The following is a 72,089-nucleotide window of genomic DNA, read 5'->3' on the forward strand; positions in this document are numbered from 1 at the left end:
GACATTGGAGATTATTTTCATGCATGTGGAAAGCCAGCCTGTGGTCCCATAAGCTGCTACTCAAAAGTTTCGCGCTGGCTCCTCCCTGGTCTGAAACACTTTTCCTCCAGATCTGAGCCTCAGGTTCCTTCACGTCTTCATTCAGATGTCACCTTCTCAAACAGGCTTCCCCAATGTGCAGCGCTTTCCAAGGGCTCCCATCCATGTACGCCTGCTCTATTGTTTGCCTCAGCACTTAGCAAATAATGTCACTTTTATTTTGTTTGTTATTTATGGTCTGTCTCCCCATGAGAAAGTAAGCACCATGAAGAAAGGAGTTTTTGTCTTTTTCAGTCATTTAAGCATCCCAGAAGAGTGGGACACATAGTAGGTGCCCAGTGAATGTTTGCAGACGAACAGAAAACAATGAACAGACAGATGTCTATGGTTCTAATTGTAGACGCTTGTGACAAGCAATGTTTTGTGTGAGTCAATCACAAGGGGTTGCAGACTTTATCTAGAAAGGGTCAGATGGAAATATTTTCAGCTTTGTGGGTCATATGATTTTTGCCATACCTATACAACTTGGCTATGGTAGCACAAAGGCAGCAATAGACAATACACAAATAAATGAGGATGGGTGTGTTCTGATTAAACTTTGTTTAAGATAGATTTGGCCCCCAGGCCATAGCTTGCTGACCCCTGTTCTACCCACATTTTTGGAAACTTCATTAGGTCAGAATTCTCTAATGTAATGGTTCCCAACTTTTTTGGCATCAAGGACCAGTTTCGTGAAGACAATTTTTTCCACGAACCCAGGTAGAGGGATGGTTTGAGGATGATTCAAGAGTATTACATTTATTGTGCACTTTATTTCTATTATTATTATTATTACATCAGTTCCACCTCTGATCATCAAACATTAGATCCTAGAGTTTGGGGACCCCTGCTCTAAGGGAGCTGCTTAGCTGGCTTTGCCAACTATAAGCATCATGTCTTGTCTCTTAATGGACAGAGATCTTGGGGAAAGTGTCCCCTTTCACCAACCCTGGAAGAGTTTTTTAACTTGGTCTTTTAAAGATATCAAAAGTTTTTGTTGACAATGACAAAATCTACGCTCAATGAGAAATAGACAAATTTGACATAATTAAAGATTTTAACAAGAACCTCTGGTTCTTCCTCACTCATTTTAGTGGTGATCCTCCCTAGGTAATTTTTCATTGTTCTGTCTGCTCTCCAGAGTCCCTGTTTTCCCTCTTGTCCTGGGTTGCTTCTTCCATCGGGAAGTCCATTACTCTGAGGTCACAGTGTCTCCAACCAATCTTTGAAAAATGATTTTGCCTCAGTGAGTTTCTGCAGAGATGCTTAATTTCTTTCAGGGTGCCCTGCTTGTTACAGGTGTGTGAGGCAGCAGCATGAATCATCTCAGGGATTTTTATCATTCATTGTGGAGGTCTGGGGTGAGGATGGGGGCTTCTGCATTCCCTGCACAGAGTGGAAAGCTGAGGGGACAGGGCACTTGGCAGGGGACAATCTTTAAACTCCAATAGGATGAAGAGCCTCTGTCTGCTTTGTCTGATCTAAAAACACTTCCACATTTGGCAGAAACATCATGCTGCCTCATAATTCCTATATATTCTAGGCAACAGACTTCTTGTGGAAAGCAGCACAGAACACTTCCATTTAATTACATTGCACCCAGTATCAATATGACAACCAGATAGTTGTATGAAAATGAAAGGATTCAGAAAATCTTGCAGATACTTGACTTTCAGAACCACAGTAATCACTTAGAGGATCACAACATTTCATATTATGGTATCTGAACTTGGGTGTCAGTGAAGACTTCTATTAAAATCACCATTCCATTTCTAATAACAGGGCAACTGTTCTCTGCATTAATCTGCTGGAATGAATAACTGGAGATAACAGGTGGGCAAGGGCAGGGTCCTGGTTTAGCTGCTGCAGGTCATGGTCTATGGGAAAAAAAAAAAGAGGTTAACCAGATTGTAATATTTAGGTCTCTCCTTATTTCAAATATTATATCTCATTATCAGAATCAATCCATCGATTTTGTTGCAGAAATGCTGTCCTTATCCTGAAACCAAAATAGAGATGACGGCAGAAGCACATATTCATTTATCTCCCCAAATGCCAACCTGTCCACTAAGAATTTCCTCCAATCCCTCTTAAAGACTTTGATCTAAAGCATGTAAATATAAACAGACATTTTTAGAATGTATAGGAATTTTTTTTGTCTTCATTCTGTGCAAAAAGAAATGTGGTGTTTGCTTTCACAGGTTGATTAGCTTCTTTAAGGCAGAGACCTTTTCTTGAGTATTTCTGTCTCTTCCAGAGTGCTCAGGGGGGTCTCTGCCATCCCTCCTATCCCCGACAGCTGGCGCTGGCCTGAGCCTAGGCCCTGTTTCTGGCTTTCCACTCTTCTCTTTCCTCCCCCAGGGAAAAGTAGCCAATCTTACTGGTGTCATCCCGACCACAGCTGGGCCACTTTACTGGGGTTAAAGGTTATTGCCCCACGGGGCCCATCTCCTCTCCTTTTTGTTCCCCTATGATATACCCAAGACCCCAGGCCCAGTGTGATGGTATGAAATAAATATTGTATCATTGTCTTCTTTTCAGACACAGAGCTCCTAAAAGTTTTCAGGTTCCCTAAGTGATAAAAATCATGAAGGTGTCTTTTATTAGGTGAATGAGATGACTTTTAGATGCCCGCCTAAAACGGGGCTGGTCTCCAAAGGAACCAACATGTAATTTGAGAATTGGAACTTTCAGTCTCACCCCCTGAGGTCTGGGGAAGGGGGCAGGGATTGAAATTGAATTGTCACCAACAGTCAATGATGTAATTAATCAGGCCTGTGTAATGAGACCTTCATTAAAACCAAAAAATCTGGGTTCTGAGAGTTTCCAGATTGGGGAACCAGAATGCTTCCACGTACCATTGTGTTAGGCCCCAAACTCCATAGGAACAGAAGTTCCTTTGTTCAGGACCTCACCCTAAGTATCTCTTTATCTGAGGGTTGATTAATATTCTTTGTAGTAAATGGGTGATCTAGTGAGCAAACTGGTTTCCTGAGTCTGTGAGCTGTTCTAGCAAATTAATCAACCCAAGAAGGGGTTGTGGGAACTTCAGATTTATAACCAGTCAGTCAGAAGTACAGATAACAACCTGGATTTGTGATTGGCATCTGCTTGGTGGCTCATAAGGCTCCCCTGGTCTCAGATGGTAAAGAATTCACCTGCAATGCAGGAGAGCCTGGTTTGATCCCTGGGTCAGGAAGCTCCCCTGGAAAAGGGAATGGCAACCCACTCCAGTGTTCTTCCTGGTGAATTCCAAGGACAGAGGAGCCTGGCGGGCTATAGTCCATGGGGTCATAAAGAATCAGACATGACTGACAGACTAACACTTTCACTCTTTCTGAAGTGGAGGGCAGTCTTGTGAGACAGAGCCCTTAACCTGTGGCAGCTGATCGTAGATAGTGTCAGAATTGAGTTGAATTGTAGGATGTTCAGCTGGTATGTGAGAATTCTTCGGTGATACAAGGGAAAACGTCACAAGTCAGAATCCTTGGGCTTCCCTGATGGCTCAGTGGCAAAAATCTGCCTGCAAAGCAGGAGACACAAGAGACACAGGTTCAGCCCCTGGTAGGGAAGATTTCCTGGAGGGGGACATGGCAACCCATGGATAGAGGAGCCTGGTGGGCTACAGTCCATAGGGTCACAGTCAGACACCACTGAAGTGACAGAGCACTCACAGAATCCTTAGCCATCCTCCCAACTTCTCTGCTGTTCCATCATCTCTGCTGGTGACTAGGTGAATGAGTGAGGAGAAACCACCAGTACAGAACCAGTTCCCAAAGTACAGGGCAGAAATGAATGATCCCCTGCCTGTCATTCTCTTTGTAGAATTCCCTCTGTTCAGAGCAATAAATAAGAAGCAGTCTCCCTAACCTCCAATACCTAAACAATTTTTACTGAGTAAGTGAGAATTTTACTTGCCTAAATCCTCACCTCTTATTTATTTCCTGACAGTTATTCATAACAAAATACTACACAGATTTCAAGCAGTCAGGGTACCATTGATGACTATCAAGTCAACACAATGAAATCTGTCTCCTGTCATGTTTGTTCCTTTGTGATGTGCTCTGCTCTGCCTAGTCATGTCCAGCTCTTTGTAACCCGACGGACTGTCGCCCTCCAGGCTCCTCTGTCCATGGGGATTCTCCAGGCAAGAATACTGGAGTGAGTTGCCATGCCCTCTTCTAGGGGACCTTCCCAACACAGGGATCAAACCCACGTCTCCCACATTGTGGGCAGATTATTCACTGTCTGAGCCACAGGGGAAGCCTGTTTGTTCCTTTACTTGCTCTTATAAAGAATCATGAGGTAACTAATGTCAGAATACATGTTATTCCATCTTATTCTAATAGCTGTATTCATACGCTTACTTGTCCCCTAAGGTTGTTGCATCAGAAGCATACATTAATTTTAAAAGATACTACCCTTATTTCTATGACAATAAGTTAGGATATATTCCTCCAGTCCATTTCTTCAGGTAAGATTGATATTTGAAAACATCCTATTTTCTTCTGGTAAGACTGGTATTTGAAAACAAACAGCCTTTTATTTCTATTAGATTGTAGCATTTTAAATCCATTTCCAGATGAGCTGGAAATACTCCCAAATACTACTTGCAATTGCAGGCAAAAGGAACCCTCTTGGTTCATATTTCCAACATACACACACTACACACTTGCAGAACTAGCAGGCATTACTGCTGACACTGAAAACTCCAATTACCCCAGGATTTGAGTGTTGACTGGCTCCTGATTTATTTTTGGCAAATTAGGTAGCATAATGAGTAAAACAAATACTTTGAGGATCAGACTTAAATGAACAAATCTAAGGGAATTCAGGTGTGAGTTTAATTTCCACGGTTATTTCTCCAATTGTGGTAAGGTCTTGGCAGCTGCAAGCATCAATTAATAATCTGGGCTTCCAACAATAACAGGGTCCTGCTCAGAATGGATTTACAGAAAATTTGTCCAATCTGATCCAAAGCTACCAAATTGGCAAATTTACTAAAAGTAGATGGAGTAGATTACACTTTGCAAAACAATGATGAGAAAAAAATCTGGTGTAGAGAAAATTATTGTCTTTGAGGGCTTACAAAAGCAAAATAAATTTGTTTTGGTCATTACTTGTCCAATTGGATACAATAATCCACGTGTCAATGGTGTTTAACAGTTTAAAGTATGTTTTCACAAACATCATCCATAAAACTCTCACAACAGCTCCATAAGCTGATGTGCTTACTTGAACAAATGAAGGAAAGATAGTTCTAAACAATTAAATAACTTCTTAAAGTTACACAGCAATGGTCCAAACAACTGTACATATAGCTATAACTGTAAAGTAAATAAATTAAAACAATGATTTATTAGAATGGCCAGATTGGGACACAGCCTCTTTCTTTGTAACCCAAATAGACAACCTCATTCACTAGCAGTATTTTCCTAACCAGAGATAACCAGTTGGTGGCCTGTGGGATATGGCAAACCATGAGGTGTTGAATATAGCACAGTCCTGGGAAATGTACTCAGTACTCTGTAATGACCTATATGGGAAAAGAATCTAAAAAAGAGTGAATATATGTAAACATATAACTGATTCACTTCGCTGTGCAGCAGAAACTATCACAACATTGTAAATCAACTATATTCCAAGAAAAATTGGTTTAAAATACTAACACATATTTCCTTATAGTTGGATGGTCTTGAACTCATCTGTAGTCTGTTCTGAGACATATTACATTTTCTTCCGCAGGTTTCCAGGGATTCAAGGATGTGTTTTCAAACAAAACAAAACTACCTTATGCATAAATTATTGGTATTGTTAAATTATCACCTCTATCCCTCTCCAGAGACATTTGTCTAGGCAGAGGAACAAAAATCATTCCAAAATATATCTGAACAAAATTTCACAATTAAAAAATGAATCTTGAATTTGAGTAAAATAATCCAGTATATCAGCTGTTCTCAGAATGCCAAGGCATTCAAACACCTAAAAGCCAGTTGCCTACTGATCCCAGCACTTCAAAGGTGGACTTTTGGAACAACAGGCATTTAAGCTGGAAAGGGTTATAAACTCTCTATCCCAAATCTCTCACTTTCCCAAGGGGGAAGAACCAGTTCCAAGAAGTGACTTTTCATAGATCACTCAATGAATTACTGTCTGAGCAAAAATTTAAAACAGAAGTCTCATGACCCCTGTCTGGGGCTTCTCTGCTATGCTTTGATAGTAGCAAGGTGCCTGGTCACCTTAGCAGCAGTTCTTCGGATCAGTCAGCTGCAAGCTACCTGAATGTTTTCCTCCACCTGTGAACAGGAACCAAGAAATATCTTCTCATTTCCTACTTCCGGATTTTCTCAGAGGAAAATAAACTGTTAAAGGAAAGGAGAGGAGGAAGCTACACGTGCATTTCACCAGCTCTGCCTCTGGTATTAAACTTGCATTATCTTGAGGCCGAGACACTTTAAATCCAGCCTTATCACTAGAATCTTCAAGAACTTTAGACATAAAGTCATGAACTTCCCAATTAACCCTACAAAATATTGAGGGACAAATAAAAATGGTGAATGTTAAGCGATTGGTCTAAGCAAGAAGTGGACCAGGGTGAGGGGAGTCTCATTTTAAAAGTTTGCATGAAGGCATATGTCTTCAGCATTCACCATTTATTTCTGGGCATATGTCATGCTTCCCAGTAGTTTGAAAGATCTTCCAGAGCACAGAATATATACATTTCTTCATAACACATCAAGTGAGACCCAAAATCAGTACTTAATAAATTCTTCCTGCATGAAAGTGAAGAAAATAATATATTCTTCTTTTAGTATTTAGGAAGTAGCCCCCTTTCAATTGTCAAATTAACTCAAGAAACATGGACTGCCTAAACTTAATGAAAAATAAACAAAACTTTTTGTAGACTAATTGCTAGAGTCAGGCTCCAGGATTATTAGATCTAATTTCCTTGTATTATATGCAAGGGGATAGAAGTCCAGTGAGGTGCACCACCGGCCTGCATTTGTACACACCCCGAGGCAAAGCCAGGATTAAGTTCTAGACCACATTTTATGTCCAAGAAGTCCACATTTAGGTCCAAGAAGTCACAGACAGCCGTGGATCTGTGAGCTATCATATCACAGAGGAAAGCTTTTTAAATCATGGTAATTGGTCCAGTTGTCCAGGTACATAGCAAGACCAACATGCTATGCTTCATACCACCATACTTTTCATTGCCATCTAAAGTCTACTCTGCCAACTCAGACACTGTCTTTATCCTGGTTGATGCATTTAATCTGATCCATCCCTCTCCTTTCCCCTCCCTCTCAAACCTTGGTCAGTTAAATATTCCTCCTTACCCATCATCCTTTCGCAGAACATTCTTCTCATTTCTTGTCTTAACTAAAACCCAATTGTCCTCAGCAGTGGCCGCAGGACTGGAAAAGTTCAGTTTTCATTCCAATCCCAAAGAAAGGTAATACCAAAGAATGCTCAAACTGCCGCACAATTGCATTAATCTCACACGCTAGTAAAGTAATGCTCAAAATTCTCCAAGCCAGGCTTCAGCAATACATGAACCATGAACTTCCAGATGTTCAAGCTGGTTTTAGAAAAGGTAGAGGAACAAGAGATCAAATTGCCAACATCCGCTGAATCATCGAAAAAGCAAGAGAGTTCCAGAAAAACATCTATTTCTGCTTTACTGACTATGCCAAAGCCTTTGACTGTGTGGATCACAATACACTGTGGAAAATTCAGAAAGAGATAAGAATACCAGACCACCTGACCTGCCTCTTGAGAAACCTGTATGCATGTCAGGAAGCAACAGTTAGAACTGGACATGGAACAAGAGACTGGTTCCAAATAGGAAAAGGAGTACATCAAGGCTGTATATTGTCACCCTGCTTATTTAACTTATATGCCAAGTACATCATGAGAAACGCTGGGCTAGAAGAAGCACAAGCTGGAATCAAGATTGCCAGGAGAAATATCAAAAACCTCAGATATGAGGATGACACTACCCTTATGGCAGAAAATGACAAAGAACTAAAGAGCTTCTTGATGAAAGCGAAAGAGGAGAATGAAAATGTTGGCTTAAAGCTCAACACTCAGAAAACTAAGATCATGGCATCCGGTCCCATTACTTCATGGCAAATAGATGGGGAAACAGTGGAAACAGTGGCTGACTTTATTTTTGGGGGCTCCAAAATCACTGCAGATAGTGATTGCAGCCATGAAATTAAAAGACACTTGCTCCTTGGAAGGAAAGTTATGACCAACCTAGATAGCATATTAAAAAGCAGAGACATTACTTTGTCAACAGAGGTCCGTCTAGTCAAGGCTATGATTTTTCCAGTGGTCATGTATGGAAGTGAGAGTTGGACTATAAAGAAAGCTGAGCATCAAAGAATTGATGCTTTTGAACTGTGGTGTTGGAGAAGACTCTTGTCTTGGACTGCAAGGAGATCCAACCAGTCCATCCTAAAGGAGATCAGTCCTGGGTGTTCATTGGCGGGACTGATGTTGAAGCTGAAACTCCAATACTTTGGCCACCTGATGCAGAGAGATGACTCATTGGAAAAGACCCTGATGCTGGAAAAGATTGAGGGTAGGAGGAAAAGGGGACGCTAGAGGATGAGATGGTTGGATGGCATTACTGACACAATGGACATGGGTTTGGGTGGACACCAGGAGTTGGTGATGGACAGGGAGGCCTGGTGTGCTGTGGTTCATGGGGTTGAAAACAGTCGGACACGACTGAGGGACTGAACTGAACTGTCCTCAAAGTACTGCTTTGCAGACTGCTCACGTGGAGGAGACTTTTATTGCCTCACTCATATGTTGGAATGTCTTTCCTCATTCTCATTGCCACTTCTAGTCCCATACTATCCCCTACTTCTTGCCAAAACCACTGCTTTCTTGAAACTCACATCATGCAAACATGTCACTCTTGCACTCAATTTCTGTGGTCATCTACAACCTCTTGATCATTCTCATTTGTAGGAAGTTTTAGCCTCTAGCTCTGCCTTCCTATGCATCTCACTTACAATTATTTGCATGACTCATCATGAACATGAAGGAACTTTCAGACCTCCCCACCTCTCAGGTTCATCTGGACCACTTCCTACCCAAGGATATGTTATCAGAACTCAAATAATACAATTTTCAGCACAGGAAATAATAAGCTCTCCTACCTCACTAGTTTTTAAATGTTAAGTACTACTATGACTGAGTGACCACAGAAGAAGTGTGAAGTATTAAAGTGACCATGCTGGGGTGTTCATTAATTTTGTCTCTGAGAGTTGAGAAAATGTGTATGGAGGTAAATAACATTTGTGATAGACTTTGAAAGATGAATATCAGTGATCAGATGGACAATGACAGAGAGAACAATGCAAGTAAAGGCATCAAAAGACGTCATTTGCAAACAACAAATGACCTGATACAGCTAAGAAATCAAGTTTGTGTTGAGAAAAGTGAAAAGAGATGGTAAAGGTATAAGCCTAGGCCAGATTAAGAGGTGTATTAAATACCAAGCCAAGAAATATTGAAGGAAGTATATTAAATATGAAGTCAAAAAATATTGAAGGAAGTATATTAACTATGAAGCCAAGAAATATTGAAGGTTTGAAGAACTATATAGGCAGATCTGTGTTTCTAAGCTAATGAGTGCAGACTGTAATGAGTAATTCATAAGTTGTAGAAACAAAGTACGCTTGGATTGTGGGCAAAGGAGAGGTTAATTTCAATTCAACATCTAGTTCTTGGCAGAAGCCGAAGTCCAAAATACAATAATAATAATTTTTAAAAAGCTGCTTTGATTGTTAGTAATAACATTCTAATTTGGTCAGCTTTCTGTGCTAAAAGTAGAAGCAGGTCACTGAGATTCCGATTGATGAAAACCAAATTCGGGTCTTTTCTAGGGTACTTCCTGGTAGCCTTTGGTTGTAAGTTCCCATGGCTCTCATCCAGTGAGCAGATGGACCCTTCAATATTTTGAAGGCTCAAATCTAGAATGGACTGGGAATTCCCTAAGTGCCACAGAAGACCTTTGAACTTTTTAAGACCTAAATCTAAACCAACTGACTTGGTTTATTTTTCTCCATAGTGGGAGGTCTGTCCCCTCTCTCAAGACCCAAGAAAACCCTCAGAGGCAAGGTCAAGGCTCCAGATAATCTGGGAACTCAGCAATTTGGGCAGAATGAGTATTGGCTGCTCTGAAATCATTTATCTGCAATGCACTTACTTATGATTCTCCATTTTGTGACAGAGATTTGCATGACTCACTGAAATCAAAGTCAAAAACTTGATGTATTTCTGTCCTTACCTTTTGTACCCAGACTCATACATATAAGACACAATTTGATATTTTTATTGTTTGTGTGTGAAACATAAGCCTAAAGATTGATCATTCTGACTGAATTGAAATTTAGTTCAAACATTTACACTGTTTTGATTTCACAGAAGTGTTCAGTTGGACTAATAAGCAGAATAAACATTTTGATTGAACAAGATCCACCTTTGTCTTTAACATTCTGAGTGGCTAATTCAGTTATCTCACAGAGATACTCTTCAGTGACTCTGGAGAGTAATTTTGTTGCAACTCATTTTTATGATAGGATTGAAATTTCCGGTGTCAGGTTTTCCTTGAAATATAGATGTCCCTGCTCTATGGCTTCAGATGTTAATACTTATTTCCCTGTTAGAGTATTACGATACCCCAAAGGGATCTCTCACATTTTCCTGTGATGACCTCATGAATCACTGGGAACTAATTTGTAACCAGACAATACAAATATATCTAGTTCAGACTTAAAAACACATTTTTGTCTTATAAATCCAAACATGAACTGGAATTTTATAGAGAAATTGCAAAATGGTGACTCAAATGATATTTCTACTTGTAGTTCATGACATCACTAATGAGATAATAGTAATCTGAGAAATAAATTACTATGCATATTTCTACAGATGTTAATAGTGCATTTTGTTTGGGGTACATCAATCACTACAGTATATGTGCCTGTGGATTTATTTAAATCAACTTTCTTTCAATGAAACCTGTAAAGGAATGTGCACATTTTCTCATTTTGAAGCTCTCAAAAAAATAATCTCTTCTGGATGAGTTGCAATTATGTACATCTTGAATTACAGTTAATTGAAACTTGGCATTAGATTATAGGGAGAGATACAGCAGGTGAATTGAAGTTTCCACAAGGCTTCCATGTTTGCTTCTAAACGTCAAGTCTGTCAGTTTGAAAATTCAGACAACTCTGATTCAAAGGCCTTTTGTACCCATACAGTATTTCTGTTAGGACAAAGTTTAGCATATTTCCACGCATGCTGATCTCCAGGAAACATGGAAGTGTGTTCTTCCATCAGGCCATGGGGCTGTTCTTCAGCTGGCACAATATGGCATGTCTCACAATCATTGTCTGCCTGAAGTGCCAGCTCATGTCTGCTTTATCTCCAACCCATCTCAGTATAAATGGATGTCTGCTAGGCCTTGAGATCATACAAGTCACCTCGGGTGGAATAATAATTGTTCTTGTAGCAGCAGCTAGGCTATTTCATGGACATTTTGGGTTGGCAGAAAAGTGAATCAATTTTAAAAAGAGTGTGTAGCATTAGATAAAGCCCAGGTCTCCATGGTCTTATCTGATGGCTTAGTTTGCTCTTCAAAAAGTGAGGTGCCCAGAGGTATTGGTGCTCTATTTTAAGCAGACTGAGAGTTTAATAGGAAGGTGCTGACAAGCAGCTGAAAGGTCATCAGTAGACACTCCTGTGCTTCTAGCTGGATTGAAAGTTTGCATTGGGCAACCGCATCTGGTGTAAATAGGTTTTTGTTTTCAGAGGACTTCAGAAAAAATGTCAGGTCTGCTTCCTGAGGTTAAGAATCTATTGTAACCAAGGGACTGATAGTTACTGAAATCTTTCTTATTGTCCATTTTCTAGTTCATGTATAAATAAAGCACTTACCCTTGGAATTCAGCACTCACCCTAGAACATATGGCGCAGACTGGGAGAAAGGAGTGGTGATTCTCTGAAGCAAAGTTACGGTAGTGGGCAGCAGCTTTGGGAATTGTTCTCATCCAGTCTTGTCTGACTCTGCGACACCATGGACTGCAGCACGCCAGGCTTTCCTGTCCTTCACCACCTCCCGGAACTTGCTCATACTCATGTCCATTGAGTCGGTGATGCCATCCAAACATCTTGTCCTCTGTCCCCCCCTTCTCCTCCTGTCTTCAATCTTTCCAACATCAGGGTCTTTTCCAATGAGTCGGCTCCTCATATCAGGTGGCCAGAGCATTGGAGCTTCAGCTTCAGCATCAGGCCTTCTAATGAATATTCAGGGTTGATTTCATTTAGGATTGACTGATTTGATCTCCTTGCAGACCAAGGGACTCTCAAGAGTCTTCTCCAGTGCTACAGCTCAAAAGCATCAAATCTTTGGCATCCGGCCTTCTTTATGGTCCAAATTCCACATCGATACATGACTACTTGGAAAACCATAGCTTTGACTAGATGGACATTTTTCAGCAAAGTAATGTCTGATTTTTAATACACTGTCTAGGTTTGCCATAGCTTTTCTTCCAAGGAGCAAGCATCTTTTAATTTCATGTCTGCAGTCACCAGCTTCAGTGCGTTTGGAGCCCAAGAAAATAAAGTCTGTCACTGTTTCCATTGTTTCCCATCTATTTGACATGAAGTGATAGTACCAGATGCCATGATCTTAGTTTTCTGAAAGTTGAGTTTTGAGCCAGCTTTTTCACTCTCATCTTTCACCTTCATTAAGAGGCTCTTTAGTTCCTCTTCACTTTCTGCCATAAGGGTGGTGTCATCTGCATATCTGAGGTTATTGGTATTTCTCCTGGCAATCTTGATTTCAGCTTGTGATTCATCCAGCCCACATTTCACATTAACTCTGCATGTAAGTTAAACAAGCAGGCTGACAATATACAGTCTTGACACACTCCTTTCCCAATTTGGAACCGGTCCTTTGTTCCATGTCCAGTTCAAACTGGTGTTTCTTGACCTGCATACAGATTTCTCAGGAGGCAGGCTGGTCTTTTATTCCTATCTCTTGAAGAATGGGAGTTGAGGCTTACATATAAAACAGAAAATGTATGATCTGTTTTGTTTCTGGATACATTCTTTGGGCCAGGTGAACTAAATAGGCCTAGTTAGATAAAGAAAGATTAAAAAGTTCAAGGAGAGTCTCATCAAGGATTATCAATGGAAATTGCATGAAAAATTATCTCCTATTATGTAAAAAGAAACTGAAGCAGGGGGATTGATACAGAAAAAAAAAGGGGGGGGGTAATGGTGGAGCTTAATCTCTTGATTGATCTCTCTGCTCCAATTCATCCTCCTTAATATTCCTATAGTTAGCTTCCTAACACACAGAGGAGATCGTATTACTATTTTGTTTAGAAATGTTTAGTGACTCTCCATTGTCTAAAATTCCATAATTTGGGATTCAAAACCCTCCACTGTTTGTCTCCAATCTATGATACCCATGTCATCTCTCACTCTGCCCCAGTAGAACCAGTCTTTACAACTCTCCTTGCTGCTGTTGCTGCTAAGTCGCTTCAGTCATGTCTGACTCTGTGCAACCCCATAGATGGCAGCCCACCAGGCTCCCCGGTCCCTGGGATTCTCCAAGCAAGAACACAGGAGAGGGTTGCCATTTCCTTCTCCAATGCATGAAAGTGAAAAGTGAAAGCGAAGTCACTCAGTCATGTTCGACTCTTCGCAACCCCATGGACTGCAGCCTAACAGGCTCCTCTGTCAGTGGAATTTTCCAGGCAAGAGTACTGGAGTGGGTTGCCATTGCCTTCTCCGGCAACCCTCCCTATTCATCTGCAATTCCTGCTCATATCCTTCTGCTTCTGCTCCAGATGACAGCAATGTGTCTTAAATCTGAACCATGACTATGAGCCTTCCAGAGTGCACTGTGCTGAAAGATAGTCTTCCATGGTCTTGTTTAATATTGAAAGCAACCCTACCAGGTGGCTCATTTCATAAGTAAGACTGCAGTAGAGCTTAATGAACTTATACAAGGCCACACAGCTAGTAAAGGATGGAGTTAATGCCAGATTATTTTAGTTCAAGTGCCTGGGTCCTTAATCTCTTTAATAAATTTGTATTACATCTATTGTTGTAATCAGCTCCCTACATCAGCATAGTTTTTAGGCACAGTAATTCAATAAGATGTGGATAAATCAAAGCCTCACTGGGAAATATAAAGAAAATAATAAAATTAAAGATAGAGAAAATATATATTACCAAGGAACAGAATGAAATATTGACTTCAGAAAAAAAGACCTGATAAAAAAGGAAATATAGTCTCTTCAACAAATCAGCTTTTTGCACAGTAGATATGTAAGCAGCTCTTTTGATGTTTTTCTGTTTGTCCATCCCTGTTTTTCTCAGACCTTAATCCTAAAGATAAGATCACTAGATAACACTTAACCTTTCCTCCTGATTTTTGCCTTACTGAATGTACACAGTGCCTTGTCTAACCTGTTGATTTCTTTCCTGGATTAGAATTGCTAATGAAGAATTAAGTAGTTAAAGAATGACTGACAGTCTTCCCCTTAGTGTTAGTTGTTCAGTTGTGTCTGACTCTTTGCAATCCACGGACTGTAGCCCACCAGGCTCCTCTGTCTGTGAAATTCTCCAGGCAAGAATACTGGAGTGGGTTGCCATTTCCTACTCCAGGGCTCTTTCTCCAAGGAGTGAATATGCATCTCCTGCATTGCAGGCAGATACTTTACCATCTGAGTCACCAGGGAAGCCCTTTTTCTCCTGGTAAATTTGCAGTCAGACCTTGTGGGCAACATAACATCCAAAGGACTATTTGGAGAAGTCAGAAGTCCTGCATTCAATGGAAAAATGATGAAGACTGTGACCTCCAATCTTAATAACTATCTGAGATTGTTTCCTCTTTCTCTCTTTAAGAATTGTCATAGCTGAGCAGAATCTTTGGAGTGAGTCTTGGGACATGAATCCACCTTCTCCCTAGATTGCTGACTTTTCTCATTAAAGCAACTTTCCTTTCTACCAACATTTGCTTCTCAATTATTGGCTCTGAGAGGTGAGCAGTCAAACTTGAGTTTGGTAACAGATACTGTCCTATGGGTTAGAAAAGACATCAGAAGGGGAGATAACACAGTTGGACTAAAGACTAAGAATCCTGGCCCTGGAAGAAGTTGAGGAGGGTGACAAGTGAGGCTTCAGACTTACCTGCAGAGGAAATCAACATACAGTGCAAGGCTCCAACTGCTTGCTGATGGCTCCTGCTCATGTGTGCTCAGTTATGTCTCACTCTTTGTGACCCCATGGACTGTAGTCAGCAGGATTCTCTGTCCTTGGAATTTTCCAGACAAGCATACTGGAATGGGTTGCCATTTCCACCTTCAGGGGATCTTCCTGACCCAGGGATGGAACCTGCATCTCCTGCATGTCCTACATTGCAGCCAGATTATTTACCTGGTGAGCCATCAGGAAACCTTTACTCAATTAGGTCTTGAGCAAGCACAGCAGATCTAAGACTAGCCAGCGAAGTGAAGGGTTGCTAAGCTGAAGACTTACTATGTAAAATAAAGTCAGAGAAAACAAATTGAGTGTGGTAAGAAATCTATCCAAAGAGTGCCAATATCAAGAAAAATTCCAAGTGACATACATTGCAAATGACGTGGACCAGCCGAATTCAGAGAAAGGAATTGAATGCTGACCAAGGAGGTGAGAGCTGGCTCTTGGAGGCAGGACAGGAGTCGAGCTGAACGGAATGCAGAGAATTTGAGTAGGGAGAGAGAAGTGAGAGGAATTTCTCCAGCAAATGTTAAAGACTATGAGTCAGGATCCCATGGGGATACGTCTGTCACAATATTTCCTAAACGGTAGGCCAGAAAACATGAATCCAGCCAGATGTTCTATGGAAAAATGGTTAGTGATTTAGCTGAGTCTTGGACAGGCTGAGCTCTGCTGGTTTCTTCTACAAACTCAGGTGCTCATTATCATTTTGGGAGTTCTGAGAAGCCCCACAGAAGCAGCAGTGCTAGTACTAATGGTACTGGTGGTAACAGCAGGAGAAGCTTGCATTTACTGAGTTCTCACTAAGTGCCAGCCACCGTGCTAAGATTTTACATGGGCTCCCTGCAGGCGTCATTCTTTATGTGATATGTGTATTACTACCCCTATTTGACAACTTAGGGAACTAAGGCTTGGATAGACTACTAGTCACCCAGTGTCATGCAGCTAGAAAAGTGGTAGGACTTAGATTCTAAATCAAGCACTCTGACCTCTGAATATAGGCCCTTAAAAGGCACATTATGGAACATATGTATGGTTACCAAAGGGGGAAAGAAGGGGTGGGAGGAATTGGAAGATTGGGATTGACATATATGTAATATTGACACTATAAAATAGATAACTAATGAGAACATACTCTATAGCACGGGGAGTACTTAGTGCTCTGTGGGGACCTGAATGGGAAGGAAATCCAAAAAGGAGGGGATATATGCGAATGTATGGCTGATTCACTTTACTGTACAGTAGAAATTAACACATTGTAAAGCAACTATACTCCAATGAAAATTAATTTTTTTAAAAAACCAAATTGTAACTGCATCCCTCCAAGCATTCCTATTTAACCCTTTTATACAAGCTGGTTAACCATAACATATCCACCTTGTTTCTCATCTCTTGTAACTTTTCTTATATCTAATAAACCTCCTATTCAAGTCAGCAAGTTGTATGAAAATTGTGCAGTGAGAGGTGTCCTGTCTAGGTGCTGTGTTTATTGATAACTTTGGTCTAGTTCTCTTATTAGATAAAAAACTTGCCATCCTGATTTACTTACTAAGCAACATCTTGCAAATTTGAGACATACCATGCTTGAGAAGAACCTGATTTCACTCATAGAGCAGATCAGCAGAGTCAAAATGAGATCGTCCCTTGGTCCCTTCCCACCAATTTCCTCCTTCACCGACTAAAAGTGAAAGTCGCTCCGTCGTGACCCCATGGACTATACAGTTCATGGAATTCTCCAGGCCAGAATACTGGGGTGGGTAGCCTTTCCCTTCTCCAGGGGATCTTCCCAACTCAGGGAAGAGTTGGGAACCCAGGTCTCCCGCATTGCAGGTGGATTCTTTACCAATCTGAGCTACCAGGGAACCACTGACTAAAACAAAATGCAAAATAGCCCTTGGTTGGTACAGTGATTATGACTTTATCTTATCTTGCTACCAGAAAGCTTCCTGCATTAACTAATACCTGTGGCATTGTCTTACTCATTTTTAGTGATATTTCACAATTAAACTGTTTAAAAGATACGTCAATAGAACAAAAATATCCCTTTGTGCTGAGTGGGTGGGGGAGGGTATGTCATTCAGAATTCCTTCCAGGAAAATGCTGACTCTTAGGCAATTGGACACCAAGCTGATAACATTGGGGGTTTACAGAACAAAGTCCTTGTGAATTCCCAGATGGGCAAACGATGTTTAGAAACAGTATCAGGACCATCTCACTGAGTTGGCATTTGAAATGTGTGTTGCACAGCTGAAATGAATAGAAATTCAGAAAAAGGTGTTTCCAGGAAAGGCTGGAAGTTCCAGGGGAGGGCAAAGGAAGGAAGTAGATTTCTGTAATTGCTTTGCCTGCGATACGGCCAGGTAACCTGCAGGAGAACACTCAGTGGCAGCCACCAGAAGAATAATGTTTCCAGGGAGACAGGTGCAGAGAAGACACTATTCTGTCTGCAGTCTTGGAGGAGAGAAGCAGGTTCCCCAATCCCCCTTGCTTTCTCTGAGCTCCTCTTCCCCTTATCCCTACCCTGTGCTCTTTTAGGTTAATTCCTTAAGGTATCTGCTCTTCCCTGAATCTCCATCTATTTGGGTAATTTAAAAAACCAACACTTCAATCAGCTTCGTAATTGATTCCCAATTGATGGAAGGTGCTGCCTTTCTACATTTGCCCAACACATCACTGAAAAATCAGGCAGCAAATCTCCCATGGTCTGCAAAGGGATGATTAACTTGGCGAACCCTCTGAGTTTCTCTTTCCTGTTGACAGCTGGTTTTCTTAAACAAGTTAGTACCTGCTGAGGTGGGTTGGATTTGATCTGATTCACCAGAGCTGATGTCTTTAAAAGCCCAGAAAACAGCCCCACACTCTGATTATTTGTAAACCACCACCATGTAGTTAAATAGGCACTCGATGAATAAACACAGGACGGAATTGCAGCTCCGTTCAGGGAGCATGAAATACAACTTGCTAAGTTGCAGTCTATTTTTCCCAGGCAAGACACACGGTGTAATTTTTTTTTTCCTTTTGATTACATGATGTCAGCACATACTCCATCGCCTCCTGTATAAACTGACATTTGACAGGCCTATTTCAATGTATTCCAAGTCTTCACCAGCACAGTTATTGTTTCCAAGCTCCTAGGAGGAGTCACCAGAATGAGAGTGAGCTCAGTTTGATTTCCAGACTGGAGAGCTTTGAGGGAGTCCAGAGCTGTTCCTTTTGCACAAGCCTTCAAATCAAAAGTCTCCATTTAATCGTCTCTAGAAATGCCCCACCTCTAGGGAAAATGGCCATGTGGTTCTTAACAGCTTGAAAAAGAAATATGTATTCAATCACTGTAAATCCAGCACATAACAGACAAACATGCTGGTCTCAGCAGGTCACACTTCTGAACATGAAGTTGGTTGAGATGAATCTGGGAGAAAGAGAACTCCCTCCTTGCATAAGGACTTGAGAAGGCTTTTGAGAAACTTAAGCAGTCAAATGCTACTGGATCCTAGTGGACATTTTTATTAGTGCCTATGAGGACTCTCTCTGCGTGTTTGACAGTAGGAAGAGTTGAAGGACACCAAAGAAGAGAAAGGAAGTGTCTGTAGAGGAGAATTTCTCTACAAAAGAGCCCTGCTCTGAGTTAGAATCTTTTGTCTCTCTTTTTAGAAATCCTTCTCCTTCTTTCCCATGCAATTCCTATGTCTGGTCAGCCCCAGGACTAATAATAATTCCTCAGAGAATCTGGCCACAAAATGAACTTTCAAAATAAACAGCTTCTGAATGAGGGTATACTCTAGAACAGGGGTCCCCAAACTCCAGGATGACCTGAGGAAGAACTGATGCAATAATAATAGAAATAAAGTATACAACAAATGTAGTGTCTTGAATCATCCTGAAACCATCCTCCAAACCAGTCTGTGAAAACATTTTCTACAAAACCAGTCCATGGTGCCAAAAAGACTGGGGACCGCTGCTCTAGAATATTTGTGTATGTGTGCTCAGTCATGTCAGACTCTTTGTGACCCCATGGACTATAGTCTGCCAGGCTCCTCTGTCCATGGGATTTCCCAGGCAAGAATACTGGAGTGAGTTGCCATTTCCTTCTCCAGGGAAACTTCCCACCCCAGGGATTGAACTCACATCTCTTGGATCACCTGTACTGGCAGGTGGATTCTTTACCACTCTGCCACCTGGAAAGCCCATTCTAGAACATATACCAGCAAGAAATTGATGGTAACCACTTCATGGTTATTTACTGACCCCAGGAATTTCAAATCATTTCTTAAGTAGGTATTTTTCCAGGTCAGTGCATGACTAAGCCCAAAACAGAGGAAATATCCTTATTCTAATGACCAGCTATCACTGGTCAGCTATCACTGACCAGAAAGGAGGGCACGACCCTCCATGGTGGAAGTGTGTTTAGGGCATCAACCCAAGAGATGGGATGTCACTTTGGCTGAATGAACAGCTAATCAGTGAGATCACACAGAGAGCTCAAACCACCTATGGAAACTGTCCAAGACTGAAGTCCCTCAGCACTAACAGGTGGTGAGTGAGCATGCATTTCAGGGTTGGGCACATCCAACATCCGACTCTGTGATGCTGAGCTGGTCAATGCCTACAAAATGAGGTTGAAAATGTTCCTTGGGCACCTGTGAGTACTGAATGGTCCAGCATGCGGATGGTCTGGAACATGGGAGCTCAAACATGTAATCATTCCCACCTAGGAAATGTGTCCTATTGTCTGCTCACTGAGTTGTGCCTGACTCTTGGTGACCCCATGGACGGTAGCCCACCAGGCTCCTCTGTCCATGGGATTTCCCAGGCAAGAATACCAGAGTGGGTTGCCATTTCCTTCTCCAGGGGATCTTCCCGATGCAGGTATCAAACCTGCATCTCCTGACCAGCAGGCAGATTCTTTACCACTGGGTAATTCTTTCTGAGCAAACTGCCAAAGAAACTTGTAATGGACATGAGTTTGAGCAAGCTCTGGGAGATGGTGAAGGACAAGGAAGCCTGGCGTGCTACACTCCATGGGGTTGCAAAGAGTCAGACACAACTGAATGACTGAACAACAATAAGAATTTATAATATTTTTATTCTTTTATGAAGAAGCAAGAGATGTAAGAGATATGGGTTTGATCCCCAGGTCCAGAAGACCCCCTGGAGGAGAAAATAGCAACTCATTCCAGTATTCTTGCCTGGAAAATTCCATGTACAGAGGATTCTGGCAGGCTACAGTTCATAGGGTAGCAGGCAGTTGGACACAACTGAGCCACTGAGTACACACACTCAAACTGTCAGTTCTAGACCTTTTAATATTGATCTACTCCTGAACTCGCAATAAGAATATCGTCTTATTATTTTACAGCCAAAGTAAAGAAATACCTGAGATCATCAGAAATAAGACCTGAGCTTCTTAGTTTCAACTTCAAAGTTAAGCTTCTACATAAGTTGCCTGCCTTACCCTGGCACCATCTCCACTGTGGGTCATATCTTCTCCTCTGCGCACTCCTCACACTGTTCAAGTTGATTAGTGAAGAGCAAGGTGGGGACTCTGTAACCCCACCAATAACTACAACTAAGACTCTTATATTTTTGTCAGTATAAGTAGTAGATAATTTTCATTTGATATAAATATAAAATTGTGTCTGAGACTAAAGCAAGCCTTAAAAGTGACACAGTTGTAAATTATTATGTTAACAAAAAAGGTCTAAATTATCTACTCACAACATTTAATGAATTCAGTTGCTTAATGAATTCCTCAAATGCACAACCTTCCCCCATTCCACATTCCCATTGCAACAGTGGAATCAAATTGTGTGGCAGTTGGAAAGACAAGTGATTCCCATGTCATCCTCCCAGAGCATGATTTATTTGCCAAAAAGAAAGATTGAAAAAAGAGAGAGAGAGACTAAATTGTCTTTGATCGGTGGGAATTAGTTGCAAATGCTCAATAAAAATAAAAGCTGGATTTGACTCATAGTATGTTTAGGACTTCAGTGATGCAATCACCCAAATTTAGAATTTATAAGTTTGCTTCGTTCAGTTCCTTCAGCTCAGTTCCCATATAAATGTTTGCTTTCAGGACAAAAACATGAAGCATCTGGATGAAATCTATTCTGGCTTCAGGAAGACAAAATGCCAACCCTATAGAAAAACTGTCCATCTTTAAATTAAATTCAAATCCAAGCAGCTTGCACCTCAACTAAAGTCTGTTTCTCTACATCTTTATAAACAACATGATTCAAATCATCTGTGTGGTGAGTCTTTTTTTCCCCTATTCTTTGAAATCTTTTGTAGTAAATGTGGTGCTTGTTAACTTACGGAATTGATAGTTTGTTGTCATTTTCCATGGTCTTGACATTTGGGAACATTTGTAATCAATAAAGGCAGACACAAGAAAACAAATTTGATAACAGTTTTTAAGAAATAGAATATTAAAACAGGACTCAAAACAAGTACCTTACCCCAAATCTAATAAATCTGTAGCTTGAAATTCTTGATAACTGTCTGTCTGGTCATCCAATCTCCTTCTGCATATTTAAGAGAGCTTGTCCTCATCCCACAAATGATAGTCTGCTATGCAGGGACCAGTAACAAATTAGTTCACTAATGTTGATTCATTCCACTAGGCACTTGGAAATACCAACAGGTCAGTCCTGGGCAAAATCGTAACACAGAGTCTGGGCTATGTGCCACCATCTTCCTTTTCTTTGAAGCTTTTGTCTTTCACTTCTTCTCCAGTGAAAATGCCTAATTCTTCCTTTGCCATACGATTACACAGGGAGGCCCATCATAGCTGCAGAATCAGCTGCATTTAACAGTGTCTCTTTTCTAAGCCATTTCCTTGTGCCTCTCTCTACACCAGCATCTCTCTGTCACACTCACTGACTTCACAAGGTCACAATCGAAAAAGGGTCTCCCCCTGACTCTCAGTTTTGCTGGTGGGACTGGTTTATCCCAGCTCTGTATCATCATGGAAAATATCCCCATTCCACACGGGATGATGGATTCCAGTAGAATATGGTGATACTTTCAAATAAAGTTTTGTTTTGTTTTCTAACAGGGACCCTTAATAGTAATTGTGCCTTAACTCAAAGTGATTCCAAAACAGAAATGTCAAATAGTGATGGGAAGAAGGATGCCTAGCAGGGTCCCAATAGCAGAAACATCACTGTCATTCCTCAAATCACACCTCCTCGGAGGCTCCTGCTGTCTAAACTTTATACATAATGGAACTATTAGGACTACACCATATGATATTACAATTTAATTAGAGCAGAATTTTTCCAGACAGTTTTCTAGGGTATCTGTGCTTCTTCAGTGCTCAAGAATCTTCAGTAGCAGTATCAGAAACAATCTGAGAAGGGGAAGAAGATGGAAAGTTGCAGTAGAAGGCTCTGAGCACCCCACCCCAGCATCACTCTAAGAGGTCTACTTTGACTTTGAGATATGGTCATATTTCATCTACAAACTAGTATCTTAATAAGCTGCCTAGATGACCCTACTTAACTAGGATAATAAAATTCATGAAAAAAAGAGGAAAACCAGTTCTCTCTCTCTGGTCAGGACAGTCCCTCTGTTTTGCGCTGGTACTAGCAGTGATCGCACACTAGAAACCCAGTCTTCTTTTGCAAAGACAACAGGGAAAGGCTTTAGAAATCCTTTATATATACGGCATTTCTGTTCCCCTGTGGAAAGCTAGTGGGACTGTGGTTCCAGCTACAAGTATATATAACTATACTTTTTAATTTAAGGATAGAAAAATTAGACACATAGACCAATTAGAGCGTCTAATGCCAAAATTTAACCACGAGAGGCATAGATTGATCTTGTTCATCTTAAGACGTAAGTGAACCTCAAGAAGTTCATTTATCTGCAAGGCAGAAGTCTCATTTTAAAGTCAATTTTTTAAAAATAGTCTTGGTAAGAGGTTGTGTGAGATCCCTGTTGCCCCTGTGATATCCAGAAAGGGGAAGTAGCTTCCACAGGGTCCTCCAACACTTACATGAAGTGGAGTCTATGTGGAATTACCTAGATGGTTATCCTATATTTATCCCTGGCTTACTTATGGTGGATGCTAAATATAAAAACCAAAGAAGGAGGGAAGACATTTTGCTGTCGAAGGTCTCTGGGCCAGATGTCTTGATCGAATTTAAAAATAACCTGGCTCTGCATGATCCATGTTAAAAAGACTTCAGGTCCTTTTTTTTTTCTCTCAGTTGTGAAACTTTGCAGCACGGAGGTGGAGTAGATCAAGATGAAACTGTGTGAGCTGCTTCTGTGGAGAGAGCGTTTAGTCCCCTCCCAGTTGTGTGGGTGAGACAAACTCTGGAACATGTTTTTTAGCACATTCCGCCTACTCGCCATCCTTGCCTCCCTTTTTAGGAAAGAGACTCTTCTAGTGGTCCCTAATGTGATGAAAATGCAGGCTCAAGTATGCGCATTATTTCCTACTCTAAGACAACAAATGAAGAAAAATGCAGAAAATGTTTTTAAAAAGCGGTAGCGTCTCCAAACAGAAAAGTACAGTAAATTACCGCTTAGCCGGCTTGCAATTACAAAACCAGAAACTAAGAGCATTTTGCACATTTTGTATTCTTTTTTGAGAAAGAAACGAATGACAACTAAGCAAGCTGTCATCAGGGATGTCTTCAATGTCCAGAGATTGCCTAAGGCTCTACAGCAAATGGATTTCATCCTCTGAGTCTTTTGGGTTCTTTATTATTCTGGGATGAGTCCGTGTTCACAGTCCAGGACCCCAGGGTCACATAGACCTCAGACTAAACATAGGCAGGACAATTCTTTTTTTTTTTTTTTTTTTTTCAATCTGGAGGTGCACACAGGTAAATGTGGGTAACTATAACCTTCTGATATGTAAATGTTCCTCTCTATCATGGCTTACATCATCAACCAAATATCTAAGGGCTGTTTTCCCCTCTTCTACAGAAGGATCTACTATCTGATGCTGGGAGAATTGGGAGGTAAGTGCTGGGAATCTCTCCTTCCCAGAACAAATATACAGTGTAAAAAGAGCAAATGCTCGTAGAGAAAACTAGGCATTGGGGGAGGGGACAGGTGCTGCCCAAGCCACTGGTACATTGGGACCCGCATACCTATCATCAGAGCTCCTTGAGGCTCCCTTCTCTAGAATCGTCTCCCAAAGGGTTCAGTTTCTTCAACAGTTATTTCAACTTACATTTTTGAAGAGGTGAGCTGGTTTTCCATTCTTAAAAATTATATTCTTTCTTTATGATCCAATGAAGAGATTTTCCTGAAAGTAGCATATCATTAAATGTATTTGGAATTATATTTCAAGTCACAGTGTTTCCTTCACTTCATCCAGTGTTTCCTTTTAGTGGGTGGGGTTCATCACTCACACTCAGGTTAGAGGTAACTAACATGAACATACTTCCCAAGGCTTATTGCAAGTATGTTTAAGAGTTCCTTTTACTAGCCATCACAGACTGGGTTCCCTGGGAAACAGACTCTGAGCTTTCCATGCAGAAGTTTAACAGGGAACACACTCATGAGTAGCACTGGTAAGAGGTGAGGGAAGCAAGGCCCAGCAGACAGAAAACGTGAAACGTGATCCAGTTGCAGGAATCACCTCAGCCCATCCAGTGAGGAGTTCTGGAAGTGCATTGGCCTTTCAGACTTGTTCCAGCTAAGGCAAAGCTCCTGGTTCTGTACCGCTACATCAATCCAGTTACGGTTATGAGCTTCCTCCACAGAAGGAATGTAAACTCTGGACAAAGCAACCTCCTTCAAATGGAGAGCAATTCTCCAAAGAGGGACTCAGCTATGGACCATCAGTGACCAACATTCCTGATAGCTGGAGAATAGTCCTCCATCCCAGTGGGGAGTCAGGGTGATGGAACACAGCACACACTACTTCCTATTCTTTGTGTGCTATTTGCCTCTTACAAAGAGCTCATCTTCTCTGGAAAAAAAAAAAAAAAAACCTATTTCCCGGATTGGACTGATCTCTTTTCCTAGAGTAACTTACGAGATGAAAGTTAATAGGACAACTGCAGCCCCCACCACTGCGGCCGGTACTCCTCTTTTCCCTCTTTTGCCACTCATTTTAGATTCCTCATATCCTTGATTAGTGCTTCTTTTGCTCTTAGTAATTTACTTAGTTGGGTGACCAAGACTCTCCTCTTTGAGGGGTCTGGGCTCCTATTAACATGCCTTTCTCATGCCTGGGCATTTGTCCAAGTGTCATCAAGATGGGTTAAGGATGTGCCAGGTCATGTCCCAGTGGGTCATCCAGTGCCAAACAAATTCTTCCCTGCCGTCACTGTGCAATCGCAATTTTACCTTTTCTGGATAATCAGGGTCAGTTATCCCTGATCATTCAGAAAAGGCGATTCTATGCCTTGTCTGCTTATCTTTGGCACAAGGATCTAAAAATGATAGATTAACACCCATAGTGTGCAGTTTAATGGGACACTCCCTGTGCCCTGGTGGAAATGCTCCCTTTCTATGACACAGAAATTTTAAAACCTACAGAGCCTAGGGTTATGGAAACCACAAATTCCCCAAGGGATCATTGGTTGCGATGATATCAGGGCCACTCCTACTTCTACCCCTTGCTTCCTGGACCAAGTATTCCTCCTGTTTGGGACACCGCAGTATATCTCCCTGTATCATAGTCAATGATTTAGAGCCTGGGGAATAGCCCCTCATCCCTGCAGAAACTAGTCTCTAATCCAGTACCTCATCTTAGCCTTCAGAGAATCATCCCAACTCTCCATCAGGCCATCAGTTTCTGGGTGGTATGGTTTATATAACAACAGTGGATTCCATGGTGATGTGTTAACTGTCACATCCCCTTTGCTATAGAACAGGTCCTTTGCTCTGATACAAGGTTAGGTAAGTTTCATGCCACTGGATCAAACTGTTTGGTCCTCAGTGATGCTGGCATAAACCCTGTGGGCGGGAGAAGTATACTCACACCCAAAATTTCTCTTGAAAAAAATTATAAAGACTATTTCTCTCAAAATAAATACCTGCCATTTTCAGGATGGAAGAGGTTCAACATAATCAAATTCCTACCAAGTAGCTAGTTGGAATGATGTTTCTCCCCAGAACACTTATTCCTGGATTTTCCCCTTCTATCCTTTGATCAACTAGTCAAGCACCACGAGTGCCTTTCCCCAGTACATATATCTCTAATTCCATAAGGTCTGCTGGATCATTTATTTTGATCACAGGCTGGACCTGCTGCTGAGCTCTATCCTGATGGCTCTGTGTCTCACTCAGGGCTGGCAGCTTTTCAGGTCACTTGGTCAGTCAATCAGAGTGCATAATAAGGAACCAAGGCAGGAGTTCTTCAAGTTATCAAGTACATCCATGCCAAGCATGCATTCAGGGACCAAAGGTAAATGGCACCCTGGTCATGGACTCAGAAGACCAGTAAGCCAGAAGACCAGAGTCCAGATTCTCTTTGTACTTAGTCCTTATATGTCTTCACCCTATCCTGTCAACTCAGATCCTACATCTAAAAGTCCCGAAAATGGATTTATATCCTTCTGTTCTCATTATATGAGGATTTGAGTAAGTGATTATAGTTGCCTTTGAGGGATCCTTGGAATAATCATGACTGATCATACTTGCTGTGGTTTCAGAAGGTCCTTCACTATAAGGATTCACCATCTCCCTCTTTTCAGTGGGTCTTTGTTCTGAGAACTGGCTCAGTTTTGGAAGCTCATCAAGAGATGATGAATTTTGATTGAAGCAATTGTCTGCTACCTGCTGAGCATCCATCCTTGTCTTCTTCTGTTGTACATGACTGAACAATACCCTTGTTGGCTGACAATTTATACTGCCGCAGGGAATAACAAGCTCTCTTCACCATAACCATAGTTGTTTTTAGGTCAGGTCCCCTAGTTCCACTTGGACCTCACTCATCATTATAACAAATGCACCCACTTTGCTTCTGCCAGTTAAGCATCATCAGCTGGCATTTATTTTTATAGAATCATATCATCTACATTGCCATCAGAGAGCCCAACTGCATGATAGCATCTCTCTAAATCAGAGCTGACCTACAAAGGACAACCCCTTCGTACTTCTTAAGAATGCTGGTGCTTTCTCATTAGCAGATTGCTTATCGTTTTGGTAAGGGAAGTATCCTCAGAATTTTCCACTGAACATAGTCAATTAGTGGGTTTTCTGGCCATGTACAGTAAGTCCATCATAGCAGGTTCAATTCCCTGAGACTTTTGATCTTTTCCTCTACACAAAAGTTTTAACATTTCTGCTTCATTTAGTGTGCCAACACTTTTCCATATTTTCAAGGGTCAACCCAGTGTTAGATTAATAACATCCCCTGGGATCATACCAGCATTGAATTCCATATCACAGGAGACTGTTTCCATGGCAATAAACTCTCTTTTACCTAACTTTAATTTCTTTCTTTCTTGATCTATCACCCTCAAGATCCAGTCCTATGCATGTTCTTCCAAGCAGTGGGTTCACACCCTCCCCAGGGAATCTTAGTTTGAGAGGCAATAACAAAATTCTACAGACTGGGTGGCTTAAACAATAGAAACTTATTTTCTCAAAATTCTAAAGGCTGGAAGTTCAAGATCAGGTGCTAGCAAATTTAGTTCCAGGTGAGAGCTTTCTTTCTGGCTTGGGTATGGCTGCCTTCTTGCTGTGTCCTGAAGTGGTCAAGACTGAGAGATCCAGTGTTTTTCCCTCTTACAACATCACCACCACTGTCAGAGTAGGGTCCCATCCTTATGGCCTCATTTGACTCTCATCATCTCTTCATAGGCCCTATCTCCAAGTACGGTCACATGGGGGATTGGGGCTTTAACATATGGATTTCAAGAAAGTGAAAGTGAAGTCACTCAGTCGTGTCCGACTTTTGCGACCCCATGGACTGTAGCCTACTAGGGTCCTCTGTCCGTGGAATTTTCCAGGCAAGAGTACTGGAGTGGGTTGCCATTTCCTTCTCCAGGGGATCTTCCCGACCCAGGGACTGAACCCTGGTCTCCCACATTGCAGGCAGATGCTTCACCTTCTGAGCCACCAGGAAAGCAGGATTTCATGGCGGAGGGTGGGGGGGGGGGGGTGGGCGGCACAAACTTTTAGTCCATAACACTGGATACTTGTGCAGGGATTAAATACTGCACAAATTCAAGAAATTCAAGAAATAAATTCAAGAAAGTGCTATCATATCAACAACGATCATCCAAATTTATGTTCTGCTCTGATTTGATATAATTAGAAATGTATATGGTCTTTGCCCTTGCTTCCTGGCACCAGGCTCCAGGAATCCTGGTACTTTCTTGAGTGACAGGAGTATCTTTTTTTTTTTTTCCAATTTGTAAGAAGCACTTTCTGAAGATAACCTGAATATATGTTAATATGATGACTTATGTTGGAGCCCGTAGATAGGCTTAGAATGGACCATTCATCAGAAAAACCACGGGATTAGATGGGATTTCTAACCCCTGCCCCCACTGGCTTTTGAGAATGAGGATTGTGGAGGCTAGAAATTAAGCCCCATAATTACTCTTGAACAATGAGATTTCATGAGCCTCTATGTTGGTGAATATATCAAGGTGCTGGGAGGTTGTGCCCAGGGAGGGCACAAAAGCTTGAAGCACCCCCTTCAACCAATACTTTACCCTATATACCTCTTCCATCAGGCTGTTCCTGCATTCTGATATTTTATAATAAATTGGTAAATGTAACTAAATGTTACCCGAGTTCTCTGAGTCACTCTAGACAACTGTTGAGCCCAAGGAGGTGGTTGTTGTAACCTATGGTACATAGCTGGTAGGTCAGAGATGCAGAAGACGACTGGGACTTGTGACTGGCATCTGAAACAGAAACAGTCTTGTGAGACTGAGCCCTTAACCTGTGGGGTCTGTACTAACTCCAGATAGTTAGTGTCAGGGTTGAGGGTTGAGTTAAATTCGTAAGACACCTGGTCAGAGTCCATTGCAAATTTGAAAATTGCTTGGTTTGGGGAAAAGTCCCATACATCTAAGATCAGGAGTATTGAGTGTAGAGGATAAAAGTAAAGTATCCTTTATACCTGCCTTCTCCTCTAGTTCAATGCTATGCCTTCTCTCCTGGTCCTGCCAGTATATACTGATTAATCCTTATACCTTTTGTGAGTATTGACCTTCCCTCCTTTGGCAAGCTCAGCTCATTTCCAGCTGGCTTATGCTGTTGTTGTTGAAGTGACAGACAGAAGAGAAAGTGAAAGTAGGTTCCTTATTATCTTGCAGGCAAAATTCTCGGCAACATATTCAAGCAAGTGGGAAGAACCAGCCTTTGCCAAAGAGGAGGAGTCCACTCCTGAGGCCCACGGTACTCCAGGAAGTCAGGCATTTTTAAGAGCATAAATTTAGATGTATTCATCCCAAGTTACAAGCTTTAAAATCAGAGCCATGATGCTGACACAGAAGACAAGTCATGGCTGAAAATCCAACATTCTTTTGAGCTATCCCATTGGCTATAGATGAGATGAAAATGTCTTTGTGTTGCCAAGGAGATGATTGTGGGCTGAATTGTGTCCTCTAAAAATTCATGTAAGGAAATCCTCATCCCTGGTATGTCAGAATGTGGCTGTATTTGGAGACACAATCTTTAAAGAGATAATTAAGTTAAAATAATGATAGATTGAGTCCTAATCCAATGACTGCTGCTCTTATAAGAAGACGAAAATTTTCACAAACATCTTTGAAGGAAGAATGCCATGTCAACACGAAGAAGGCCGTCTACATGTCAAGGAGAGAGGCCTGGAACAGATCCTTCCTGAAACAGATTCCTTCACAGAAGGAATCAACTCTGCTGAAACCTTGAGTTCTAACCTCCAGAACTGTGGAAAAAATTTTGTTATTTAAGCCACCCAGTCTTTAGTGCTTTGTTATAGTAACCCTAGTAAACTAACACAGAGGCCCCTGGGCTTTCACACTTAAACTTCTATTTGTAATTAATCATTCTTAACCTTTTAGCATCTTTCTCTAGGGCATCAGTGGATCCAGCAACAATCACCCAATACCACAGTGCCTATAACTGCTGTTTCCCTTAAAACTCACAAATGTAATTGCTCCTGCTGGTAGAGAACGAGCTCCAAAATGACAGTCTTCCTTGGAACTTCTCTATAGTCTACTGTTGCAGGTCAAGTCCCACAGGAAAAGAAAAATAGATAATGAAACCCTAAGATTTACATGTGGGATGTTTACTGAGAAGTGCACTTGAGAACCACACCTGTGAGGAATGAGGAAAGGAATGGAGCTGAGAAGGAAGATGAACTGCAAGGCAGTTGTGATAGGTGCTTCTAGAACTGAAGAGTTACCCTAATGGAGGTAAAAGGGCCAGATGCCCATACACCCACATTGACCAGGTATCAGATATAGGCTGCCACAGAAGAGAAGTTTAAGCATGAGAGAAACAGTTTTGCTTAGTCAGAGTAATTCTTGGAGAGTGAATCAATTGTGTTCAGTCAGCAGTCTTGGTTCTGGAGTGGGAGTGAAGGCTCTGGGAGGTGTTTCACTGTATCTGCCTGTCTATCTCATGGGCCAATCCACTTTTCTTACCCCATTTCCAAAAAAGGCTGCCATTCTACTGTTCTTCACGTAATAGAGCCTTATGCCTCATGGGGAACATGGACTGTCCTAGGCATTAGGATCACAAAGCCCTGTGCATTCTTCTAGGAAAGGGAAAACAAATGACTTCTACTCTTGCCTAAGGAGTCACACTGCCAACGTCAGACCCCAAAGATGGTCGTGGGAATCTTGCTACAGGAGAAAGAGAGGAGGCAATTTAAATTTTCTATAGGTCACACCACTATCTCTGTCTAGATTATCATGAGTAAATATGGCATCATATTTCTGATTTTCTTACTGTAATATTGCAGTTTGACTGGGAGATCAGTGCCTTTAGAAGCTGCCTTGATTATCCACCCCCAATCTGGATCTGGACCCTCCCCACAAAGTGGAGCTATCCTGCTATGAGTTTGGCTTCTGACACCATACATTGCTCCTATGTAGTGTTGCTTATTCTTTTCTTTCCATACCCCACAAGAGAGCAACCAGTGAATGTAAAATGTGAGCAGTATCCAAACTGGTTTCCAAATTCAGGAATTAAGAGGTATCAGAGTTACTTTGAAGCACTCAACATTTTTCCTTCCTTCCCAAGACAGGACTCAGCTCCCTTAGCAGTTTCTAGAATTAGCAGACTCCCTCTAAAACCATTCTCCAAAGTTGTTTCAGGGTAAAGTCACTCATCTCTTCCAAAGCTCGGCAATATCTTAAGTTGTCCAGATCCTACAACTTCATTGGACATAAGGGAATATGTAAAGATCAAAATCTAAAGAATTCCCTGGCGGGCCAGTAGCTGGAACTCAGGGCTTTCACTTCTGAGGCCTGGGTTCAGTCCCTGATTGGGGAACTAAGATTCTGCAAGCCCCATGGTCTGGCCACTAAAAAAAAAAAATCAAAACCTAGTCACGGTCCTGGAAACTCAAAGTCTTCTACCTCTTGACTCAGTTCCATTATTTTGACTTATTCAGCTTCACCATAGGAAGCAGAATGTCAAGTCTGTCTCAATATCTCAATTATTTCTATTTATTTTATTGTAGATATTTCAGCAAGATTAAAAAAGTGCTGCAAATACTTTTGGTAAATTGTTAGACCCTAAAAGCAGGGTCAGTTTTTTTAATTTAGGTAGGAACAGTAAGAAGTACTTTTTATGCTAATATGCTTAAAAGATAATCAATTCTAATATCTAATATAATAAAATCATATCACTATTTTGTGTGTTCCTAATAGCATATACTTAATTGAAAAATGCTTCATTCCAACTCTTTTGGAGTCTGTGGCAAAGTACAAAATGTTTTTTACAAGTATTTGTAAAATCATTTGGTCTATAAATTGTCAGGCAAATTATTTTAACATGTCTATTAGTGGTGGAAGTAGATTTTTTCAGAGTTGTTGAAAATGTGTTTCTCCTTGAGAAATAGTAGAAACATAAATATGAAATAAAACTGCATTGAGTGCACAAAATACACCAAGTTACTTGCTTCTTCGTCAAATATTTCATAACCAACAACACTGTGCCAGACACTGGTGGACCAAAGACATAAAAATATATCAATGATTCATTTCCTGGCTTCTAGAAGCTCACCATCTGGTGCAGGGAGAAGGTATATTTGATTTTAAAGGGGGTTGTTGTTTTATTTATGAACAGTATTTATTTGATAAGGATCAGAAAAGGTGAAGAGTATTGTTATATCTTACAAAAGTTCTCATTTAAGTTTGCATCTGATCCTCACTACAACCCCGAGAAACAGGCATTATGATTTCCATTAAGTTTACCTGACACCATGTAGCAAGTAAGTGGCTTAAATCCAGCTCTAGCTCCAAAATCTTTACTCTTTATGCAACACCAGAAGTTGGCAAACTCTCGTCCATAGACTAAATATGGTCTGCTGCCTGGTTTTATAAATAAAGTTTTAATGGAACACAGCCATGCCCATTTGTTTCCATATTATCTGTGGCTGTTTTCACTCTATAATAGCAGAGTTGAACAGCTTTGACAGAAACAATATCACCCACTAAACTGAAAATATTTACTATCTGACCTTTTGCAGAATATGTTTGCCAACTTTTGCACTATATCATAACATAGTATTCTCAGTCAGGGGCATTTTGCCCCCAGGGGATATTTGCAATATCTGAAGACATTTTAGCTTTTCCAACTTGGGGATGCTACTGGCACCTCAGTGTGTGGAGGCCACAGACACTGCTAAACATCCTACAATGCAGAACAATCCTCCACAATAAAGAATTAATTATTCAACTCAAAATGTCAGTAGTGCTGGGACTGAGAAACATTCCCATCACAAATCCACTTTATAATGAAATTTGCATGGTCCCTCTACATAACTTCATTAAATCTACAATTTTAATGGCATTTGTAATATATGTTATTTTACCAATGAGTTGAACATTAACTAGAGTTTTCAAAATATGTGTTTCCTCCAGAAACAAAATGCACAAGCTATATGCTTGATATTATTGCATTATAAAAACACAATCCATAAAATATACCATTTAAAGACTTCTGTGCAAAGATGGTTGATAGAACACAACCATCTACTTTAAAGTATTCTCGAAAGCCAATTAAAAAACAGTAAAAAGGATCTTTAGTTATAATCCTATAAGAATGAGAATAATGTCAGACAAGATCTTGGCAACATGTTGGAAGATGGGGAGCAAATAGAGCAATGGGAAATAATAGCAGACCTCGGAAACTGATTCCTATAGTAGCAGTGAGAAAACTGAGAACCAACCATGTTTTCACCAAGGAATTCTCCAAAGCCTTGTATTCAGTAGTGTCCCACTTTTTGCAACCCTCTCCACTGTCGCTCAACAGGTTCCTCTGTCTATGGGATTTTTTTAGGCAAGAATACTGGAGTGGGTTGCCATCTTCTCCTCCAGGGGAGCTTTCTGACCCTAGAATCGAACCTAAGTCTCCAGAATCTCCTGCGTTGCAAGCAGATTCTTTACCTGCTGAACCACTGGGGAAGCCCATCCAAAGCCTTTGAAACCAGCAAAACAAGCTCCTGCAGGAAGTGCTGAAGCTAATGCCCCGAAGTACAGAGGATTGGTCAAAGTCTGTTAAAGGAACAGTCAGAGGCTCGGGTCTCCTCCCTTGCTTTGTACAAATGATCACTCTTCTACTGCCACCCAGAAAAGAGGTAAAAGCAAGTGTTCTTTGGAATGGGACACACCAAATCATGATCAGGTGGGAAATTATCAACTGATAACAAAGGAGTTAAGGAAACAGACGCATATAGGATGCTGAGACCTTAACCACAACTCTATAACTCAGTCCCACTCAACTCTCAGAATGCTGGCAGAGCTAAGAAAAATTTTGTAAACTTTAAACAAGAACAAGGACTTTGTTTTTTAATTCAAGGAAAAAGAGGTTCTGAGAAATTTAAAATTTGTGAGCAGAAATGAAAAATTCAACAGAAGGTTTGAAAGGTAAATTTGAAGAAATTTCCCAGAATATAAAATGAAGGGAAAAGACACATACACAGTAAGAAAATTTGAAGACAAGTTTTGAATATTCATTATCTAAATGGTAAGATTTCCAGAGAAAGAACACAAAGAAAATAGGAAGTAAAAAATCAGCAGTAAAATAACCCAAGAGTATTGAGTTTCTACCAAAGCACTGAGTTATATATTTCCAATTGAGATAAAGAGATAATCCAAAAGCCTCCAGAAAATGTAAACATAAAAATCAATTTACATAAGAGGTTACAAAATGTATCTTAGATTGCTCAGTAGCTGGAAGCTAGAAGGTAGAATGATGCCTTCAGGATTCCAAAGCAAAATTGTTTCCAACCTTGAGCTCCATACAAAGGCAAATTCTCATCAACTGCTATTAAAAGATTTTAGACATCAAGGTTACAAAAAAATTATCTCTCATGCACCCTCTCTTAGGAAGCACTCTTCTTCCAATAAAACATGATAGTAAACCAAGAAAGATGACAAGGTAACTTAGCCCAGTTGAGCCAGAAAGCCAAACCTAGGGCAAGTAGTATTTTATTAGGAAGTATGATGCTAGGAGTAGGAGTGAAGGATGTGGGGAGCAAATTTAAGGAAGCAGGAAGAGATATTATAAGGAAATCCATCCTGGGAAGAAATGGGCCTGAAACAGATTCATCCTGGAAAGTCATCAAGAGTTATCCACAACTGAAGAGAACTTTATATAAGCGATCAACTTTTGACCTGTGAAGCTGAAACAGAGCAGGACCTCCCCCCTGCCCCCACCTCGTCCTCTGCCTGCCTTTTGCCTGTGGAAAACTTTATTCAAAGAATGAGTTTAATCGGAGAAGTGAGAAATGTTGAAACAAAGGAAAACAGTCTAAGGAGACTAAATAATAATAATGTAGTCATTAAGCATAGTCAAGGACCTTTAGTTCTTTCTCAAGGGCTGTAGATAATATTCTGAACCATATAATTGTGAACTGTCTTGTAGATACTAAAACCCCAAGTGGAGAAGTTAACTATATGATGACCAGACTGTACCCAGGACATAAACTGTTACAATTCCGAGAACTGAGCGCAAAGAAATGAGAGCAAATGGACCCTGGAACTGAAGATTAACTGCACCTAAAACATTCAAGATGATGCTTGTCAGACCACTGAAGACCAACTTGAAGACCAACTTAAAGATGAATGCTAAAGATGACTATGCTGTTTCTGCATGTAGCTCCCCCTTCTCCAGACTCTGTCTATAAATGCTCTCATCCTCTGCTTGTCAGGGGGGTAGTCTGCCTTTGGACAGATGTCTGCCACCCTCTTCCCCCATTGCCACATCTGAAATAAAGCAAACTTTCTTTTACACCAACCTGGCCTGTTTATTGTCTTTCGAGTGGCAAGCAGCCAGACTCTCCCCCCTCCCTCCGCCCCACAAACCTTTCAGTAATAAAGCTACTTATATTTTGGTGCTAGACTGAAATGAGACAAAGGGAAAAGAACCCACCATAAGAAAGAGATGACTTCAGTTTTCAGAATAATAGTCAAAGACTTCTCGGGATGATAGACAACATGTATAAAGGGCACCCTGTCCACACAAGCAAGTTAGAAGTCTCCAGGAAATACATCTTCAGGAAGGAGAAACTATCTGTGTATCTAATGAGTGCTAGATCTTGAGAAGAGAGTTAGATAATCAGCATGGATTTGAGGTTAAATTCTGGATCAATACAGAGAAAACTAGAATATATTAAAGCAAAATGATTCTTAAATGCAAGAAAGGAGTTTTACAGTAAAAGAGTTTTATAATTTGCTATGAAGCTCTACTACAAATAACATTCACTTAGTCATAAATATGTAAACTCTGCATATTGATCTATGAAAGTACACTGTTTTAAGGAAAAGATAAATTGGGGAGCCATGCATGGGTGAAAGGGACAGTTAAAGAATTTTTTTAAATAATTTACAAAATTGTAAATAATTATAAATGACTAAAATTGAAGTTTAAAAATACCAATACAGAGGCTTTCTTGGCAGTCCAGTGATTGGGACTCTGAATTTCCACTGCAGGGGAGCATGGGTTTGATCCCTGGTCATGTGTCCAAAGGTAAATAAAAAATAAATAATTTTTAAATAATAAATTTCTTTTAAAAATGAATAAATAAAAATACCAATCCAATAAAGTTACCTGGAAACGTGAAGAAGGTAAATACCAAAAATAATAATCGAAAAGAATTGAAAGCAGTTGCCTCTGACATAAGAATAATGTGAAGAAATAGATCACTATTGTTCTGGAGAACACCTGGGCTTTTCAGGCAGTGCCAGTAGAGAAGGAAATGGCAACCCACTCCAGTATTCTTGCCTGGAGAATCCTGTGGACAGGGGAGCCTGGTGGGCTGCTGTCCATGGGGTAGTACAGAGTCGGATACGACTGAAGTGGCTTAGCATAGCAAAGCAGTGGTAAAGAACCTGCCTGCCAATGCAGGAGACATGAGAGATGCAGTTCAACTCCTGGATTGGGAAGATCCTCTAGAGAAGAGAATAGCAACACACTCTAGTATTCTTGCCTGGAGAATCCCATGGACAGAGGAGCCTGGCGGGCTACAGTCCATAGGGTTGCCAAAAGTCGGACACAAATAAAGCAACTTAATATGAACGCGCATTCTGGAGAAGACTCTAGAGACTCCCTTAGACAGCAAGGAGATCAAATTTGACTCAATCCTAAAAGAAATCAACCTTGAATATTCATTGGAAAGGCTGATCCTGAAGCTGAAGCTCCAATACTTTGGCCACCCGATGAGAAGAGCCTATGACTCGTTGGAAAAGACCCTGATTCTGGAAAAGATTGAAGGCAGGAGGAGAAGGAGGCAACAGATGATGAGCTGTTTGGATGGCATCACTGACTCAATGGACATGATTTTGAGCAAACCCTAGGAGATAGTGAAGGACAGGGAAGCCTAGCATGCTGCAGTTCACAGGTTTGCATAAAGCTGGACACAACCTAGCAACTGAACGACAATAAAAAGTTAACATACTTTCTTTTAGCTGTGATTCTGTTAGTTTAGCTTTCCCCCACACTATGCACTGTAGTGTTTAAGAAATGATTATTACTTTTAATGTAATTATATCTATGTATTGCATAGCCTCAGGTGATTCTCATAACAGTAAGTGACAGGGTATTATTATTCCAAGGTCTCAGAGTTAGCAATTGTCAGGATGATTTGTAAGCCCCGTTTTCTTCCCCTTACAATATATTGCCTCTAACACATCACTACAAGCAAAGCTAGTGGAGGTGACAGAATTCAAGTTGAGCTATTTCAAATCCTAAAAGATGATGTTGTGAAAGTGCTGTACTGAATATGCCAGCAAATGTGGAAAACTCAGCAGTGGCCACAGGACCAGAAATGGTCAGTTTTCATTCTAATGCCAAAGAATGCTCAAACTACCACACAATTGCACTCATCTCACATGCTAGCAAAGTAATGCTCAAAATTCTCCAAGCCAGGCTTCAACTGTGAACTTCTAGATGTTCAAGCTGGATTTAGAAAAGACAGAGGAACCAGAGATCAAATTGCCAACATTAAGTCATTTAAAAAGCAAGAGAATTTCAGAAAAACATCTACTTCTGCTTAATTGACTGTGTCAAAACCTTTGACTATGTGGATCATAGCTGTGGAAAATTCTTTAAGAGATAGGAATACCAGACCACCTGACCTGCCTCCTGACAAACCTGTATGCAGATCAAGAAGCAACAGTTAGAACTGGACATGTAACAACAGGGTGTTTCCAAAAGGGAAAGGAGTAGGTCAAAGCTGTATATTGTCACCATGCTTATTTAACTTATGTGCAGAATACATCATGAGAAATGCTGGAATGGATGAAGCACAAGCTAGAATCAAGATTTCTGAGAGAAATATCAATAACCTCAGATACACAGATGACACCACACTCATGGCAGAAAGTGAAGAAGAACTAAAGAGCCTCTTGATGAAAGTGAATGAGGAGAGTGAAAAAGTGGCTTAAAACTCAACATTCAGAAAACTAAGATCATGGCAACTGGTCCCATCAGTTCATGGCAAATCGATGGAGAAACAATGGAAACAGTGGTTGACTTTATTTTTGGGGGCTCCAAAATCATTGTAGATGGTGACTGCAGCCATGAAATCAAAAGATGCTTGCTCCTTGGAAGAAAAGTTGTGACCAACCTAGACAGTATATTAAAAAGCAGAGACATTACTTTACCAACAAAGATCCATTTGGTCAGGCTATGGTTTTTCCAGTGGTTATGTATGGATGTGAGAGTTGGACTATAAAGAAAACTGAGTTCTGAAGAAACAATTCTTTTGAACTGTGGTGTTGGAAAAGACTCTTGAGAGTCCCTTGGATTGCAAGGAGATCCAACCAGTCTACCCCAAAGGAAATCAGTCCTGAATATTCATTGAAAGGACTGATGCTGAAGCTGAAACTCCAATACTTTGGCCACCTGATGGGAAGAACTGACTCATTAGAAAAGACCCTGATCCTGGGAATTGTTGAAGGCGGCAGGAGAGGGGACGACAGAGGATGAAATGGTTGGATGGCATCACTGACTCAATGGACGTGAGTCTGAGTAGCCTCCAGGAGTTGGTACTGGACAGGGAAGTCTGGCATACTACAGTACACGGGGTCGCAAAGAGTCAGACCTGACTGAGCTACTGAACTGAATATCTTCTGCACCTAGCAAGAAATACAAAATATAATAGTTGTCAATTCATATTTGTTTAATGAATGAACAGATGAATGAATAAAAAAACAAGAGGGTAAATGGTCAGCAATGTACTTGAGTCAGATGGACAATGTCAATGACAATGATTAGTAAAAGAAAAGTGAAGAAAGTGAAGTCGCTCAGTCGTGTCCGACTCCTTGTGACCCCATGGACTGTAGCCTACCAAGCACCTCCATCCATGGGATTTTCCAGGCAAGAATACTGGAGTGGGTTGCCATTTCCTTCTCCAGGAGATCTTCTTGAAACAGGGATTGAACACAGGTCTCCCACATTTTAGTTAGACACTTTACCATCTCAGCCACCAGGAAAGTCCATGATTAGGAAAGTATCAATCAAATTACTTTCCATACTTCCCACCTCCAGCTCTTTCCTGCAAGGGTTTTATACTTCTTCTAAAGTCATTTTATGTTCCCTGTGACTAAGGGATCAATTCTGCAAAGTAGTGACCACATATCAACCTTTTGGACCCCTCCGAGTATACATCATAAGACTGGAGATAAACTAGACATAGAACCAAACACATACTCCATCATGAGCACAGCCAATTCAGTTGTCCTTACAGACACACCCCCATCATTCTGCATGAAAGTTAATCAATCCACAAAGCATGGCCGAATATACAAGATAGACAAGACTGTTCATGATTCTCTTCTTATCTAAACCCTTCTGACCTCACATGAATATCTTGAAGAGAAAGATGATCTAAAAATAGTTCTGTAACACTTATTTAAAATGGATGTAGGATGTGAAGAACTCCCTTAAATTCATTAATTCTTTCATCTCTATTGACTCAATTAATGCTTATTAAGTATCTATGATTATCTCTAATGTACTAAGCATTATATCATGAGGCAGCCAGACCTGAAGTCATTTATTTGTATTTTCACACTATGATAAAGCATATGGCCAATGTTGTACTTTGAAGGATATCTATTAACAATTAAGAGAATTAATCAAAAATGAATCTTCTCACCCACTTTTCCCAAAGAAAATTTTGTCACATCATATAGCATCATGTCACCAATATAAAGATCTCTAGAGAAAAGTCATCATTTGAAACTTCTTCTTTTGCTTTTTAAAGTTATCTAATAAAAAATTGCTGTTGTATCTTACACGTTACTTGGCATCCATGTACAATCCGATTAAATCTGTTGAACAACTGGAGGGAAATGAAAAATAATCCACTCTCTTTTCTTCAGTCATATAAAAGTAGTAAATGATTATTGAAAAGAAATTTTTATCTGCTGTGATAGGCCTTCATGAAGTCTTTGTGAGCCAATAAGACAACCAGATGTTTCTCTAGCAATAGATAGGATTGCAAGAGCTATTTCATCTATCTCTAATATTACAACATGCATTTGTTGAGCAACTACAATGAATAAAACATTATACTAAGTACAGAAAAGACAGAAAATGAAAAAAAAAAAAGTAAAATGCCCCCTTCCTTTTAGGAGCTGCCTCTCCAGAAGAAAGTACTGACAGGTAAGCAAGTACTATCAAAAGTTATCAGAGCTGGGGCTTCCCTGGTGGTCCAGTGTTTAAGACTCCACTCTTCCACCGAAGAGGGCACAAGTTCAAACCCTGATTGGGGAACTAAGATCCCAGAACTCGTCTGGTGTGAAAAAAAACTAAATAAAGCACAAGGAAAAAATACGGCACAAACTTGGAAAAAAAAAAGTTATCAGAGCTAATAGAGACAAGGTTAAGTTCTACCTCGAAGTGTCTACTCTTTCTACTCTGGCTAGAAGTGGTCATTAAAGTGGACCTTGAAGGACAAGTTGGATTTACCAGGGAAAGAAAAAGTTGAAGTGAAAAAGACATTTCAGGCAGCCAAAGCAGTACACGAAAAAGTTCACAGTTCAACTGAAAACTTTGTGTATTACCGAACACATAGAATACCGAATATGTGCGAGGAAAGTGAAAATGGAGTGAATAATGCTAGGAAAGCAAGTTATAGCCAAATAATGAAAGTTGGTGGGATTCTTTTTTTTTTTTTTTTGCAATAAAACGAATTTGGGATTTAGGTAATGAACCTAAATTTAGGATTTAGGCACAATGAACCTTCAGCAATTTTCATTAATTAAATAGGAAAAATAAAATCTGAAAAAGTCCAAACAAGTACTAGATCCTAAAGTTACCATTTCTTTATAACTATCCAAAAAGAAAAGATTCTAGAGTGAATTATTTAGTTCCTCTCTAAAAACTACTTTAAAAGCCAAAGTGATTTAAATCTTGGGAACACAAATGAAATTATCTGTGCTTTTACTTCAGATGATCGGATTACAGTTGAGTTATTGGAAAAAATTCCCATGAAAAGCATAAAATTAACTGCCACTTATATATCTTCCATTTGGGGACTTATATATTTGTCATGCTGAGTTTCAAATGTAAGTTTTTAACAAAACCTTCTGTTCTTCCATGTATGTCAAGATATAATAGGTTTCTAAAGCAAACCAACAGGAGCAAGTATGGGAAGCAAATGGGTAGCTGACTTTTTCCCAGAGTCCTCAAAGCCAGGAAATTTCTCCATTGAAGGGCTACCCTAATTCAGTCATGACACTGGAAAATAGATGACTTCTAATCAAAATTTAAAAAATTTTTCTTGCTCTGCAAAAGACATCATTAAGGTAATTAAAATGCAAGCCAAAGACTGTGAGAATATATTTGCAAAAGACATATTTGATAAAGAAGTATTAGACAAAATACACAAATAACAGTTAAAACTCAACAGAAAGAAAACAAACAATTCAATATTAAAATGGTGCAAAAGATCAGAACAGACACACCTCACAGATGACAAATAAGTATATGAAAAAGTGTTCAGCATTATATGCCCCTATTTTTGCAAATTAAAACAATGTGATATTACTATACACCTATTAGGATGGTTCAGAAGAAAACCTGACAATATCAAATGCTGACAAGGATTTGGAGTAATAGGAACTTTCTTTTCTTGCCAGTAGGAATGCAAAATGATACAGTCACTTTGGAAGAAGGTTGGCAGTTTCCTATAAAGCTAAAGTAGTTTTATATGATCAGGCAATCAAATTTCTAGATATTAATATTTACTCTTTGAGCTGAAAATCTTTGTCCACAGAAAAACTTGCATTTGAATGAGTTCAGCAGATTTATTAGTAATTAGCCAAACTTGGAGACAACCAAGATGACTTTCAGTAGGTAAATGGATAAACAAAATGTGGTACATCCTTACAATGGAATATTAGCAATAAAAATAAATGAGCTATTAAACCATTAAGAAACATGGAGGAATCTTAAATGTGTATTGTAAGTGAATGAAGCCAATCTGAAAAGTCTACATATCATGTGATTCAAACTGTATGACATTATGGAAAAAGATAAAACTGTGCAGACAATCAAAAGATCAGTAATTGCCATGGATTTTGATGGAGTGGAGAGGAAAGATGAACAGGATTTCTATGGTGGTAAAACTACTCTTTAAGATATTGCTATGATGCATATAAATGTTATGCTCTAGTTAATAAACACTTAGTAATATGTCAATGCAGACTCATTAATTATAACATATGTACCACATTAATGCAAGATGTTAGTAATATAGAGAACTCAGGGGAGGAATGGTTATGGGAATACTCCATACTGTCTTCTCAATTCTTTTGTTCTGAAACTATTCTTAAAAAAGAAAAAAAAAAGTCTATTACTTAAAAAAAAAAAAAAGGTAATAAGAACTGAAATAACCTGATTAAAGCAACAATTATTTTTTTTTAACTCCAACATAACTCTATCCTGACTGCTTACTGAAAAGTGGAATTTGGCCTAAAAATAGTTCCAATCAGCTCATGCAAGCCCATATTAAAGGTCCCCAACCATTGCAAAATAACTGACAGGACACAGCAAAGACCTTAGACTGTTGGACCCATTGCCAAATATGAGCCCCACTTCGGTGCTGGTAACTATACCAGAGTACTATCTATGACCATGTAACAAGTAACTGCAAACTTAGTGAATGAAAACTACATACATTTATTGGGTTACAGTTTTGGGGGGTCAGGAATCCAGGCATGGCTTAGGTGGGTCCTCTGCTCAGGATCTCACAGTATCCAATCAAGATGTTGACTGAGTTGCTACCCATCTGGAAGCTTGATCGGAGAAGAATCTGCTTCCATGTTTATTCAGATTGTTGGGAGAGTTTATTTCCTTGTGTTTATTCCTGAGGGCCCTAGCTGTTTGCTGGCTGTTTCCTGGAGGGTGCCTCAGGCCCATTGGGGAAGACCATCCCTCTTTTCCATGTGGCTTCCTTAGCATGGCTCATTACTCTGTCAAGGCAGCTAGGAGAACTTTGCAGTCTGCTAAGAAGGAGTCACGGAGAAGGCAATGGCACCCCACTCCAGTACTCTTGCCTGGAAAATCCCATGGATAAGAGGAGCCTGGTGGGCTGCAGTCCATGAGGTCGCTAAGAGTCAGACATGACTGAGCGACTTCACTTTCACTTTTCATTTTCATGCATTGGAGAAGTAAATGGCAACCCACTCCAGTGTTCTTGCCTGGAGAATTCCAGCGACGGGGGAAACTGGTGGGCTGCCGTCTATGGGGTCGCACAGAGTCGGACACAACTGAAGTGACTTAGCAGCAGCAGCAGCAAGAAGGAGTCACAGCACGAAGTAATCGCAGGTGTGATATTCCATCATCTTTGCCATATTCTATTGGTTAGAAACAAGTCATATGACCCACAAATGCTAAGGAAAAAGGAATTACACAAAATCATGGACACTATGAAGTGGAAGCTGCTGGATGTTCCTTAGGGTCTGACTGCCACATATGTCAGCCAAGAACAGGAACCAAAAACGAAACACCCTAGAACTCATAGCCTCGCGGAGAAGCTCCAGATCTGTGAAAAATAGTGTTCAGCCCATTGGATAAAGCTTTGACTGAATGGATGGGATTGTCTGTCAGTGTGTACCCTCAGAATCACAATGGATATTCAAAATATGCAGGTGTTTGCACTTCTAAGCCAAATTGCAGGATTGTTGTGTTTATTCTTTTTATTGAAGGATAATAATAACATGAAACATGTATGTATCACTTATTATGTGTCAGATACTGCTCTGTGAAAATTCATCATTGTTTTTTATTTTTTTTAATTTACAAAAAAATGAATGGAAACACAGAGCAGCTTCAGGGCTAGCAAGCAACAGAGCCAAGATTCAAAGTGGGGAAGCCACTTTGTCTCTTTGTTACTTATAGATGATGTGAAATCGTGAAGGATGGGAGAAACTCTCTGCAAGGTCATAAAATTTAAAAAGAAAAAAGTTATCAGAAAATTATTGTTTTATCACTTCTAAAATTCACTCTCCCCAGTACAACCCTTTACCATCTGGTTCATTCACAGATTTTAATGAATGCTACTAGATCAAATTTTAGAGTGCTATAGTCCATCTGCTATAACTGGGGCTGAGGAAATAATAACTTTTACATTCTGCTAGTCAATAACCAAGACTTATTGCTCAATTCCTATCTCTAATCTACAAGTCATAATCATTGATGTCTCCACAACCACAAATCTAATTTTAAAAAGTGAGATATTGGCAATATACACACAGATATGTATATAGTAAATTTCTGACACGTGAATTTACTAAGCATGCAGTACTATAAGGTTTTGTACTAAATGTAGATGTGATGTAAGGGAAAAAATGAATATGGATTCCTTTTGCCCCCAAGGAGTTTATTATCCAGTTGGTGAGGCAGGCGTATAATGAATATAATAAAAGACAGAAGGAAAAAAGCACTACTAATAGAGGAATAAGCAATATGGTGTGGGAGCGCAGAGCAAGCAGGAATGTGTGTTTCAGAACAAGTCAGATGTCAAACTTGCTCCCAGTTCTTACCTCACTGCAGCCCTCTCTGTGATCTGAAAACATCAACTTTTAAAAGCTCTGTTGTCAATTTAGAGAACAAAGGAGGAGAAATATTAGAGAGGCCATGAAAACCACTGGCAATTGCTGGAGCCACAGGGAGAAGGATAAGACACAGTATATGCCTTCCACTGGATTTGCTTGTTATTCATTTGTATGAAAGATTGAAAGACTGACACCGAGAGACCTCCTTCTTCATGTTGAAAACTGGGGAGAAAGGAGAGGAGACCAGAAATTCAAGAGGAAAGAAATTAACCAGAGTGTACAGTTTTGAATTTAATATAATAACCATAAAAGGCTCAGACCTCTGGGATAAATTTTATGCTGTGTTCCAACAGGAAGATCATCATATTTATCTAAATTCAAAGAAACAATCAATTTCTAAGTAGTCTTGATCTCAAAACCGCAGCAGGCAGTTAGAGCAATGTTTAAGGTGTGGAAGAAATTCATAGAAATCTTGTTACAATGCAAATTCTCGTTCAGTAGATCTGGGGTTAGGAGATTCTGAGTTTTGACCAAGTTCCCAGGAGATGTTGCTGATTCATGGATCACACTTTGAGTAGAAAAGATTTAAAGAAAAACCTTCAATGTACTGTACTCTAAAACCTATTCAGTGTAAATAGGCAGTTGTAACCCCAGCTGGCCTGCAGATTGAATGACTTCAGAATGGATTAGGAGAGGAGAAGAATTTTGAAAGTCGGTCTTAACTGGTAGCTTAATCCTAAAAAAGACAACATTCTAAATGCTCCACCACATGACATAAAATATTCTTACATTCTTCTGGAAATATCTATAAATCTCTAATAAGGTTTTAGCATATTTCAAAGAATTACTTCATTTTACTTCTTTCTTTGCTCATAGGAACCTTTACTATCAGTTTTAGTATTTAAAAAATACTCCTTTTGATTATAGCAGATCAAGATTTTCAAGAATATAAATCTTATAAAAAATCTGGGAAGCTCTTTAAGAAACAGAATATCAAATTGCAAATACAAAATTAGGTATTAGATACTAAAGAAAAAAAAAAAGAATGTTACCATTAGGACAGTTCTGTCTCTTTTACAGTGGAAATCTGGAATACATTTTGTTGAGCCATATATTTCTTGTTGTATTTGTTGGATATTGATTGAAGAACAAAATGAGATAGGAAGTTCTCTTACTAAAAAGTTTAAACAGAAGGTGGATAACAATTTACTAAATATGGTTTATCAGAGGAAGGATGCATATCTAAAGTAAAGGATTCCCTATGATCCCCATACTCTAGCATTATGTCTGACATATAGTAGATGCTCAATAAATATTTGCTGAAAGGATGAAAAAAAAATTAGGTATTAGGTATGAACATGAATGCATATTTAGAAAAAAACAGCTCAGGCCCACCCCAGACTCACTTCCACAATTTGATGCCCAGAGTTGACAGAAACAGTGGTCTTAACCAGTATGGTTAAATTTCTTTCATACACTTTACATGCCCGGGGCCTTGCATGAGACCTCACCTCACAATAAATGTGCCCCTGGTTTTAATTCAACTCTTGATTAGCTGGAGTTTGTCTATTAATTTTTTTTCTCAAAATAAGCAAATTGGTAGTACAGTCATATACATTAAGTAAAATAGGCAAATTGGTAGTATAATCATAAATATTTAAGTATTTTAATAAATATTTAAATTATTAAAAAAGAAAAATGCTCTTTTCCCAAAAGTATATGTAGAAGTAAAAAGATAATATATTCAAAAAAATAATAATTTGTACTATCTTTTTTGAGGTATGGGGTTCACTGATGGCTCAATGGGTAAAGAAACCGCCTGCCAACGCAGGAGACACAGGAGATGCAGGTTCAATCCCTAGGTCAGGAAGATCCTCTGGAAGGCAACCTACTTCAGTATTTTTGGCTGAAAAATTCCATGGACAGAAGAGTCTGGTGGGCTCCAGTCCAAAGGATCGCAGAGAGTCAGACATGACTCAGACACACAACAATACATGTGTTATCTTGTTTAGAGGTATTATTTTGCCTGTTACAGGCAGCCTCTGAGTTAGAAATGCTTTTTCTCTGGAAAGTCAATGGTTTAGAACTCAGGACAGTACAACTGCTACATATTTTGTTTCTCGGGGAAGCCCTCAGGAAGTTTGTTTATTCATAGTATATATTCCATAATCATATAAAGTTCAAAATCTACATCAACAAATTGTGATTATCACAATATGAGAATTCCTCTTCTCTGGATATCTAAAATGTTTTTAACAGGATCCATGGCCTCCAGGTCTCTCAGGCCCTCCAGACTTCTCAAGCCCTCACTTTCACTACAAAGAGGGCACAGCAACCCCTGTCCTCCAGCCCCAAGTCAACACCAGCACAGCCCCAGACTGAGGCAGGGAAGAAAGCAGGGTAAAGGGTAAGGGAGTGAGTGAGGATTTCCCACACCTAACCTCCTTTGGAAGAGCCTCAATCTAAGCCAACTCTCCAGGTGCCCTTCTCCTCCTTAAGAAAATCCCCGAATGCAGTGTCTCTTTCTCCTTGTCATGTGTTCCTTCCAGTCTGGTGCTGCCTCTTTTTGTGGGCAGTGGTAGACATGACATATTATCCCGGCCTCTTTCTTTTCCTCATATCCCCAGCATAATAGCGGTCTCTGCAATGTTTAAACATGGCTCTGAATTGAAATGGAAAGGTTTTTTTTTTGTGCACAGAGGTCCTGGTAGGGTATATTAAAGAGAAATTTTTTTTTCTCATTATATATAAGAAAATACAGTCTCAGACTTAGCTATTCCAGGTATATAATTATAGAAGTCAAAGCCAGATACTATGATGGGCACAGAGAGAGGTCTAGAATATGAGCAAAAGGGATGAACTGATGTGTTGGGTCCAGGAAAGCTACGGAGGGTATCAAACATGGGGGCAGGGTGGTGATAACAAAGGAGAGAGAAGGAGCCCTCTTCCCCTCACTCCTCACCTCTAACCAGTTCTACTGACCAGACATTTCCCTAGGTCTTTGTGGACCAGCATGGGGAAGAAGCATGGGGAGGAATAGAGGAAGAGACAAGGTTACAGGCAGCTCTGCAGGGTGTCAGCAACAGATTAGAAACTCAGGACAGCCAAAGCAGTAGCAGTAGAGAAGGAAGAGTTTTATGCAACTATCTGATTAAGGAGGATCTCACCAGGGGCTGAATCAACACCAAGAATGAAGATGGCTGTTGTGTAGAAAGTCATATCAGATAGGTTTGGAGCCAGAAAGTTTGGGGAATTGATTCCTGCTCTTAAGATTCAGAATGCCTACATAAAGATTTATTTTTCCCAATGAAGTATGAGATGTTTGAAATTTTTATCTTCTTTCCTGATTCTTTCCTCCTGTGCTTGGAACAAAAACATTCCTGATTTCCGCAAACACAGTTACCCAGCTAAATAAAAGTTCTTGACTCTGGATCAGCCCCAAATTTGAGGAAAACTTTGCTAAGGTGAAGGGGATCCAAACACTTCACATACAGAGTAAGGTTTTGTGTGTGTGTGTGTGTGTGTGTGTGTGTGTGTGTGTGTGTGTGTGTTTTCCAAAGAGCTCCAAGGTAGAAGCCCCGAGAAAGGGCAATCCTGCAGGCCTCTAGAATTCACACCTCAACACTTTTGTTTAATTTCCTATGAATTCTCTCCCCACTCATTTTAATGAGGGGAAAGAGATTTCTAAACTCTTATTAAAAGATAAACTTGATGTGTTTCCCAGAACTGTAGTTCTGTCGATTAAATTCTCTTTTATTGCAGGCTACTTGTTTGGGTAGCCCATAAATTACATAATCTAGGACCCATGACAGAGACTCCTGGGGCCTCAAGGGACCAAAATCAACAGACATTCACAAATCAGCCACAATCTCTTTGTGAAGAACAGCAATGATTTACAGCAATTCCCCTGTCTGCTGACATCTTCTTTGGCTCCCACCATGTTTCCAACATACCACAATAGGCATGTAACACAAGCACAAGTTTTCAGGACCCAAGGTTCTTTGGGTTTCATGATGGGGAACAATATTCTTTTTTATTTTGTGGCCCTTCTGCTTCTGCACATTGACCCTTCACAACCATGTTAATTGATAGGCTGGTTTTGTTACCCCCAGGCCACCTGTCTCTGAACATAATCAACTAGAGTCTTCATATCCTCAGGCAACACTAGCCTGGGTGTAAAAATGAGGTTAGCATTTACCTGTCTCTGATTTGACCTATTAAAAGAGGCCCTCCAGTCTCTTCATCTCTCCAAACTTTACTGAGAATATTTGGAAGATATATCATGTGTTATATCAAACACATATGTATATATGACTGAGTCACTTTGCTGTACATGCTGAAACTAACACAATATTATGTCAACTATATTTCAATAAAAAAGATTTTTTTAAGTCACAATGCTTTAAGTACTCATTCATTTATTCATCTGACACTTAAGAATCTGTTGTGTGTGTGGCCCAGATCCAGGGTTGGATTCACAGCTGTGCCCAGTATAGAGTCCTGCATCCAGAGTTTTATAATCTTGTGGGAACTCAGGTAAACAAGGAAGGCAGTGTGAAGGGAGTTAGGATGAGGGAGGACCAAATTCATGGGGAAGCCCAGTACAGTGGCTAAGGGCAGATTTTGCAGGCAGACCAGCTAAGAGTGAATTCCAGTCCCATCACTCACTCACTACGTGGCCCAGGTAATTTACTTAATCTTACTGTACCTCATTGTCCTCATCTGAAAAATTCTATCAACAACTGGGGGCTGTTAGAAGCAATGAATAGGGTAAATATACATAGGAACTGATACTGAGTTTTTAATTTTGCTAAATGACTTCAGTTAATCTGTGTTACTAGGCTTCCCTGGTAACTCAGCTGGTAAAGAAATCACCTGCAATGCAGGAGACCCCAGTTCAATTTCTGGGTTGGGAAGATCCCCTGGAGAATGGATAGGCTAGCGACTCCATTATTCTTGGGCTTCCCTGGTGGCTCAGATGATAAAGAATCTGCCTGCAATGCGGTATACCTGGGTTCCATCCCTGGGTTGGGAAGATCCCCTGGAGGAGGGCATGGCAACCCACCCCAGTATTCCTGCCTGGAGAATTCCATGGGCAGAGGAGCCTGTTGGGCTACAATCCACAGGATCACAAAGAGTCGGACACGATTAGAGCAACTAGCACAGCAATCTGTGTTACTTAGAAATACGTACAGTTTAAGTTGCCACTTTATACATATTAACAAGTAATTATTATTAGCATATAATTTGTTTGGTGATCTTTAGTTTCTGGAAATCATGAAAACAAAGTATTCTAAGATAAGCATAAAAATCATGACCCTACGTGAGATGTGATTATACGATCAGAAAACTTATTATCTTAAAAATTGATATCTGCCACTCAGGAAAGCTTAACTCTAAACAGTGTCCAATATCGTCTCTCTGTTATTTCTGTGACAAAAAGAGACCTGATGGTTTTGAGATGATGGGTGGAGAATAATTCAACCTGATGTTTTTGTTTTGTGTATATCAACATAACTGTTGGATTGTCTGCTTCTTCGACTGTCCAGACAGTTGTGTACTATTGGGCAGACCTAAGAGTTCTGTGATGACAAAGTAATTACAGTTCCTTTGACTGTAGAAATCCATGTTTTACAGCAATTCATTTACTCGACATCAATGATTTATTGCATTTGTATGTGTGCACATATAAGTTCGCCATGACAAGATGATGCTTAGTAATTAATTTGCCAACATAGTTTTATGTAATGTAATCCAGCTGTACAAAATACACCACATTCAATAAAAGAAAGTACTTAAACAGAACTCTGTTCTGAAAAGCCATTTGGTGTGACGGTGAAACATCAGGAAACCAAAGCAGAAATGTGAAGCAGGAAGCTGAAATCTAAAACAGTGCTACAAATCCCAAAGAGGCAGCCTGTTTGAGCAGTGAAGACTTCCCACCCCAAACTGCAGTGTTCTTGCGTTACATAAAACTGAATGGTCTCCCGGGAGCCCAAAGAAAAAGAAATGAAAGAAATTTCTGATTCTTTCAGATGACCTGAAAATTCATACATGAAATATTAGAGGAGATGGCTTGGGCTTGAGACATTTGAAGTTCTGGGAGTGTTTCTATTTTGAGCATCACTTCTCAGAAATGACATCACTGCTGGTATAACCTACCTTTACATGGGGAGCTGTCAGTTAGCATCTCAGCTCATGAGTGAAATTGTTTTTGTTTAGTTTACTTGGAAAGAAAAATTGATTCACTTTTTGTCTTTCAAAATAATATTAGCGATATGCTCTCTTGAGTGGAACATCACAGAACAGACCATTTTTCTCCCTTTAATTAATTGCTGCTGAATTTTTTATTCCTTAGATAAGTTCTTTCTTTTTTTTTTCAAATGACATTTGAGATAGAAAATAATCAAAGCACTGTCTGTACATGGAACAAACAGTTGCAGTTCTGGCAATCTAAAAAAATCTGCCTGAAAACTTTCCTGTGGTGAAAAGACCTCTAGATAAAGATAGACAAATTCTCCCCTTTTTCTCAGGCCTGCACACCATGGTCCCTACATACCTCATCGCACTCTCCACACGTTGTCCTCCTACCACAAAAAGAGTAACACTTATGGAAGGTGATCTGCTGTCTCTTCACTATTTACTTTCTATTTTACAAGGAGTGTCCAAGAGATAATAACCCATGCAAATTAGTTTTGGGGAAACCAACAGATTGCATGTCACTGTTAATGTCACTGAATATCTCCTAGACAAGTTTTCTATAATTTATGTCTTTCCTCTGACCTTAGTGACTTCTCTTGTCTTCTGTTGATTTGCATTCCCTCATGCAATGATCTGAAATTATTTGTTTTCTGTGTTCACTGCCTCAAATCACTCTGCACATTCTTCAGACGACCACGCATCCAAGATCCTTTCTGTAATGCCAAGCAAGGTATATCAAGCGTTCCATTACATCACGTCATTGTTGCAGAAATGTAAAATCAGGAAAGTAGATAGATAATTAGTTCAATTCCTTAAAAACTGCTTTGGTGACCAGAAAACAACAAATAGGCAAACGTGTTTACTTTGAAACTTATAAATATTTAAATAGCATCATTTTCAAGATGTTGGTGTATTTCCTTCCTCTCTTCTTTTCTAAAAGAGATCGATAGAAAAATCACTTTGTCAAGTGCCAACACCAATCCAATATAGTCCCACGCAATAAATAAGAATTGCAACAATTCTACAATTATATCTGGAAGAATTCTGTACACTTAAAATATTCATTCTTTCCACTTAAAAATATGTGTCAAAGTTTAAAAAAAAATTCTAAGCAATAAATTTTTTTTTTCTTCTGATTGGAATCTGGTCTTTTCATCTTCCAAACTGGTTATGTCTGGTGCATTGGGAAGCTTTTGTGTTTTATACACTATTAATCTCTTACTAAACTCTGTTGTCCTAACAGCTTTCAGTCAAGCCCACAATTTTGTAAGATGAGAATAAGAATCTTTCATGGAGACCAAAAAAAAAAGCAAGAGAAGACAGAAGCAAAGAAAATATAATGTCAGCAATGGCTGCAGAACTTCCTTGCTCTGTGTGCGTATAGATGGAAAAAAGAAAAGTTGAATAATATTTTTGACCCTCTGTTTTTACATGTCTTCTGATGTTCATTTACACTGTGAGTGTGGGTCAGATAATAAGTTCTCAATATCTGTTAAGGAATAATTATGAACTGCAAAGTAGAATTTGAATAGATGAGAAAAATTATCCATATTGTATGCATGAAAGTACTAGCTTTATATTTATAGAAAAGAGTGATGAAGGGGAAGATATCCCCATAAAAGGCAAAGGAATGCTCAATTGCTCAAAGTAGGACATTAATTCATGAATTTTGTGAGATACAGTTGACAGAATTGGGATTTTAGGGGGTGACATGCTTCAATTCAGGACTCAAAAGCAAGATAAATTCACATTTTGAGTGAAGAAGTTCAACTCAACAAATCTGCCAAAAATATGTGCTCTGGACTGGTGGTTACTAGGAAACAGGCAGGGTAATGCTTTTTGACATGGCCATGGTAGCTGTGGGGCATATACTAAATGTCACTTAGATGATAGCTCACCCACTTTCTCTTTTGCATAGGACTAACCAAACAAGCCTTCCTTAGATAGTTAAAACCAGTAATTTGTCAACATAAAATGATATCCCTCTATGTGAAAGTTAGTACTTAAATAGCAATAGGATCATTTTCAGGTGTTTTAAAATAATAAACAAAGGTGGGGTGAAAAGATGCAATTATTATAATCAATCAGGAATTAATTAAGTCTCTCTATTCTGCTCCTTCTACAGAAGTTTGCATCCCAGCGCAGTTAAGAGAGTTCCTAATAAACTCCTGGCCAGTAATCCTTCTAAATATCTAAGATAATAAAGAGTCATGAGAAAGTGGAAACCTCTCAGAATTCAACCAAAGCATTTTGACTCCTTGGGAAAAGTTTCTAATTCTTAGACTCATTAAGACTGTTCAATTGTGGGTAGTATGTATGTGTGTGTGTGTGTGTGTGTGTGTGTGTGTGTGTGTGTTACAAGCCTGAAGAAAAGTCCCCATGAACGTGTTTCAAATTAATTTGTGCATTAATTTGTATAGAAAGCTTTCTTTATTTGATAAAAAAAAAAAAAAGAGAGAGAGAGAGGGGAAAAAAAGACATCATGATGTCTTAAAAGTTTTGACTAATTTCTAACTGAGACTGAGGAGTTTCCACTATGTCTTCCAATCCACAAAGGATTTGTGATTCTTTTCAGTGTGACTGAGATTACACAGACAAATTACTTAAGAGCCCAGGGAGATTCTCTCTAATTGGCATAAAAAGGATGTGGCATTAAAAACAAAATTCTCTGAAACTCTGACAGTGTTTCGTGCCCAAAGGGTAAGGCAGCTCCCAATGCAGAAACTCTGTAGAGACAAACACATCAGCTATGATAGAAGGTGGCCTTTGAGGTCTTGTTTAGATTGGAGGAGTTTTACTTCTCTTGCAGTGCTTCGCAGAGCTGTGGCATACTTGCTGAATGAGGACAAATGATAGACTCACCTTGGCAGCCCCTCATCTAGAGGCTTGCCTTTGTTATAGCTAATTAAGTCTCATTGTTTATGAATCACAAGTATCAACATGCACTAAAAGTCAATGTGAAATATGAAATATGTGCTGCTTGGCTAACATAGAAACTGGAGATGGAGGACATCTTGGGGAGCAATGGAAGGGGCAGGGAGATTAAGTTCACACTTAGCAGATAGGTAGGCATGTAGCAGTAAATTTCACCAGGTGTTTAGTTCATGATTACAATCACAATACAGGGATTAGGTGGGATTAGTGATGGATAGGTATCAAATTCCCTACTCTAGATGGATTTTAAGCCCTATGGCCAAAATAATACAGATTTATCATAAAACTGAATAAAAGTGACATGGAAAAGGCAATAGAAAAATTCTAGGATGAAAATCAACAAAGTTGGGTAAGCGATTAAAGATCACTCAAACCAATCCTTTCATTTTCTAGTTGAGGGAACTAAGGCCAAGAGAGATGAAGCATCTTGCCTGTGGCTACACAGATGTCCAGATAGTCCCAGGACTCATATCTATGTTCCTACTAGTTTACCAGACTGCTTTGCAGCTATATTGTTAAATAATTAATACACAGATTAGTTTAGGAGTTCAGAAGAGAAAAAAAAATGATGTAACAAGTAGGGTAAAAAAGCTTTATTGAATAAGTTTTTTTGAAAAAGGAAGCAAGTAAACATTGATGATAAAATCTAGGCCTTGGAAGAGAGGTAAAATTTCAAAGGGCAAAAAGGAAGGGAGCGGGCTGGGGAAGAGCATGAGCAAAAGCTTGGATGGGGCTACAGAACAATGCTCTGGGCAGGATGGACACTATCAAGCTGAGTGGAAGGGGCCTTGCGTGAGGGCAACAGGAGTAGAAAGATGTGGTATTTTCCATCTTGAATCCTCCAGAACAAATTTTGGTTTCAGAATCCTGTCCAGGACTTAAGACCAACAATATCAGTCCCCTTGTTAGCCTCTAACCCCCCATGTTTCTTTCTAAGCCTTTGCCTTTACTCATGCTGACCCTCAGGAACACATTCAACCAACTTTCAAGGTCAGATGGAAAGACTGCTTACTTTCAGTTCTGTTCAGTTCAGTCACTCAGTCGCGTCCAACTCTGCGACCCCATGGATTACAACACACCAGTTCTCCCTGTCCATTGAAAACTCCCAGAGTTTACTCAAACTCATGTCCATTGAGTTGGTGATGCCATACAACCATCTCATCCTCTGTCATCCCCTTCTCCTCCTGCCTTCAATCTTTCCCAGCATCAGGGTCTTTTCTATTGAGTCAATTCTTTGCATCAGGTGGCCAAAATATTGGAGTTTCAGCTTCAACATCAGTCCTTCCAGTGAATATTCAGGATTGATTTCCTTTAGGATGGACTGGTTGGATCTATTTGCAATCCAAGGGACTCTCAAGAGTCTTCTCCAACACCACAGTTGAAAAGCATTCATTCTTCAGCGCTCAGCTTTCTTTATAGTCCAACTCTCACATCCATACAGGATTACTGGAAAAACCACAGCTTTGATTAGATGGACGTTTGTTGGCAAAGTAATGTCTCTGCTTTTTAATATGCTGTCTAGGTTGGTCATAACTTGTCTTCCAAGGAAAAGTGTCTTTTAATTTCATGGCTGCAGTCACCATCTGCAGTGATTCTGGAGCCCAAAAAAAGTAAAGGCAGCCTCTGTTTCCACTGTTTCCCCACCTATTTCCTATGAAGTGATGAGACCAGATGCCATGATCTTAGTTTTCTGAATGTTGAATTTTAAGTCAACTTTTTCACTCTCCTCATTCACTTTCATCAAGAGGCTCTTTAGTTCTTTACTTTCTGCCATAAGGGTGGTGTCATCTGCTTCCTTTAGAATGTCCTCAATCCTTGCGCTCATGTATAGCTCTGGTTTCTGAACTCTGCTGAGAACTGGATGATTGCGCAATTATGTAGACCGTAAACTTTAAACAGAGAAATATCATACCTGCACATTCACAAAAAATGTAAGCATGCCATGGGTCCTGAATAACTGCTTATTGATCACATAATGAATGGAAGTCATTCTTCCAATGGACTATGCACTTGCCATTTAGTCCTTGCCATTCATCCACAGGTTTTCATCTATGCTTCAAAATGATGGAAGTGATAATGATAACATGATGATGAGGGTCATGATGGTGGTGACAGTGATAATGATGAGGATGGTGGTGGTGGTGGTGATGAAGGTCGTGGTGACAACTTTAATGTTATCCATTAATATTTCTTAGGTACTTTCCATAAGCAATATACTCTTTAAAAAGCACCATGTGTTATTGTACTTATTTGACATGACACAATCTTATGAGATATGCACTTTTATTATCACCATTTTACAGTAGAAGAAAATTAGACACCAAACCCTGATCACAGAAAGTAAAAAAACTTTCTATGTAAAAAGTTTCCTTTCATGGCTATAGCATATAGACTGATTTGTATTTTAAATAGATTCAGATTTTCATAAGATAATTGGGGTTAAATATTCCTTTCCTTATTTAAACAATTATTCGATATGTAACATTGTTTCTTCTACATGAAAGTACGTATGGTCAGAAACGTAGGTATGGATGCTTAGAAATTTTAACAACTTGTAAGGTAAGGATATCACCCTTCTCTCAGCCTATGGATGCTTGACTATTATCTCTGCGTGGCAGACATTCAATCAGGTTATCACTCTGTCTCATCCCTCACCACCCACCCCTGCTCCCAGGTAAGAGGAGTGATGTATCTAACTGGATCTGAGCATGCCTTCCTCTTCCTTTTCACAACTTAGTGCCTACAAGCTGTACACATTTTACTCCACCCTCTCAGTTTAACAGAGTGATTCCAGCTGATGAACAGGGAAAGAGCCCACAATGAGAGTGCTGCTTGTGATGGGTGAGGAAATAGGTCTGATTTTGAAGTTCAGTGTGAAGAACACTGTTGCCACATCTACCCCAAGAAAGATTCCAATAGCTCTGCTGGAAGGGTAACTGACATTTTGGTCTCTATGTGTCTATTTCCATGTCTAGTCTCAATGGTTCTGAAACACAGAAGACATGCTACTTACTGGGCCCTCCAATGCACCATAAACCAAAAGATGTTTCTACGTAAAACAGAATTTGCAGGAAGAATGCAAATTTATACTGAAGTACAAAGTTTTAATTCTTTGTTTAACATATATTTTTGCTAGGCAATATTTTACTTGATATTTGCCATCTCAGGAATAGACTATGATTGAACTATGACATCAAATGCTTTCCTAAAAATGATATCATTAAAAAATAGTCTGAACTCTCTGGCCATATCCACACCTGTTTGTACCACTTCTTTCTTTCCTAGGAAGATGCATGTACTGCTAAGAAGATGAAACAAAGCAAACATTTTGCAGCAAAGTGAAATGACGTACCTGGCACCAAAAAAGAAAGACTCATTTTCTCCTAACAAGGAAATAACGTCATTCTTAAATGTTTCTGTGTTAAGAATCTATTATGTTCTTAGCTTCCTATTAGAGTCTATTACAATATTACATAGTATATTATTCTATGTCATACCTATATCTCCACATTTCGGGGGGTGATTTTCTAATTTTATTTTCATGAAAGATGATAATCCTCATTTCTTTCATTTAAGAGAGACATTAGCAAAATGTAACAATGTTATGTTTGGGGATTCTTTTAACATTTTTAAGCCCCAGACTGGCAAGAACAAAGAATCACTTTGCTAACTAATGTATTAAATATGTTGTCTATTTATATAGTAATTGTTTGATGGAAAATTCATCTCTTTTGTTCCTTCTTATCTTTTCTCTCCTCTTGTCCATGCAGTGTATTTATGAATTATGCATGTGAACATAATTAAAAGTAACAATTGGTGAATTGTACTCCATGGACATTGCTCCATGTTTCAAGTCTTGTTTAGACTGAACCAAATTTATGCAAAGAGAAGAGCTTATAATTAAATTCATAGCCATCCTTCCTGAGGTTTCCTTTATATAAAGTGCATTGCTTGCTTGAGGCTGTTTTTCTGACCAAAAGCTTTGCATAGCGTCTTTTTAAAAATCAGTAGACAATTTAGCGACTACCCCCCATCCTTCCTACCACTGGCTATCCATCCTCCTTTATTCTTGATCACTTGGTGAGTCTGCAGACCACAGAAAACTGTTGAAACATGTATATTAACATATGTGAAATAGATCGCCAGTCCAGGTTCGATGCATGAGGCAGGGTGCTCAGGGCTAGTGCACTGGGATGACCCTGCGAGATGAAATGGGGAGGGAGGTGGGAGAAAAGCTCAGGATTGGGAACACATGTACACCCATGGCTGATTCAAGTGAATGTAAGGCAAAACCACCACAATATTGTAAAGTAATTAACCTCCAATTAAAATAAAAAGAAAAAAAAATTTTTTTAAACTAAAAAAAACAAAACTGTTAAGAATCAGCTTCTATAGTGGTTCTGCTCTTTGCAAACTAGCAGCAGATACAATATGGCAAATAGTAGAATGAAATCAGTTCTTAAAATGTTCTTCTTTGACTCTTCGCAGGGGCTCTCATAGTAATTTTTTATCTTTTGCTTGCATGTTTGTTTTTATGTTTTAAGTACAAAAAACCTTTGAAAAAGAAAAAGATGGCTGAGATATTGAGAAAGACATTGCTTTATTTGGAGGGATATTTATTCTTTTAAATGGGAAAATAAAACATTAGTAAACATTAGTCCAGCTCCAAACTTCTTTCTTCCCCATTCACACGTCTCAAAACATTCTTTCTTTAGGAAAACATTTTTTATTAAGTGATTCTATTTTTTAGGTCATGATCCCACCCCCCATCTCAGTGTCATGGCATACACTTACAGAGCATCAGCTTGCACACCATTATCTATTACAGCATGGAATTTTCTGTTCAGGTCCTGTCCCCATATTTTACTAACATATACCTGAACAGGCTTTCTCTTTATTGACCTGGGTCATTCTTAGCAATCTCTTTCTCTACACTTATTATTTTCCTGAGACACAAGGCTGTTCTTTAAAGATACCACATGATGAATTTGTAGTAGGAATTGATTATTTCCCTTCACTGTCAACAGTCATTTCTGATTTGAAGTGGGTTTCTCTGAAATGTGACAACATCATAGGACGGACAGACCTGAAGAGACTTTGTATTTGTTCTTAGACTCAGGAAAGAATGTGAGGCACAATTATTGTAGCCTGGTCTGTTTCTTTTTTTTTTTAATGTCGTTTGATATTCTCTCCTTTTCTTCCCTCTGCTCTTCTTTTCTCCCGTGATTTGAAAAATGTCATATTTAAAAGCTTTGGCTGGTCCACAGTGTCACCCGCTTGATCCATCATCATCTTCTCAGCTCATCTTTCTCCCTATTAAAAATAAGATATTTATATTTCTAGATGAAATAGGAGAAACCTAGGCCTGATAAATGACTTCCTGTTGTCATTATCGTCAGATAGTCTATTATTGGATGGAGTTCAGCCTTGATCTAGTGTTATTGCCTTCTGTTATGCTGACTGGAAACAATCACTCATAACCACATACTATAAAGTTTATTTTTAAGGATTAAGCTGTTAATTAAAGAGAAGAATAATGAAGACAGGAAGCATGCATAGAAAGGTGGTGACAGATGTCACCGGCTGCGGGTGTTAAAGTCTACTGAGAAGATACATGGATTTCCTTAAATTATCACATATCTCTGAATAGTTGAGTGAAGTCAATTATTATAGATCTTAGCGGAAAGAAAGAATTGTTTGAAATAAGCACTATCCCTATTTACTACAGAAGCCCCTTGACAATGGGGAAGGCATCGTCTTCCCAAACCTGCCGAAGAATTTCCCACCAGAGCATAGAGAGTGGCATATTGTGACCCTTTGAAATGCCTCCAACAGTTCAGGAAATGACCTTAAGAGATAACACCAGGCATGGCATTATACACCCTGAATCACATACTAAAGAAAACATTATTTTTATTTTCAGGGTAAGTCTCAACTGGCTTGAGTATTTCTTTAACACTACCCACCATGCACTCATCTTCCTTTTTAACAAAGAAAGAGAACTGTCTCCCAATACCTGGAGAGAATGTAGGAATATCAGTTTACATTTTATTTGTTTTTCTAATTACCTGCTATTATGTGGAAACAAAACTGGCACTTCATTTATGATGGTCACATGAAGTTTCTTTTTTTTTTTTTGGAAATTAGCATAACTGAAAAAAATGTAAGTCAATTTCAGTAGAATATCATGTAAGTAATAGCAGATATGGTACCAGGATAAAATAAAACAAAGAAGAAAAGTCATAGTATGAGTATGTAAGGAAAAAACATTATAGTTTTGCATAAATGACTGAAGTTTGGGAAATTCTGGTTTATCAGGGATTTGGATCAAAAACCAAACAAAGGACTGAGGTTAGTCCTCAGTACAGTGATAAAGATATCAGGGGGAAAAAAAAGAGATACATAAATAAAATCTGTATTAAACCCTCAAGAAAAAAATTGTCTGATGTTTCAAGGACTATTTTAAGGATGTATTTTAATATTTGTTATTAGCTAAATACATCAGTTTCCTTTAGCCTTAAAAAAAAAAAAACTGTCTGGCAAAATTAAGTAAAAAAGAAATAAATAATATGTGACTCCTTCCCTTCATATATTTCACTTAAAGTGACTCACACTGAAACTTACAAAAATAAGTGTATTTTGGCTGGAAATGGAAGGTCAAAAGCCAGAGGTTTATTTTAAGCTCACTGGTGGAGAGATGTATGAAACTCTCTGATAGAGAACTACAGCTTGATTTATGTCTGTTCTTTTGCCTTGAAAGACCCTGATTTGATAATAGGATTTCCTGTTTCCTTACAAGAGCTATCTTCCTCACTAGGATCTCCAGCCTCTAAGACCTCAGAGGTCACGTTCACAACCTCATCTCCAGGACCTCCAGTGTCTTGCCATAGTTGGCATGCATAAGTACTGAATGAGCTAATGAATGGATGAACAACTGAACTTAAGTTCTTCATATAGGAACCTAGACAGTGAGATAAAATAAAAGGAAAGAAATGGCTACCCATTGGAAGAGTCCAGAAAACAGTAACAAAACTACTGAAGTCAACAGTTTGTTTTTCCCCCCACTGTTAACCTTAAAAGTGAAGGTCACAATCAATGCAGTTCAGCCATCTGCTTTATACTTCATGCACGAGTTTTATTCCTCTCTCTGTGAAGCTGAAAAGATTATAATGAAAATGCCTAAAGAAAGAAAGGGAGGGACCATTGTAAATAGTTTTCTCTGACAACTGGTATCAGCATTTTCTCGTAGCTTTGCATTTATTCCGACTAAAATGACAAATGTATTACAATGAATAGATGAAATCTTTCTGTCTGGATATGGCATAAAAATAAAACAATACTGTACTGATTTTTCTGTCTGAGTATTGTCCTCCTCACACAATTGCTGAACATTGGCAGAGCTGTTAACACCATTGATTGGAAACAAAAGCAAAACTTGGGAGAGATTCTGCAGCCTGGGGCTTGTGAATGTCTGGGATTTACAGCGCAGCTTGATGCCACTGTCAGACTCTCCTGGCTTCAATATCCTGCCAGCTATCACGGGGGCTCTTTACTCTTCAGGAAGTGCACCTTTTCCTCAAGGTCACACATTTACAGTCTCTCAAAGTGATTCCTACTGGTCATGGGACTCCTTTCAGTTTGAGGAGCCTCCTGGGTCCTTTGAACCATGGCTTCTTGAAAGCCGACCTGGACCCCGTGAAATGGAGTTAGAATAGAGAGACATGGACTATTTGGAATTGAAAGGATCCGCACCCCAGCATCTCACTATGGAGTCCCTTCTACTTTCCTTACAGAGCCTATCAATCTGCCACTGAAGCGCTGTCACCAGCTTTTGGGAAAACATCAACCCTCATCAAAATCTTATGTTTATTTAAATATGTCCTAAGCAGGCATGAAGCCAGTGAAATCAAATCTCCACCATACAGCACTCTGGATAGATAGCAAGCTTAAAATATGCCCTGGCTTGTGCCCTACATTTGAGTTTCTAATGTGAGCACAGTAACTTCTCCCATTCTGGAAGTAATCGGCAAGGTTCCAGTCATCCCCGCTACTCTACAAGCCACTGGCAGGAAGAAGCTTTATTTCCTGATGCATCATTCAAGCTGACCGCAGAGGGCCTTCCAGACTAAGAGAGCCAAGGCCAAGTTTTCTCAGTGCTCACCGTCAGTAATCAGTCACGTCATGGAAGAGGAAAGGATGCCTTTGCTCTGTAGATGAGTTGAGGACATGCTTCAGTCTTCTTTCTCCTGTGTTTCCTTTGTCTCCTGTTTTAGACTCCTTGGCCCAAAGTACAAGGAGACCACAACTAAAGATCTGTAATGCCTTTCTGAAGGAGCCTGAGTAAGAAAGAGGACTCTCAACAGGCATGGGAAACTGAACTGAAGGTGAACTTGAAATAGGAAGTGGGTAGGACACAACTTTTAAAAGAATGACATAGTCATAGCTATTGAAGACACAACATTAACTGGTTAAAACCAACTAGGTTCAAGATGGCAGACAGTTGACCTCCACTAGACCTTGAGCCTCAGTATACATTCCTTGTAATATATCAGCATAATAAATGACTCACCATGGGTACCATGACAGTTCTGATGTTGACAATAAAAGGCCAAAAAGTGGGCAATGGCTCAATTCTTGGAAATCTCTGACCCTTCCCCAAAATAGTTGGAATAATCCTCCTACTCATTAGTCTATGAAATTGCCTCGCCCCTGAAAACTAACAACCTGTTCCCTTGCTCCTCTCTTGACTTCTGAGATGGCCCACACTCTGTTTATGGAGTGTGTTTCTCCCTGAATAAACCTTCTTTCACTTTACTTTGACTTGCTCTTGAATTCTTTCCTGTGAGAAGCCAAGAATCCACACTCCTCAGCCAACAAAAGGACTTGCCTGAGGCCTGTGACATGACCATCCTTTCACACCATTCTTTCTTTCCTGCAACAAACTGGCTGAAATACCCAGGGAAAATTACCCAACAAAGCAAGACTTCCAATTCCAGAGGCAGCATAGTGTCCTGAGAAGAACAGAGATATTGGTGTCAAATAGATTTGGATCTGAGTCCAAGGTTTCCCACCTTAGCTACACAATATAATTTGACTGAACCTCTCTTTTCTCACTTGCAAGTGGAAGGAATGGATACTTTTCAGGAGGAAGGTCACAATGAGCACAGAGTATCTTCTATATGAGCAACAACAATGTTCAAGGTGCTGAATTAGCCTTTAATCTGTGTGAGAGTATTTTCTTGAAGAGGTATATTTTGTCCAAATCTGTTTTCAAAACTTATTCTGCTTGATTCTGCCTTTAGAATTTAAGGTTCTAGCTATTCAGTTAATTCCACTAGAATTAAATTTCATGTTAATGGCTGTGTTGCCAGATACTAGAACATTGTTTGACATGTGGTTTATCTCAGTAAATAGTTGTTTGTAGATCCAGTTCATCCTCAACACTTTGAGCCATAGTAAGAATACAAACAGGCTTCCCTGGTGGCTCAGATGGTAAAGAATCCACCTGCAATGCAGGAGACCTAGGTTCACTCCCTGGATCAAGAAGTTCCCCCGGAGAAGGGAAAGGCTACCCACTCCAGCATTCTGGCATGAGAAATCCCATGGACAGAGGAGCCTGGTGGGCTACAGTCCATGGCATCACAAAGAGTCAAACACGACTCACACATACACACACACACACTAATACAAACATCATTGTTTCTTCTAGAATCAACTCTTTAATTATACTCTCTCAGAATGCCTCAGACTCACATTTAAGACCACTTATCCTTTTATGCAGAGACATTACTTTGCCAACAAAGGTCCGTCTAGTCAAGGTTATGGTTTTTCCAGTGGTCATGTATGGATGTGAGAGTTGGACTGTGAAGAAAGCTGAGCCCCGAAAAATTTATGCTTTTGAACTATGGTGTTGGAGAAGACTCTTGAGAGTCCCTTGGACTGTAAGGAGATCCAACCAATCTATCCTAAAGGAGATCAGTCCTGGGTGTTCATTGGAAGGACTGACGCTGAAGCTGAAACTCCAATACTTTGACCACCTCATGCAAAGAGTTAACTCATTGGAAAAGACCCTGTTGCTAGGAGGGATTGGGGGCAGGAAGAGAAGGGGACAACAGAGGATGAGATGGCTGCATGGCATCACGGATTCGATGGACATGAGTTTGAGTAAACTCCGGGAGTTTGTGATGGACAGGGAGGCCTGGCGTGCTGCGATTCATGGGGTCGCAATGAGTTGGACATGACTGAGCCACTGAATTGAACTGAACTGATCCTTTTAAGGTTCTGACCAATATCTCAAACTGGATTGCAGTTTCTGAACAGCAGGAATTTCCTTAGATACCTCCTAGCTCAGCACATCACACATAGCCAGTGTATGTTAGTACTGACCCTGGCAACTACTTGTGAGAAACTATTGTAGCTTTGGTAGAAACCTCCTCCAAGTCTTATTTCTGCCAAAGCATCTGGTTTTTCTTACCTGCTGTTAATCACAGCCTATACACTTTCATTCTACTTTCTTTACATATTGAAAACTATAATTTATGAAATTTCCAATTCAGTCAATAAACACACACCCCCCTCCGTAAAACCAAAATGGACTTTTCCATTAGGATTCCTTTACAAAGGCAAATAAGAAGCTACGTTTTTACCCTCTCTTTAGCTTTTTTAGAGTAACTAGCAGTACTTTTGTTTTCTGCAGGGTGTATCAATCACCCTTCACAGTTCTGAAGAAACAAGAGTGCTTCTGAAAACTTAGCTTTGATCCTTCTGACTTTGTTGAGAGGCCAACAGAATGGCTGTTTAAAGTGTATATTCTGCCATAATTTATCTTTCTCCTAAGGTTGCAGAGTAAATCTGTGATGATAAATCACTTAGAGGAAGATCCACCTTTTTCCCTCTGACTAACTATGAGGAAATAGCAAAGAATATGCATCAAATATTGACTGTAGAGATAAGAACTGTGCTTTTTCAATATTAAGCTCATGACATATTTAGGACATCTATTTTATCATTATTTGGCTGTACAAATCCCTTTCTAAAACATGTTCAGAATATCAAGAAATCATCCTGTGTGTCTATCACATAAGTATATCTGAATAATCTATTCATGCCCATTTCCCACAAGTTTTGAGACAGTCTCACATGTGGAGAAGTCAGCCTTTCTAACATCTTTCTTCCCACAGAGATGAATATAAAGTCAGATGAATCTAGTCAGAATCTCCTCAGCTTTCTTTCCCACATTTTCCTTCCTTCCTACATTAGCCCTTTCAACTTTAATTCAGAGAGAAACCAAATTCTTCGAAGATATGTGGAGGACACACAATAAGGACATCACCCTGGGTAGAAAACTCTGTTGGGTAGAGGAAAGGGGTAATTATTCTCGTCTTCCTTAAGAAGTCTTCTGTCTCCTCTCTTGTGGCTGGAATAGAAAAACTTTCTCTGTATTTTACTTCAGTATAGTATAATTCAACACAAAATTCGAGTGGGACTGAGACAGGTTAAGAAGTGAGAAAGTCCCACTAAATTAGTTCTTTGAAGTCAGTATCAAGCAACTGGTGAACTCTTTCCAAGAGTCAAAAACTCAGAATTAGCAGTGATCATATTCAAATAAGAGTCTGTAGAGAACTTCTGCTTCCAGACAAAATGGAATAACAGGGACTAAATTTATATTCCCACCCAAAACAACCAAGAAAACTAGAGAAAATCAATGAAACAATATTTTTCAAGACATTAAGGATTAGTCAACAAAGCATAGTGATTCCCTAGAAACAGGATGTAAATGAGATGAGGCCTCTGATCGCCTCTGCTTACAGTCTTAAAGAGCTCCCGGATGGTAGTAAAGAGAATAATGTAGGTGGAGCCCAACAGACTGCATTGATGAAACAGTGCCAAGAGTTTAGGGAGACCAAGGCAGCCAGAATTCACTTGTGAAGTACTGGAGAGGAGAGAGTTGCAGAAACTAAATAAGACCCTACTAAACATAAGAAACACACATAAAATATAAAATGATAAACAAGCTAGAAGTAAAAGGATGGAAACATTTGTACCATGTTTATATGAATCAAAGGAAAGCTGGAGTATCTATGTTTGTATCAAACAAAGGAGATTTCAGAATAAAGTGAATGACCATGGACAAAGCTGATCATTTGATAATGATAAAGAATCAATTCATCAAGAAGACATAACAACTTCAAATTTTATGCAGCTAGTGATAAAACTTCAAAATACATGGAGCAAAAACTGAGAAATCTGAAATAATATATAGACAAACCCACAGGTATAACAGAAGATTTCAATAATACTATCTTAATAACAAATGCACAGAAAACAGAAAAGATATAGAAGACCTGTATAAAACTATCAACTTGATCTAATTGACATTTATAAAATACTTCACTTAGCAACAGCATAATGTCTTCTTTTTGAGTGTATATGGAACATTTGCTAACGTAGAATATGGGTCATAAAACAAGGCTTAATAAGTTTAAAAGAATTCAAGCCATACAAAATACATTTTCTAACCATAATAAAATTAAACCCCCAAATTGATGACAGAAAGATATCTTGAAAATATCCCAAATATTTAGAAACAGAATACCATACTTCTAACAAGATGGTAGAAGAAACCAAAAGAGAAGTTAGAAACTATTTTGAAGTAAATAAAATTAAAATACAACATATCAAAATTTGTGGGATTATGCCAAAGTCAAAGAAGAAACCAAAAGAGAAGTTAGAAACTATTTTGAAGTAAAGAAAATTAAAATACAACATATCAAAATTTGTGGGATTATGCCAAAGTAGTAAACAGAAGAAATTTTACATCATGAAACACCTATATTAGAAAGAAGGCTCTCAAATAAATCAAAACATCATCTTAATATAAGACACTAGGGGAAAAAGAGACACTAGTAAAAAAGAGTAAATAAAGCCAAAGTAACCAGAAGAGAAAAAAAAAAAAAGATCAGAAAAAGTAATCAATGAAATAGAAAACAAACAAAATACAAAAGAGAAAATCAACAAAACCCAAAGTTGGCACTTTTAGAAGATCAACAAAACATAATCTTCCAGATAAATTAATCTGAAAAAAACATATCATAAAAAATTAGGATTAAAAGAAATGTTCACTATTATAGATTCTATTAATTGTAAGAGGAGTATAAGGGAATATTATGAATAACTATGAAAATTAATTTGATACTGAATAAAATGGACACATTCCTTAAAAGACACAAATTATAAAAGCTCAAATAAGGATAAATAGTATGAGTAGCCCTATATCTTTTTTAAAAGAAACATATAGTTTAAATCCTTTCCACATATAAAACCTTGAGTTCAGATGATTTCACTGGTGAGATCTACTAAAACTGTAATGAATAAGTACCAATTCTTTACATTCTTCCACATAACTATAGCAAATGCAATTCTTCCCAACACATTCTATGAGCAACATTACCATGGTATTAAAACTAGACAAAGGCTCTAAATAAAAGATAATTACAGACTAATATTACTAATAAACATAGACACAAAAGTTCTAAGCAAGACTGCAGCAAATTTACATCAATAATATATTAAAAGGGTAATACATTGTGACCAAGTGAAATTTTCCCAAAAAAGAAAGGTTGTTTTAATACCTAAAAATCAGTTAATATAACCCATCAGATTAGTGAACTAAAACCAACCAAAGTATATTATCTCTATAGATGCAGAAAGAACATTTTAAAATTCAATATTAGTACTTAATAATAAAATATTTAATGTTTTCAATAAATATAGAAAGTCAATAGTATTCCTTTATGCTAACCATGAAAAATCAGAATTTGAAATAAACAAAGAATGCAGTTTACAATACTTTCAAAAATATTAACTAACTAGGGACAGATCTGACAAAAGTTGTGCAAGATCTATATACTGAAAACTGTAACACATTGCTAAATAAAAGTCTAAAAAAAATCGAAATAAGTACAAAATTTTCCATCTCCAAGAGTCAAAAGAGTCAATGTAAGATATTGAGCCCCCTAAATTTGATCTATAAATTTAATGTGATCTCAATTAACATTTTAGCAGGCTTTCTGAAACCCTTAACATTTTGATTCTAAAATCCAAGTGGAAATACTAAGGACCAATAACAAAAACAAATCTGAAAGAGATGAGAAAAGTTAAAAGAGCTGACACTTCCTGATTTTAAGACTTATTTCAATGCTACACTAATCAAGATAATGTGACATTGGCATAAAGATAGAGAAGTAACAGAATACAGTAGAGAAAGAATAGACATTTCAAAAATATACCCACCTGTATATATACAATTTTCAACAAAGGTGCAAAGACAATTCAGTATAGAAAGTGTAGTCTTTTCAACAAATAGTACTGAACTAATTTTTTGCACATGAAATAAACATATGCAAAAAATAATCTTAATCAGTATCTCACACCATATACGAAAATTAAACTCAAAATGGATTCCAGACTGAATGTGAAGCCTAAAACAGTAAACCTTTTAGAAGAAAACAGTAGAGAATTGTTTATAAAGTTTATAAAGGCAAAGACTCCTTAGATTCGACAACAAAAGCATGACCCATATAAGAAAAAAAAGCAATAAATAAAACTTTATAAAAATTAAAAATCTATGTACTTCAAAAGACACTATTAGAAAATAAATGTATAAGCCACAAAATAAGGAAAACATTCGAAAAGCATACACCTGTTAAGGACTGATATCCATTAAAATAAAAACTCTCAACATGAAGGAAACAAACACTCTCTCCTAACACCAACTCCAAAAAAGAAAAGCAGGTCAAACTTTTTGATAGTCACTTTACTAAAAAAAGTCTTCCCTGGTGGCTCAGAAGCTGTGTCTGCAATGCAGGAGATCCGGGTTTGATTCCTGGGTGGGGAAGATCCCCTGGAGAAGGAAATGGCAACCCACTCCAGTATTCTTGCCTGGAAAATCACATGGATGGAGGAGCCTGGCAGTGGGGTTGCAAAGAGTACTACACAGAGTGACTAGCACTTTCACTTTCACTTACCAAAGAAAGGGGCTTCTCTGATGGCTCAGACAGTAAAGAATCTGCCTATAGTGCAGGAGATTTGGTTTCAATTCCTGAGTCAGGAAGATCCCCTGGAGAAGGAAATGGCAAACAACTCCAGTATTCTTGCCCGGAGAATTCTATGGCCAGAGGAGCCTGGGGGGCTACAGCCATTGGGGTCACAAAGAGTCAGACACGACTGAGCAACTAACACCTTCACTTTACCAAAGAAAATGTACAGTTGGAAGATAACCACATGAAAATATGTTCCACATCACATGTTATCAGGAAAATGTGAATTAAAACAGCAGTGTGTAGAGATACCACTACACACTACTGAAATGGCCAAACTCCCAAACACTGACAAAACCAAATACTGGTGAGGATGTGGAGCAACAGTAAATTTCATTCCTTGCTTGTGGGGAAGCAAAATGTACAGCCACTTTAGAAGAGTTTCATAGCTTCTTATAAAACTTAACATACTTTTACCATATGATCTAGTGATCACACTTCTTAGTATTTACCCAAAAGAGTTGAAAGTTTATGTCCACAGCAAAACCCACACATGAATGTCTTATATTTTATTCATAATTGCCAAATTTGGAAACAACCAACTGTTCTTCAGTAAGTTCAGTCGCTCAGTCATTTCTGACTCTTTGCAACCCCGTGGACTTCAGGCTTCCCTGTCCTTCACTATCTCCTGGAGTTTGCTCAAACTCATGTCCATTCAGTCAGTGATGCCATCCAACCATCTCATCCTCTGTTGCCTGCTTCTTCTCCTGCCTTCAATCTTTCCCAGCATCAGGGTCTTTTACAATGAGTCTGCTCTTCGCATCAGGTAGCCAAAGTATTGGAGCTTCAGCTTCAGCATCAGTCCTTCCAATGAATATTCAGTGTTGATTTCCTTTAAGATTGACTGATCTCCTTGCAGTCCAAGGGATTCTCAAGAGCCTTCTCCAACACCACAGTTCAAAAATATCAGTTCTTCAGTGCTCAGCTTTCTTTATGGTCCAACTCTCACATCCATACATGACTACTGGTAAAACCATAGCTTTATCTGTATGGACCTTTGTCAGCAACTAAGTATAAACTATGGTACACCCAGACAATGGAATTTTATTCAACACTAAAAAGAAATGAGCTTGGAGCACAGAAGTTGAATGCACAGATTTTCAAGACAGTGAAACTATTCTGTATGATATTATAATAGTGGATAAATTTCATAATACATTTATCAAAACCCATGGAATATACAAGAGTCAATCCTAATATAAAGTGTAGACTTTCATAATAGGGACATGCCCATGCAGATTTATTTATTATAACAAATGCACAATTCTGATGTGGGACAGTGATAGTAGGGGAAGCTATGCATATGTGGGGGGAAATGGTATATTCTCTCTGTATTTTCTACTCAATTTTTCTATGACTCTAAATCTGCTCTAAATATATATATGTATATATATATATACATATATATATAAATGCTCTAAAAGGCAGTCATATTTTCATTGAGCAAGTGGCAGATGACAGGAAGTCAAAGTGAGGAATCCTATCTGTATCACTTAAGGATTCCCCAGAGAAATAGAACCAATAGTAGGATGTGTATGTGTGTGCACTCAGTAGCTTAGTCATATCCATCTCTTTGCAACTCCATGGACTGTAGCCTACCATGCTCCTTTGTCTATGGGATTTTTCGGACAAGAATACTGGAGTTTGTTGCCATTTCCTCCCCCAGGAGATCTTCCTGACCCAAGGATAGAACCCACATCTCCTGCATCCCTTGCCTTGACAAGTGTATTCTTTATCACTGAGCCACCTGAGAAGCCCAACAGGAGGATAGATGTGTGTGTGTGTGTGTGTGTGTACACTTTATTATTTGGAATTGGTTTCTCAATTAGAGTCTGAAAACTTCCAATTAGAGTCTGATAACTGCAGTCAGCAAACTGGAGAACCAGAAGAGCTGACATATAGCTCTTGACTAAGTCCAAAGACTGGAGAATCAAGAGAGCCAATGGTATAAATTCTAGTCCAAAAGCTTTCAGTCTCAACACCAAAAAAGAGCCACTGTTTCAGTCCAAATCTGAACACAAGAAAAGACCAATGTCCCAGCTCATACAGTCAGGCTGGAGGGCATCCCTTTTACTCAACCTTTTTGTTCCACTTAGGTCTTCAGCTGATTGGATAAGGCCCACTTTCATGAGGGAGGACAATCTGTTTTACTCAGTCTACTGATTCATATTTTAATCTCATCCAGACAAACCCTCACAGACACACCCAGAGTAATGTTTACGCAAATGTCTGGGTACTAAGGGTCCCAGACAAATTGAAACAAAATTAACCATCATACCGTCCTTCAGTTATCCCCCTTTCCCCATGTGAAGGCTCAAAGGGATCTATATGCATAGAAGGTAAGATTAGGAAAATGTATATTCTTCATGACTTCAGGGTCTTAGTTGACCTCTAAAACCAATGCTGAGAACCCAGGCAGGAGACGCCTTCTGCCTGGGCGGGAGGCAGGCCTGCGATCATTCACTAAATCGTGTCTGACTCTTTGTGACCCAGTGGACTGCAGCATGCTAGGCTTCCCTGTGCTTCACTGGCTCTCAGGACTAGAACCAAGGAATGAACTGAATCACTGCCTCTGCCCCTTTCTCAGTAATAGCACCTTTCAACAACTTAGTTTCTCATCTCACTATACCCACGCCACAGAAGCCCTCCTTTCTTTGAATTTTTCCTGTTTCTATAGGTTTTATAAACACCTAGCAATCATCAACTGCAATGTCTGTCACTGATCAGTGGGAACTCATTGATACTATTGGATGTACTAAGAAGGTCAATATCAAAAAAGCCCATATAAAATGCATAATAATATACTCTAGGAATTATAAATTTGAGC

Source organism: Cervus canadensis, chromosome 24 (genome assembly GCF_019320065.1).
Source record: "Cervus canadensis isolate Bull #8, Minnesota chromosome 24, ASM1932006v1, whole genome shotgun sequence".
NCBI classification, from domain to species: Eukaryota; Metazoa; Chordata; class Mammalia; order Artiodactyla; family Cervidae; genus Cervus; species Cervus canadensis.